Source organism: Oncorhynchus tshawytscha, linkage group LG02 (assembly GCF_018296145.1).
Source record: "Oncorhynchus tshawytscha isolate Ot180627B linkage group LG02, Otsh_v2.0, whole genome shotgun sequence".
In the NCBI taxonomy this organism is placed as follows: domain Eukaryota; kingdom Metazoa; phylum Chordata; class Actinopteri; order Salmoniformes; family Salmonidae; genus Oncorhynchus; species Oncorhynchus tshawytscha.
In genome coordinates this window covers 2,947,722-3,019,810 of record NC_056430.1, presented here as the reverse complement: position 1 = coordinate 3,019,810, position 72,089 = coordinate 2,947,722, and the positions used below count along the sequence as shown (strand labels likewise).

Below are 72,089 nucleotides of genomic sequence, written 5' to 3'. Positions count from 1 at the left end.
TACATGTGACTATTAAACACTGTAATAACACCTGCAACCCTGTACATGTGACTATTAAACACTGTACCCTGTAATAACACCAGCAACCCTGTACATGTGACTATTAAACACTGTACCCTGTAATAACACCTGCAACCCTGTACATGTGACTATTAAACACTGTAATAACACCTGCAACCCTGTACATGTGACTATAAAACACTGTAATAACACCTGCAACCCTGTACATGTGACTATTAAAACACTAATAACACTTGCTACCCTGTACATGTTACTATTAAACACTGTAATAACATCTGTAACCCTGTACATGTGACTATTAAACACAGTACCCTGTAATAACACCTGTAACCCTGTACATGTGACTATTAAACACTGTAATAACACCTGCAACCCTGTACATGTGACTATTAAACACTGTAATAACACCTGCAACCCTGTACATGTGACTATTAAACACTGTAATAACACCTGCAACCCTGTACATGTGACTATCAAACACTGTAATAACACCTGCAACTCTGTACATGTGACTATTAAACACTGTAATAACACCTGTAACCCTGTACATGTGACTATTAAACACTGTACCCTGTAATAACACCTGCAACCCTGTACATGTGACTATTAAACACTGTAATAACACCTGCAACCCTGTACATGTGACTATTAAAACACTAATAACACTTGCTACCCTGTACATGTTACTATTAAACACTGTAATAACATCTGTAACCCTGTACATGTGACTATTAAACACAGTACCCTGTAATAACACCTGTAACCCTGTACATGTGACTATTAAACACTGTACCCTGTAATAACACCTGTAACCCTGTACATGTGACTATTAAACACTGTAATAACACCTGTAACCCTGTACATGTGACTATTAAACACTGTAATAATACCTGCAACCCTGTACATGTGACTATTAAACACTGTACCCTGTAATAACACCTGCAACCCTGTACATGTGACTATTAAACACTGTACCCTGTAATAACACCTGTAACCCTGTACATGTGACTATTAACTACTGTACCCTGTAATAACACCTGTAACCCTGTACATGTGACTATTAAACACAGTAATAACACCTGTAACCCTGTACATGTGACTATTAAACACTGTAATAACACCTGTAACCCTGTACATGTGACTATTAAACACTGTACCCTGTAATAACACCTGTAACCCTGTACATGTGACTATTAAACACTGTACCCTGTAATAACACCTGTAACCCTGTACATGTGACTATTAAACACTGTAATAACACCTGCAACCCTGTACATGTGACTATTAAACACTGTAATAACACCTGCAACCCTGTACATGTGACTATTAAAACACTAATAACACTTGCTACCCGGTACATGTTACTATTAAACACTGTAATAACATCTGTAACCCTGTACATGTGACTATTAAACACAGTACCCTGTAATAACACCTGTAACCCTGTACATGTGACTATTAAACACTGTAATAACACCTGCAACCCTGTACATGTGACTATTAAACACTGTAATAACACCTGCAACCCTGTACATGTGACTATTAAACACTGTAATAACACCTGCAACCCTGTACATGTGACTATCAAACACTGTAATAACACCTGCAACTCTGTACATGTGACTATTAAACACTGTAATAACACCTGTAACCCTGTACATGTGACTATTAAACACTGTACCCTGTAATAACACCTGCAACCCTGTACATGTGACTATTAAACACTGTAATAACACCTGCAACCCTGTACATGTGACTATTAAAACACTAATAACACTTGCTACCCTGTACATGTTACTATTAAACACTGTAATAACATCTGTAACCCTGTACATGTGACTATTAAACACAGTACCCTGTAATAACACCTGTAACCCTGTACATGTGACTATTAAACACTGTACCCTGTAATAACACCTGTAACCCTGTACATGTGACTATTAAACACTGTAATAACACCTGTAACCCTGTACATGTGACTATTAAACACTGTAATAATACCTGCAACCCTGTACATGTGACTATTAAACACTGTACCCTGTAATAACACCTGCAACCCTGTACATGTGACTATTAAACACTGTACCCTGTAATAACACCTGTAACCCTGTACATGTGACTATTAAACACTGTACCCTGTAATAACACCTGTAACCCTGTACATGTGACTATTAAACACAGTAATAACACCTGTAACCCTGTACATGTGACTATTAAACACTGTAATAACACCTGTAACCCTGTACATGTGACTATTAAACACTGTACCCTGTAATAACACCTTTAACCCTGTATATGTGACTATTAAACACTGTACCCTGTAATAACACCTGTAACCCTGTACATGTGACTATTAAACACTGTAATAACACCTGCAACCCTGTACATGTGACTATTAAACACTGTACCCTGTAATAACACCTGTAACCCTGTACATGTGACTATTAAACACTGTAATAACACCTGCAACCATGTACATGTGACTATTAAACACTGTACCCTGTAATAACACCTGCAACCCTGTACGTGACTATAAAACACTGTAATAACACCTGCAACCCTGTACATGTGACTATTAAACACTGTACCCTGTAATAACACCTGCAACCCTGTACATGTGACTATTAAACACTGTACCCTGTAATAACACCTGCAACCCTGTAGATGTGACTATTAAACACTGTAATAATACCTGCAACCCTGTACATGTGACTATTAAACACTGTACCCTGTAATAACACCTGCAACCCTGTACATGTGACTATTAAACACTGTACCCTGTAATAACACCTGTAACCCTGTACATGTGACTATTAACTACTGTACTGTAATAACACCTGTAACCCTGTACATGTGACTATTAAACACAGTAATAACACCTGTAACCCTGTACATGTGACTATTAAACACTGTAATAACACCTGTAACCCTGTACATGTGACTATTAAACACTGTACCCTGTAATAACACCTGTAACCCTGTACATGTGACTATTAAACACTACCCTGTAATAACACCTGTAACCCTGTACATGTGACTATTAAACACTGTAATAACACCTGCAACCCTGTACATGTGACTATTAAACACTGTAATAACACCTGCAACCCTGTACATGTGACTATTAAAACACTAATAACACTTGCTACCCTGTACATGTTACTATTAAACACTGTAATAACATCTGTAACCCTGTACATGTGACTATTAAACACAGTACCCTGTAATAACACCTGTAACCCTGTACATGTGACTATTAAACACTGTAATAACACCTGCAACCCTGTACATGTGACTATTAAACACTGTAATAACACCTGCAACCCTGTACATGTGACTATTAAACACTGTAATAACACCTGCAACCCTGTACATGTGACTATCAAACACTGTAATAACACCTGCAACTCTGTACATGTGACTATTAAACACTGTAATAACACCTGTAACCCTGTACATGTGACTATTAAACACTGTACCCTGTAATAACACCTGCAACCCTGTACATGTGACTATTAAACACTGTAATAACACCTGCAACCCTGTACATGTGACTATTAAAACACTAATAACACTTGCTACCCTGTACATGTTACTATTAAACACTGTAATAACATCTGTAACCCTGTACATGTGACTATTAAACACAGTACCCTGTAATAACACCTGTAACCCTGTACATGTGACTATTAAACACTGTACCCTGTAATAACACCTGTAACCCTGTACATGTGACTATTAAACACTGTAATAACACCTGTAACCCTGTACATGTGACTATTAAACACTGTAATAATACCTGCAACCCTGTACATGTGACTATTAAACACTGTACCCTGTAATAACACCTGCAACCCTGTACATGTGACTATTAAACACTGTACCCTGTAATAACACCTGTAACCCTGTACATGTGACTATTAAACACTGTACCCTGTAATAACACCTGTAACCCTGTACATGTGACTATTAAACACAGTAATAACACCTGTAACCCTGTACATGTGACTATTAAACACTGTAATAACACCTGTAACCCTGTACATGTGACTATTAAACACTGTACCCTGTAATAACACCTTTAACCCTGTATATGTGACTATTAAACACTGTACCCTGTAATAACACCTGTAACCCTGTACATGTGACTATTAAACACTGTAATAACACCTGCAACCCTGTACATGTGACTATTAAACACTGTACCCTGTAATAACACCTGTAACCCTGTACATGTGACTATTAAACACTGTAATAACACCTGCAACCATGTACATGTGACTATTAAACACTGTACCCTGTAATAACACCTGCAACCCTGTACGTGACTATAAAACACTGTAATAACACCTGCAACCCTGTACATGTGACTATTAAACACTGTACCCTGTAATAACACCTGCAACCCTGTACATGTGACTATTAAACACTGTACCCTGTAATAACACCTGCAACCCTGTAGATGTGACTATTAAACACTGTAATAACACCTGTAACCCTGAAGATGTGACTATTAAACACTGTACCCTGTAATAACACCTGTAACCCTGTACATGTGACTATTAAACACTGTAATAACACCTGTAACCCTGTACATGTGACTATTAAACACTGTAATAACACCTGTAACCCTGTACATGTGGCTATTAAACACTGTAATAACACCTGTAACCCTGTACATGTGACTATTAAACACTGTAATAACACCTGTAACCCTGTACATGTGACTAGATAACACTGTAATAACACCTGTAACCCTGTACATGTGACTATTAAACACTGTAATAACACCTGTAACCCTGTACATGTGACTATATAACACTGTAATAACACCTGTAACCCTGTACATGTGACTATTAAACACTGTAATAATACCTGTAACCCTGAACATGTGACTATTAAACACTGTACACTGTAATAACACCTGTAACCCTGTACATGTGACTATTAAACACTGTACCCTGTAATAACACCTGCAACCCTGTACATGTGACTATTAAACACTGTACCCTGTAATAACACCTGTAACCCTGTACATGTGACTATTAACTACTGTACCCTGTAATAACACCTGTAACCCTGTACATGTGACTATTAAACACAGTAATAACACCTGTAACCCTGTACATGTGACTATTAAACACTGTAATAACACCTGTAACCCTGTACATGTGACTATTAAACACTGTACCCTGTAATAACACCTGTAACCCTGTACATGTGACTATTAAACACTGTACCCTGTAATAACACCTGTAACCCTGTACATGTGACTATTAAACACTGTAATAACACCTGCAACCCTGTACATGTGACTATTAAACACTGTAATAACACCTGCAACCCTGTACATGTGACTATTAAAACACTAATAACACTTGCTACCCGGTACATGTTACTATTAAACACTGTAATAACATCTGTAACCCTGTACATGTGACTATTAAACACAGTACCCTGTAATAACACCTGTAACCCTGTACATGTGACTATTAAACACTGTAATAACACCTGCAACCCTGTACATGTGACTATTAAACACTGTAATAACACCTGCAACCCTGTACATGTGACTATTAAACACTGTAATAACACCTGCAACCCTGTACATGTGACTATCAAACACTGTAATAACACCTGCAACTCTGTACATGTGACTATTAAACACTGTAATAACACCTGTAACCCTGTACATGTGACTATTAAACACTGTACCCTGTAATAACACCTGCAACCCTGTACATGTGACTATTAAACACTGTAATAACACCTGCAACCCTGTACATGTGACTATTAAAACACTAATAACACTTGCTACCCTGTACATGTTACTATTAAACACTGTAATAACATCTGTAACCCTGTACATGTGACTATTAAACACAGTACCCTGTAATAACACCTGTAACCCTGTACATGTGACTATTAAACACTGTACCCTGTAATAACACCTGTAACCCTGTACATGTGACTATTAAACACTGTAATAACACCTGTAACCCTGTACATGTGACTATTAAACACTGTAATAATACCTGCAACCCTGTACATGTGACTATTAAACACTGTACCCTGTAATAACACCTGCAACCCTGTACATGTGACTATTAAACACTGTACCCTGTAATAACACCTGTAACCCTGTACATGTGACTATTAAACACTGTACCCTGTAATAACACCTGTAACCCTGTACATGTGACTATTAAACACAGTAATAACACCTGTAACCCTGTACATGTGACTATTAAACACTGTAATAACACCTGTAACCCTGTACATGTGACTATTAAACACTGTACCCTGTAATAACACCTTTAACCCTGTATATGTGACTATTAAACACTGTACCCTGTAATAACACCTGTAACCCTGTACATGTGACTATTAAACACTGTAATAACACCTGCAACCCTGTACATGTGACTATTAAACACTGTACCCTGTAATAACACCTGTAACCCTGTACATGTGACTATTAAACACTGTAATAACACCTGCAACCATGTACATGTGACTATTAAACACTGTACCCTGTAATAACACCTGCAACCCTGTACGTGACTATAAAACACTGTAATAACACCTGCAACCCTGTACATGTGACTATTAAACACTGTACCCTGTAATAACACCTGCAACCCTGTACATGTGACTATTAAACACTGTACCCTGTAATAACACCTGCAACCCTGTAGATGTGACTATTAAACACTGTAATAACACCTGTAACCCTGAAGATGTGACTATTAAACACTGTACCCTGTAATAACACCTGTAACCCTGTACATGTGACTATTAAACACTGTAATAACACCTGTAACCCTGTACATGTGACTATTAAACACTGTAATAACACCTGTAACCCTGTACATGTGGCTATTAAACACTGTAATAACACCTGTAACCCTGTACATGTGACTATTAAACACTGTAATAACACCTGTAACCCTGTACATGTGACTAGATAACACTGTAATAACACCTGTAACCCTGTACATGTGACTATTAAACACTGTAATAACACCTGTAACCCTGTACATGTGACTATATAACACTGTAATAACACCTGTAACCCTGTACATGTGACTATTAAACACTGTAATAATACCTGTAACCCTGAACATGTGACTATTAAACACTGTACACTGTAATAACACCTGTAACCCTGTACATGTGACTATTAAACACTGTACCCTGTAATAACACCTGTAACCCTGTACATGTGACTATTAAACACTACCCTGTAATAACACCTGCAACCCTGTACATGTGACTATTAAACACTGTAATAACACCTGCAACCCTGTACATGTGACTATTAAACACTGTACCCTGTAATAACACCTGTAACCCTGTACATGTGACTATTAAACACTGTAATAACACCTGCAACCCTGTACATGTGACTATTAAACACTGTACCCTGTAATAACACCTGCAACCCTGTACATGTGACTATTAAACACTGTACCCTGTAATAACACCTGTAACCCTGTACATGTGACTATTAAACACTGTAATAACACCTGCAACCCTGTACATGTGACTATTAAACACTGTACCCTGTAATAACACCTGCAACCCTGTACATGTGACTATTAAACACTGTACCCTGTAATAACACCTGTAACCCTGTACATGTGACTATTAAACACTGTAATAACATCTGTAACCCTGTACATGTGACTATTAAACACGGTACCCTGTAATAACACCTGTAACCCTGTACATGTGACTATTAAACACGGTACCCTGTAGTAACACCTGTAACCCTGTAACATGTGACTATTAAACCCTGTAATAACACCTGTAACCCTGTACATGTGACTATTAAACACTGTAATAACACCTGTAACCCTGTACATGTGACTATTAAACACTGTAATAACACCTGTAACCCTGTACATGTGACTATTAAACACTGTAATAACACCTGCAACCCTGTACATGTGACTATTAAACACTGTACCCTGTAATAACACCTGTAACCCTGTACATGTGACTATTAAACACTGTAATAACACCTGCAACACTGTACATGTGACTATTAAACACTGTAATAACACCTGTAACCCTGTACATGTGACTATTAAACACTGTACCCTGTAATAACACCTGTAACCCTGTACATGTGACTATTAAACACTGTAATAACACCTGTAACCCTGTACATGTGACTATTAAACACTGTAATAACACCTGTAACCCTGAACATGTGACTATTAAACACTGTACCCTGTAATAACACCTGCAACCCTGTACGTGACTATAAAGGACTGTAATAACACCTGCAACCCTGTACATGTGACTATTAAACACTGTACCCTGTAATAACACCTGCAACCCTGTACATGTGACTATTAAACACTGTACCCTGTAATAACACCTGCAACCCTGTAGATGTGACTATTAAACACTGTAATAACACCTGTAACCCTGAACATGTGACTATTAAACACTGTACACTGTAATAACACCTGTAACCCTGTACATGTGACTATTAAACACTGTACCCTGTAATAACACCTGTAACCCTGTACATGTGACTATTAAACACTACCCTGTAATAACACCTGCAACCCTGTACATGTGACTATTAAACACTGTAATAACACCTGCAACCCTGTACATGTGACTATTAAACACTGTACCCTGTAATAACACCTGTAACCCTGTACATGTGACTATTAAACACTGTAATAACACCTGCAACCCTGTACATGTGACTATTAAACACTGTACCCTGTAATAACACCTGCAACCCTGTACATGTGACTATTAAACACTGTACCCTGTAATAACACCTGTAACCCTGTACATGTGACTATTAAACACTGTAATAACACCTGCAACCCTGTACATGTGACTATTAAACACTGTACCCTGTAATAACACCTGCAACCCTGTACATGTGACTATTAAACACTGTACCCTGTAATAACACCTGTAACCCTGTACATGTGACTATTAAACACTGTAATAACACCTGTAACCCTGTACATGTGACTATTAAACACGGTACCCTGTAGTAACACCTGTAACCCTGTAACATGTGACTATTAAACCCTGTAATAACACCTGTAACCCTGTACATGTGACTATTAAACACTGTAATAACACCTGTAACCCTGTACATGTGACTATTAAACACTGTAATAACACCTGCAACCCTGTACATGTGACTATTAAACACTGTACCCTGTAATAACACCTGTAACCCTGTACATGTGACTATTAAACACTGTAATAACACCTGCAACACTGTACATGTGACTATTAAACACTGTAATAACACCTGTAACCCTGTACATGTGACTATTAAACACTGTACCCTGTAATAACACCTGTAACCCTGTACATGTGACTATTAAACACTGTAATAACACCTGTAACCCTGTACATGTGACTATTAAACACTGTAATAACACCTGTAACCCTGAACATGTGACTATTAAACACTGTACCCTGTAATAACACCTGCAACCATGTACGTGACTATAAAGGACTGTAATAACACCTGCAACCCTGTACATGTGACTATTAAACACTGTACCCTGTAATAACACCTGCAACCCTGTACATGTGACTATTAAACACTGTACCCTGTAATAACACCTGCAACCCTGTAGATGTGACTATTAAACACTGTAATAACACCTGTAACCCTGAACATGTGACTATTAAACACTGTACCCTGTAATAACACCTGTAACCCTGTACATGTGACTATTAAACACTGTAATAACACCTGTAACCCTGTACATGTGACTATTAAACACTGTAATAACACCTGTAACCCTGTACATGTGACTATTAAACACTGTAATAACACCTGTAACCCTGTACATGTGACTATTAAACACTGTAATAACACCTGTAACCCTGTACATGTGACTAGATAACACTGTAATAACACCTGTAACCCTGTACATGTGACTATTAAACACTGTAATAACACCTGTAACCCTGTACATGTTACTATATAACACTGTAATAACACCTGTAACCCTGTACATGTGACTATTAAACACTGTAATAATACCTGTAACCCTGAACATGTGACTATTAAACACTGTACACTGTAATAACACCTGTAACCCTGTACATGTGACTATTAAACACTGTACCCTGTAATAACACCTGTAACCCTGTACATGTGACTATTAAACACTACCCTGTAATAACACCTGCAACCCTGTACATGTGACTATTAAACACTGTACCCTGTAATAACACCTGTAACCCTGTACATGTGACTATTAAACACTGTAATAACACCTGCAACCCTGTACATGTGACTATTAAACACTGTACCCTGTAATAACACCTGCAACCCTGTACATGTGACTATTAAACACTGTACCCTGTAATAACACCTGTAACCCTGTACATGTGACTATTAAACACTGTAATAACACCTGTATCCCTGTACATGTGACTATTAAACACTGTACCCTGTAATAACACCTGTAACCCTGTACATGTGACTATTAAACACTGTACCCTGTAATAACACCTGCAACCCTGTACATGTGACTATTAAACACTGTACCCTGTAATAACACCTGTAACCCTGTACATGTGACTATTAAACACTGTAATAACACCTGCAACCCTGTACATGTGACTATTAAACACTGTACCCTGTAATAACACCTGCAACCCTGTACATGTGACTATTAAACACTGTACCCTGTAATAACACCTGTAACCCTGTACATGTGACTATTAAACACTGTAATAACATCTGTAACCCTGTACATGTGACTATTAAACACGGTACCCTGTAATAACACCTGTAACCCTGTACATGTGACTATTAAACACTGTACCCTGTAATAACACCTGTAACCCTGTACATGTGACTATTAAACACTGTAATAACACCTGCAACACTGTACATGTGACTATTAAACACTGTAATAACACCTGTAACCCTGTACATGTGACTATTAAACACTGTACCCTGTAATAACACCTGTAACCCTGTACATGTGACTATTAAACACTGTAATAACACCTGTAACCCTGTACATGTGACTATTAAACACTGTAATAACACCTGTAACCCTGAACATGTGACTATTAAACACTGTACCCTGTAATAACACCTGCAACCCTGTACGTGACTATAAAGGACTGTAATAACACCTGCAACCCTGTACATGTGACTATTAAACACTGTACCCTGTAATAACACCTGCAACCCTGTACATGTGACTATTAAACACTGTACCCTGTAATAACACCTGCAACCCTGTAGATGTGACTATTAAACACTGTAATAACACCTGTAACCCTGAACATGTGACTATTAAACACTGTACCCTGTAATAACACCTGTAACCCTGTACATGTGACTATTAAACACTGTAATAACACCTGTAACCCTGTACATGTGACTATTAAACACTGTAATAACACCTGTAACCCTGTACATGTGACTATTAAACACTGTAATAACACCTGTAACCCTGTACATGTGACTAGATAACACTGTAATAACACCTGTAACCCTGTACATGTGACTATTAAACACTGTAATAACACCTGTAACCCTGTACATGTTACTATATAACACTGTAATAACACCTGTAACCCTGTACATGTGACTATTAAACACTGTAATAACACCTGTAACCCTGAACATGTGACTATTAAACACTGTACACTGTAATAACACCTGTAACCCTGTACATGTGACTATTAAACACTGTACCCTGTAATAACACCTGTAACCCTGTACATGTGACTATTAAACACTGTACCCTGTAATAACACCTGTAACCCTGTACATGTGACTATTAAACACTGTAATAACACCTGCAACCCTGTACATGTGACTATTAAACACTGTACCCTGTAATAACACCTGCAACCCTGTACATGTGACTATTAAACACTGTACCCTGTAATAACACCTGTAACCCTGTACATGTGACTATTAAACACTGTACCCTGTAATAACACCTGCAACCCTGTACATGTGACTATTAAACACTGTACCCTGTAATAACACCTGTAACCCTGTACATGTGACTATTAAACACTGTAATAACACCTGCAACCCTGTACATGTGACTATTAAACACTGTACCCTGTAATAACACCTGCAACCCTGTACATGTGACTATTAAACACTGTACCCTGTAATAACACCTGTAACCCTGTACATGTGACTATTAAACACTGTAATAACATCTGTAACCCTGTACATGTGACTATTAAACACGGTACCCTGTAATAACACCTGTAACCCTGTACATGTGACTATTAAACACGGTACCCTGTAGTAACACCTGTAACCCTGTAACATGTGACTATTAAACCCTGTAATAACACCTGTAACCCTGTACATGTGACTATTAAACACTGTAATAACACCTGTAACCCTGTACATGTGACTATTAAACACTGTAATAACACCTGTAACCCTGTACATGTGACTATTAAACACTGTAATAACACCTGCAACCCTGTACATGTGACTATTAAACACTGTACCCTGTAATAACACCTGTAACCCTGTACATGTGACTATTAAACACTGTAATAACACCTGCAACACTGTACATGTGACTATTAAACACTGTAATAACACCTGTAACCCTGTACATGTGACTATTAAACACTGTACCCTGTAATAACACCTGTAACCCTGTACATGTGACTATTAAACACTGTAATAACACCTGTATCCCTGTACATGTGACTATTAAACACTGTACCCTGTAATAACACCTGTAACCCTGTACATGTGACTATTAAACACTGTACCCTGTAATAACACCTGTAGCCCTGTACATGTGACTATTAAACACTGTAATAACACCTGCAACCCTGTACATGTGACTATTAAACACTGTACCCTGTAATAACACCTGTAACCCTGTACATGTGACTATTAAACACTGTAATAACACCTGCAACCCTGTACATGTGACTATTAAACACTGTACACTGTAATAACACCTGCAACCCTGTACATGTGACTATTAAACACTGTACCCTGTAATAACACCTGTAACCCTGTACATGTGACTATTAAACACTGTAATAACACCTGTATCCCTGTACATGTGACTATTAAACACTGTACCCTGTAATAACACCTGTAACCCTGTACATGTGACTATTAAACACTGTACCCTGTAATAACACCTGCAACCCTGTACATGTGACTATTAAACACTGTACCCTGTAACAACACCTGTAACCCTGTACATGTGACTATTAAACACTGTAATAACACCTGCAACCCTGTACATGTGACTATTAAACACTGTACCCTGTAATAACACCTGCAACCCTGTACATGTGACTATTAAACACTGTACCCTGTAATAACACCTGTAACCCTGTACATGTGACTATTAAACACTGTAATAACATCTTTAACCCTGTACATGTGACTATTAAACACGGTACCCTGTAATAACACCTGTAACCCTGTACATGTGACTATTAAACACGGTACCCTGTAGTAACACCTGTAACCCTGTAACATGTGACTATTAAACCCTGTAATAACACCTGTAACCCTGTACATGTGACTATTAAACACTGTAATAACACCTGTAACCCTGTACATGTGACTATTAAACACTGTAATAACACCTGTAACCCTGTACATGTTACTATTAAACACTGTAATAACACCTGCAACCCTGTACATGTGACTATTAAACACTGTACCCTGTAATAACACCTGTAACCCTGTACATGTGACTATTAAACACTGTACCCTGTAATAACACCTGTGACCCTGTACATGTGACTATTAAACACTGTAATAACACCTGCAACCCTGTACATGTGACTATTAAACACTGTACCCTGTAATAACACCTGTAACCCTGTACATGTGACTATTAAACACTGTAATAACACCTGCAACCCTGTACATGTGACTATTAAACACTGTACCCTGTAATAACACCTGCAACCCTGTACATGTGACTATTAAACACTGTACCCTGTAATAACACCTGTAACCCTGTACATGTGACTATTAAACACTGTAATAACACCTGCAACCCTGTACATGTGACTATTAAACACTGTACCCTGTAATAACACCTGCAACCCTGTACATGTGACTATTAAACACTGTACCCTGTAATAACACCTGTAACCCTGTACATGTGACTATTAAACACTGTAATAACATCTGTAACCCTGTACATGTGACTATTAAACACTGTACCCTGTAATAACACCTGTAACCCTGTACATGTGACTATTAAACACGGTACCCTGTAGTAACACCTGTAACCCTGTAACATGTGACTATTAAACCCTGTAATAAACACCTGTAACCCTGTACATGTGACTATTAAACACTGTAATAACACCTGTAACCCTGTACATGTGACTATTAAACACTGTAATAACACCTGTAACCCTGTACATGTGACTATTAAACACTGTACCCTGTAATAACACCTGTAACCCTGTACATGTGACTATTAAACACTGTAATAACACCTGTATCCCTGTACATGTGACTATTAAACACACCCTGTAATAACACCTGTAACCCTGTACATGTGACTATTAAACACTGTACCCTGTAATAACACCTGCAACCCTGTACATGTGACTATTAAACACTGTACCCTGTAATAACACCTGTAACCCTGTACATGTGACTATTAAACACTGTAATAACACCTGCAACCCTGTACATGTGACTATTAAACACTGTACCCTGTAATAACACCTGCAACCCTGTACATGTGACTATTAAACACTGTACCCTGTAATAACACCTGTAACCCTGTACATGTGACTATTAAACACTGTAATAACACCTGCAACCCTGTACATGTGACTATTAAACACTGTACCCTGTAATAACACCTGCAACCCTGTACATGTGACTATTAAACACTGTACCCTGTAATAACACCTGTAACCCTGTACATGTGACTATTAAACACTGTAATAACATCTGTAACCCTGTACATGTGACTATTAAACACGGTACCCTGTAATAACACCTGTAACCCTGTACATGTGACTATTAAACACGGTGACCCTGTAGTAACACCTGTAACCCTGTAACATGTGACTATTAAACCCTGTAATAACACCTGTAACCCTGTACATGTGACTATTAAACACTGTAATAACACCTGTAACCCTGTACATGTGACTATTAAACACTGTAATAACACCTGTAACCCTGTACATGTGACTATTAAACACTGTAATAACACCTGCAACCCTGTACATGTGACTATTAAACACTGTACCCTGTAATAACACCTGTAACCCTGTACATGTGACTATTAAACACTGTAATAACACCTGCAACACTGTACATGTGACTATTAAACACTGTAATAACACCTGTAACCCTGTACATGTGACTATTAAACACTGTACCCTGTAATAACACCTGTAACCCTGTACATGTGACTATTAAACACTGTACCCTGTAATAACACCTGTAACCCTGTACATGTGACTATTAAACACTGTAATAACACATGTAACCCTGTACATGTGACTATTAAACACTGTACCCTGTAATAACACCTGTAACCCTGTACATGTGACTATTAAACACTGTACCCTGTAATAACACCTGTAACCCTGTACATGTGACTATTAAACACTGTAATAACATCTGTAACCCTGTACATGTGACTATTAAACACGGTACCCTGTAATAACACCTGTAACCCTGTACATGTGACTATTAAACACGGTACCCTGTAGTAACACCTGTAACCCTGTAACATGTGACTATTAAACCCTGTAATAACACCTGTAACCCTGTACATGTGACTATTAAACACTGTAATAACACCTGTAACCCTGTACATGTGACTATTAAACACTGTAATAACACCTGTAACCCTGTACATGTGACTATTAAACACTGTAATAACACCTGCAACCCTGTACATGTGACTATTAAACACTGTACCCTGTAATAACACCTGTAACCCTGTACATGTGACTATTAAACATAATAACACCTGCAACACTGTACATGTGACTATTAAACACTGTAATAACACCTGTAACCCTGTACATGTGACTATTAAACACTGTACCCTGTAATAACACCTGTAACCCTGTACATGTGACTGTAATAACACCTAACACTGTACATGTGACTATTAAACACTGTAATAACACCTGTAACCCTGTACATGTGACTATTAAACACTCTACCCTGTAATAACACCTGTAACCCTGTACATGAGACTATTAAACACTGTAATAACACCTGCAACCCTGTACATGTGACTATTAAACACTGTACCCTGTAATAACACCTGTAACCCTGTACATGTGACTATTAAACACTGTAATAACACCTGCAACCCTGTACATGTGACTATTAAACACTGTACCCTGTAATAACACCTGCAACCCTGTACATGTGACTATTAAACACTGTACCCTGTAATAACACCTGTAACCCTGTACATGTGACTATTAAACACTGTAATAACATCTGTAACCCTGTACATGTGACTATTAAACACGGTACCCTGTAATAACACCTGTAACCCTGTACATGTGACTATTAAACACGGTACCCTGTAGTAACACCTGTAACCCTGTAACATGTGACTATTAAACCCTGTAATAACACCTGTAACCCTGTACATGTGACTATTAAACACTGTAATAACACCTGTAACCCTGTACATGTGACTATTAAACACTGTAATAACACCTGTAACCCTGTACATGTGACTATTAAACACTGTAATAACACCTGCAACCCTGTACATGTGACTATTAAACACTGTACCCTGTAATAACACCTGTAACCCTGTACATGTGACTATTAAACACTGTAATAACACCTGCAACACTGTACATGTGACTATTAAACACTGTAATAACACCTGTAACCCTGTACATGTGACTATTAAACACTGTACCCTGTAATAACACCTGTAACCCTGTACATGTGACTATTAAACACTGTACCCTGTAATAACACCTGTAACCCTGTACATGTGACTATTAAACACTGTAATAACACCTGCAACCCTGTACATGTGACTATTAAACACTGTACCCTGTAATAACACCTGTAACCCTGTACATGTGACTATTAAACACTGTAATAACACCTGCAACCCTGTACATGTGACTATTAAACACTGTACCCTGTAATAACACCTGCAACCCTGTACATGTGACTATTAAACACTGTACCCTGTAATAACACCTGTAACCCTGTACATGTGACTATTAAACACTGTAATAACACCTGCAACCCTGTACATGTGACTATTAAACACTGTACCCTGTAATAACACCTGCAACCCTGTACATGTGACTATTAAACACTGTACCCTGTAATAACACCTGTAACCCTGTACATGTGACTATTAAACACTGTAATAACATCTGTAACCCTGTACATGTGACTATTAAACACGGTACCCTGTAATAACACCTGTAACCCTGTACATGTGACTATTAAACACGGTACCCTGTAGTAACACCTGTAACCCTGTAACATGTGACTATTAAACCCTGTAATAACACCTGTAACCCTGTACATGTGACTATTAAACACTGTAATAACACCTGTAACCCTGTACATGTGACTATTAAACACTGTAATAACACCTGTAACCCTGTACATGTGACTATTAAACACTGTAATAACACCTGCAACCCTGTACATGTGACTATTAAACACTGTACCCTGTAATAACACCTATAACCCTGTACATGTGACTATTAAACACTGTAATAACACCTGCAACACTGTACATGTGACTATTAAACACTGTAATAACACCTGTAACCCTGTACATGTGACTATTAAACACTGTAATAACACCTCTAACCCTGTACATGTGACTATTAAACACTGTACCCTGTAATAACACCTGTAACCCTGTACATGTGACTATTAAACACTGTAATAACACCTGTATCCCTGTACATGTGACTATTAAACACTGTACCCTGTAATAACACCTGTAACTCTGTACATGTGACTATTAAACACTGTACCCTGTAATAACACCTGCAACCCTGTACATGTGACTATTAAACACTGTACCCTGTAATAACACCTGTAACCCTGTACATGTGACTATTAAACACTGTAATAACACCTGCAACCCTGTACATGTGACTATTAAACACTGTACCCTGTAATAACACCTGCAACCCTGTACATGTGACTATTAAACACTGTACCCTGTAATAACACCTGTAACCCTGTACATGTGACTATTAAACACTGTAATAACATCTGTAACCCTGTACATGTGACTATTAAACACGGTACCCTGTAATAACACCTGTAACCCTGTACATGTGACTATTAAACACGGTACCCTGTAGTAACACCTGTAACCCTGTAACATGTGACTATTAAACCCTGTAATAACACCTGTAACCCTGTACATGTGACTATTAAACACTGTAATAACACCTGTAACCCTGTACATGTGACTATTAAACACTGTAATAACACCTGTAACCCTGTACATGTGACTATTAAACACTGTAATAACACCCCTGTACATGTGACTATTAAACACTGTACCCTGTAATAACACCTGTAACCCTGTACATGTGACTATTAAACACTGTAATAACACCTGCAACACTGTACATGTGACTATTAAACACTGTAATAACACCTGTAACCCTGTACATGTGACTATTAAACACTGTACCCTGTAATAACACCTGTAACCCTGTACATGTGACTATTAAACACTGTACCCTGTAATAACACCTGTAACCCTGTACATGTGACTATTAAACACTGTAATAACACCTGCAACCCTGTACATGTGACTATTAAACACTGTACCCTGTAATAACACCTGTAACCCTGTACATGTGACTATTAAACACTGTAATAACACCTGCAACCCTGTACATGTGACTATTAAACACTGTACACTGTAATAACACCTGCAACCCTGTACATGTGACTATTAAACACTGTACCCTGTAATAACACCTGTAACCCTGTACATGTGACTATTAAACACTGTAATAACACCTGCAACCCTGTACATGTGACTATTAAACACTGTACCCTGTAATAACACCTGCAACCCTGTACATGTGACTATTAAACACTGTACCCTGTAATAACACCTGTAACCCTGTACATGTGACTATTAAACACTGTAATAACATCTGTAACCCTGTACATGTGACTATTAAACACGGTACCCTGTAATAACACCTGTAACCCTGTACATGTGACTATTAAACACGGTACCCTGTAGTAACACCTGTAACCCTGTAACATGTGACTATTAAACCCTGTAATAACACCTGTAACCCTGTACATGTGACTATTAAACACTGTAATAACACCTGTAACCCTGTACATGTGACTATTAAACACTGTAATAACACCTGCAACCCTGTACATGTGACTATTAAACACTGTACATGTGTAATAACACCTGTAACCCTGTACATGTGACTATTAAACACTGTAATAACACCTGCAACCCTGTACATGTGACTATTAAACACTGTAATAACACCTGTAACCCTGTACATGTGACTATTAAACACACCCTGTAATAACACCTGTAACCCTGTACATGTGACTATTAAACACTGTAATAACACAACACTGTACATGTGACTATTAAACACTGTAATAACACCTGTAACCCTGTACATGTGACTATTAAACACTGTACCCTGTAATAACACCTGTAACCCTGTACATGTGACTATTAAACACTCTACCCTGTAATAACACCTGTAACCCTGTACATGAGACTATTAAACACTGTAATAACACCTGCAACCCTGTACATGTGACTATTAAACACTGTACCCTGTAATAACACCTGTAACCCTGTACATGTGACTATTAAACACTGTAATAACACCTGCAACCCTGTACATGTGACTATTAAACACTGTACCCTGTAATAACACCTGCAACCCTGTACATGTGACTATTAAACACTGTACCCTGTAATAACACCTGTAACCCTGTACATGTGACTATTAAACACTGTAATAACATCTGTAACCCTGTACATGTGACTATTAAACACGGTACCCTGTAATAACACCTGTAACCCTGTACATGTGACTATTAAACACGGTACCCTGTAGTAACACCTGTAACCCTGTAACATGTGACTATTAAACCCTGTAATAACACCTGTAACCCTGTACATGTGACTATTAAACACTGTAATAACACCTGTAACCCTGTACATGTGACTATTAAACACTGTAATAACACCTGTAACCCTGTACATGTGACTATTAAACACTGTAATAACACCTGCAACCCTGTACATGTGACTATTAAACACTGTACCCTGTAATAACACCTGTAACCCTGTACATGTGACTATTAAACACTGTAATAACACCTGCAACACTGTACATGTGACTATTAAACACTGTAATAACACCTGTAACCCTGTACATGTGACTATTAAACACTGTACCCTGTAATAACACCTGTAACCCTGTACATGTGACTATTAAACACTGTACCCTGTAATAACACCTGTAACCCTGTACATGTGACTATTAAACACTGTAATAACACCTGCAACCCTGTACATGTGACTATTAAACACTGTACCCTGTAATAACACCTGTAACCCTGTACATGTGACTATTAAACACTGTAATAACACCTGCAACCCTGTACATGTGACTATTAAACACTGTACCCTGTAATAACACCTGCAACCCTGTACATGTGACTATTAAACACTGTACCCTGTAATAACACCTGTAACCCTGTACATGTGACTATTAAACACTGTAATAACACCTGCAACCCTGTACATGTGACTATTAAACACTGTACCCTGAAATAACACCTGCAACCCTGTACATGTGACTATTAAACACTGTACCCTGTAATAACACCTGTAACCCTGTACATGTGACTATTAAACACTGTAATAACATCTGTAACCCTGTACATGTGACTATTAAACACGGTACCCTGTAATAACACCTGTAACCCTGTACATGTGACTATTAAACACGGTACCCTGTAGTAACACCTGTAACCCTGTAACATGTGACTATTAAACCCTGTAATAACACCTGTAACCCTGTACATGTGACTATTAAACACTGTAATAACACCTGTAACCCTGTACATGTGACTATTAAACACTGTAATAACACCTGTAACCCTGTACATGTGACTATTAAACACTGTAATAACACCTGTAACCCTGTACATGTGACTATTAAACCCTGTAATAACACCTGTAACCCTGTACATGTGACTATTAAACACTGTAATAACACCTGTAACCCTGTACATGTGACTATTAAACACTGTAATAACACCTGTAACCCTGTACATGTGACTATTAAACACTGTAATAACACCTGCAACCCTGTACATGTGACTATTAAACACTGTACCCTGTAATAACACCTGTAACCCTGTACATGTGACTATTAAACACTGTAATAACACCTGCAACACTGTACATGTGACTATTAAACACTAATAACACCTGCAACACTGTACATGTGACTATTAAACACTGTAATAACACCTGTAACCCTGTACATGTGACTATTAAACACTGTACCCTGTAATAACACCTGTAACCCTGTACATGTGACTATTAAACACTCTACCCTGTAATAACACCTGTAACCCTGTACATGAGACTATTAAACACTGTAATAACACCTGCAACCCTGTACATGTGACTATTAAACACTGTACCCTGTAATAACACCTGTAACCCTGTACATGTGACTATTAAACACTGTAATAACACCTGCAACCCTGTACATGTGACTATTAAACACTGTACCCTGTAATAACACCTGCAACCCTGTACATGTGACTATTAAACACTGTACCCTGTAATAACACCTGTAACCCTGTACATGTGACTATTAAACACTGTAATAACATCTGTAACCCTGTACATGTGACTATTAAACACGGTACCCTGTAATAACACCTGTAACCCTGTACATGTGACTATTAAACACGGTACCCTGTAGTAACACCTGTAACCCTGTAACATGTGACTATTAAACCCTGTAATAACACCTGTAACCCTGTACATGTGACTATTAAACACTGTAATAACACCTGTAACCCTGTACATGTGACTATTAAACACTGTAATAACACCTGTAACCCTGTACATGTGACTATTAAACACTGTAATAACACCTGCAACCCTGTACATGTGACTATTAAACACTGTACCCTGTAATAACACCTGTAACCCTGTACATGTGACTATTAAACACTGTAATAACACCTGCAACACTGTACATGTGACTATTAAACACTGTAATAACACCTGTAACCCTGTACATGTGACTATTAAACACTGTACCCTGTAATAACACCTGTAACCCTGTACATGTGACTATTAAACACTGTACCCTGTAATAACACCTGTAACCCTGTACATGTGACTATTAAACACTGTAATAACACCTGCAACCCTGTACATGTGACTATTAAACACTGTACCCTGTAATAACACCTGTAACCCTGTACATGTGACTATTAAACACTGTAATAACACCTGCAACCCTGTACATGTGACTATTAAACACTGTACCCTGTAATAACACCTGCAACCCTGTACATGTGACTATTAAACACTGTACCCTGTAATAACACCTGTAACCCTGTACATGTGACTATTAAACACTGTAATAACACCTGCAACCCTGTACATGTGACTATTAAACACTGTACCCTGAAATAACACCTGCAACCCTGTACATGTGACTATTAAACACTGTAATAACACCCACTGTACATGTGACTATTAAACACTGTAATAACACCTGTAACCCTGTACATGTGACTATTAAACACTGTACCCTGTAATAACACCTGTAACCCTGTACATGTGACTATTAAACACTGTACCCTGTAATAACACCTGTAACCCTGTACATGTGACTATTAAACACTGTAATAACACCTGCAACCCTGTACATGTGACTATTAAACACTGTACCCTGTAATAACACCTGTAACCCTGTACATGTGACTATTAAACACTGTAATAACACCTGCAACCCTGTACATGTGACTATTAAACACTGTACCCTGTAATAACACCTGCAACCCTGTACATGTGACTATTAAACACTGTACCCTGTAATAACACCTGTAACCCTGTACATGTGACTATTAAACACTGTAATAACACCTGCAACCCTGTACATGTGACTATTAAACACTGTACCCTGTAATAACACCTGTAACCCTGTACATGTGACTATTAAACACTGTAATAACATCTGCAACCCTGTACATGTGACTATTAAACACGGTACCCTGTAATAACACCTGTAACCCTGTACATGTGACTATTAAACACGGTACCCTGTAGTAACACCTGTAACCCTGTAACATGTGACTATTAAACCCTGTAATAACACCTGTAACCCTGTACATGTGACTATTAAACACTGTAATAACACCTGTAACCCTGTACATGTGACTATTAAACACTGTAATAACACCTGTAACCCTGTACATGTGACTATTAAACACTGTAATAACACCTGCAACCCTGTACATGTGACTATTAAACACTGTACCCTGTAATAACACCTGTAACCCTGTACATGTGACTATTAAACACTGTAATAACACCTGCAACACTGTACATGTGACTATTAAACACTGTAATAACACATGTAACCCTGTACATGTGACTATTAAACACTGTACCCTGTAATAACACCTGTAACCCTGTACATGTGACTATTAAACACTGTACCCTGTAATAACACCTGTAACCCTGTACATGTGACTATTAAACACTGTAATAACACCTGCAACACTGTACATGTGACTATTAAACACTGTAATAACACCTGTAACCCTGTACATGTGACTATTAAACACTGTACCCTGTAATAACACCTGTAACCCTGTACATGTGACTATTAAACACTGTACCCTGTAATAACACCTGTAACCCTGTACATGTGACTATTAAACACTGTAATAACACCTGCAACCCTGTACATGTGACTATTAAACACTGTACCCTGTAATAACACCTGTAACCCTGTACATGTGACTATTAAACACTGTAATAACACCTGCAACACTGTACATGTGACTATTAAACACTGTAATAACACCTGTAACCCTGTACATGTGACTATTAAACACTGTACCCTGTAATAACACCTGCTACCCTGTACATGTGACTATTAAACACTGTTACAGTACCCTGTAATAACACCTGTAACCCTGTACATGTGACTATTAAACACTGTAATAACACCTGCAACCCTGTACATGTGACTATTAAACACTGTACCCTGTAATAACACCTGTAACCCTGTACATGTGACTATTAAACACTGTAATAACACCTGCAACCCTGTACATGTGACTATTAAACACTGTACCCTGTAATAACACCTGCAACCCTGTACATGTGACTATTAAACACTGTACCCTGTAATAACACCTGTAACCCTGTACATGTGACTATTAAACACTGTAATAACACCTGCAACCCTGTACATGTGACTATTAAACACTGTACCCTGTAATAACACCTGCAACCCTGTACATGTGACTATTAAACACTGTACCCTGTAATAACACCTGTAACCCTGTACATGTGACTATTAAACACTGTAATAACATCTGTAACCCTGTACATGTGACTATTAAACACTGTACCCTGTAATAACACCTGTAACCCTGTACATGTGACTATTAAACACGGTACCCTGTAGTAACACCTGTAACCCTGTAACATGTGACTATTAAACCCTGTAATAACACCTGTAACCCTGTACATGTGACTATTAAACACTGTAATAACACCTGTAACCCTGTACATGTGACTATTAAACACTGTAATAACACCTGTAACCCTGTACATGTGACTATTAAACACTGTACCCTGTAATAACACCTGTAACCCTGTACATGTGACTATTAAACACTGTAATAACACCTGTATCCCTGTACATGTGACTATTAAACACTGTACCCTGTAATAACACCTGTAACCCTGTACATGTGACTATTAAACACTGTACCCTGTAATAACACCTGCAACCCTGTACATGTGACTATTAAACACTGTACCCTGTAATAACACCTGTAACCCTGTACATGTGACTATTAAACACTGTAATAACACCTGCAACCCTGTACATGTGACTATTAAACACACCCTGTAATAACACCTGCAACCCTGTACATGTGACTATTAAACACTGTACCCTGTAATAACACCTGTAACCCTGTACATGTGACTATTAAACACTGTAATAACATCTGTAACCCTGTACATGTGACTATTAAACACTGTACCCTGTAATAACACCTGTAACCCTGTACATGTGACTATTAAACACGGTACCCTGTAAGTAACACCTGTAACCCTGTAACATGTGACTATTAAACCCTGTAATAACACCTGTAACCCTGTACATGTGACTATTAAACACTGTAACACCTGTAAATATGTGACTATTAAACACTGTAATAACACCTGTAACCCTGTACATGTGACTATTAAACACTGTACCCTGTAATAACACCTGTAACCCTGTACATGTGACTATTAAACACTGTAATAACCTGTATCCCTGTACATGTGACTATTAAACACTGTACCCTGTAATAACACCTGTAACCCTGTACATGTGACTATTAAACACTGTACCCTGTAATAACACCTGCAACCCTGTACATGTGACTATTAAACACTGTACCCTGTAATAACACCTGTAACCCTGTACATGTGACTATTAAACACTGTAATAACACCTGCAACCCTGTACATGTGACTATTAAACACTGTACCCTGTAATAACACCTGCAACCCTGTACATGTGACTATTAAACACTGTACCCTGTAATAACACCTGTAACCCTGTACATGTGACTATTAAACACTGTAATAACATCTGTAACCCTGTACATGTGACTATTAAACACACCTGTAATAACACCTGTAACCCTGTACATGTGACTATTAAACACGGTACCCTGTAGTAACACCTGGAACCCTGTAACATGTGACTATTAAACCCTGTAATAACACCTGTAACCCTGTACATGTGACTATTAAACACTGTAATAACACCTGTAACCCTGTACATGTGACTATTAAACACTGTAATAACACCTGTAACCCTGTACATGTGACTATTAAACACTGTAATAACACCTGCAACCCTGTACATGTGACTATTAAACACTGTACCCTGTAATAACACCTGTAACCCTGTACATGTGACTATTAAACACTGTAATAACACCTGCAACACTGTACATGTGACTATTAAACACTGTAATAACACCTGTAACCCTGTACATGTGACTATTAAACACTGTACCCTGTAATAACACCTGTAACCCTGTACATGTGACTATTAAACACTGTACCCTGTAATAACACCTGTAACCCTGTACATGTGACTATTAAACACTGTAATAACACCTGCAACCCTGTACATGTGACTATTAAACACTGTACCCTGTAATAACACCTGTAACCCTGTACATGTGACTATTAAACACTGTAATAACACCTGCAACCCTGTACATGTGACTATTAAACACTGTACCCTGTAATAACACCTGCAACCCTGTACATGTGACTATTAAACACTGTACCCTGTAATAACACCTGTAACCCTGTACATGTGACTATTAAACACTGTAATAACACCTGCAACCCTGTACATGTGACTATTAAACACTGTACCCTGTAATAACACCTGCAACCCTGTACATGTGACTATTAAACACTGTACCCTGTAATAACACCTGTAACCCTGTACATGTGACTATTAAACACTGTAATAACATCTGTAACCCTGTACATGTGACTATTAAACACGGTACCCTGTAATAACACCTGTAACCCTGTACATGTGACTATTAAACACGGTACCCTGTAGTAACACCTGTAACCCTGTAACATGTGACTATTAAACCCTGTAATAACACCTGTAACCCTGTACATGTGACTATTAAACACTGTAATAACACCTGTAACCCTGTACATGTGACTATTAAACACTGTAATAACACCTGTAACCCTGTACATGTGACTATTAAACACTGTAATAACACCTGCAACCCTGTACATGTGACTATTAAACACTGTACCCTGTAATAACACCTGTAACCCTGTACATGTGACTATTAAACACTGTAATAACACCTGCAACCCTGTACATGTGACTATTAAACACTGTAATAACACCTGTAACCCTGTACATGTGACTATTAAACACTGTACCCTGTAATAACACCTGCTACCCTGTACATGTGACTATTAAACACCTGCAACACTGTACATGTGACTATTAAACACTGTAATAACACCTGTAACCCTGTACATGTGACTATTAAACACTGTACCCTGTAATAACACCTGCTACCCTGTACATGTGACTATTAAACACTGTTACAGTACCCTGTAATAACACCTGTAACCCTGTACATGTGACTATTAAACACTGTAATAACACCTGCAACCCTGTACATGTGACTATTAAACACTGTACCCTGTAATAACACCTGTAACCCTGTACATGTGACTATTAAACACTGTAATAACACCTGCAACCCTGTACATGTGACTATTAAACACTGTACCCTGTAATAACACCTGCAACCCTGTACATGTGACTATTAAACACTGTACCCTGTAATAACACCTGTAACCCTGTACATGTGACTATTAAACACTGTAATAACATCTGTAACCCTGTACATGTGACTATTAAACACGGTACCCTGTAATAACACCTGTAACCCTGTACATGTGACTATTAAACACGGTACCCTGTAGTAACACCTGTAACCCTGTAACATGTGACTATTAAACCCTGTAATAACACCTGTAACCCTGTACATGTGACTATTAAACACTGTAATAACACCTGTAACCCTGTACATGTGACTATTAAACACTGTAATAACACCTGTAACCCTGTACATGTGACTATTAAACACTGTAATAACACCTGCAACCCTGTACATGTGACTATTAAACACTGTACCCTGTAATAACACCTGTAACCCTGTACATGTGACTATTAAACACTGTAATAACACCTGCAACACTGTACATGTGACTATTAAACACTGTAATAACACCTGTAACCCTGTACATGTGACTATTAAACACTGTACCCTGTAATAACACCTGTAACCCTGTACATGTGACTATTAAACACTGTACCCTGTAATAACACCTGTAACCCTGTACATGTGACTATTAAACACTGTAATAACACCTGCAACCCTGTACATGTGACTATTAAACACTGTACCCTGTAATAACACCTGTAACCCTGTACATGTGACTATTAAACACTGTAATAACACCTGCAACCCTGTACATGTGACTATTAAACACTGTACCCTGTAATAACACCTGCAACCCTGTACATGTGACTATTAAACACTGTACCCTGTAATAACACCTGTAACCCTGTACATGTGACTATTAAACACTGTAATAACACCTGCAACCCTGTACATGTGACTATTAAACACTGTACCCTGAAATAACACCTGCAACCCTGTACATGTGACTATTAAACACTGTACCCTGTAATAACACCTGTAACCCTGTACATGTGACTATTAAACACTGTAATAACATCTGTAACCCTGTACATGTGACTATTAAACACGGTACCCTGTAATAACACCTGTAACCCTGTACATGTGACTATTAAACACGGTACCCTGTAGTAACACCTGTAACCCTGTAACATGTGACTATTAAACCCTGTAATAACACCTGTAACCCTGTACATGTGACTATTAAACACTGTAATAACACCTGTAACCCTGTACATGTGACTATTAAACACTGTAATAACACCTGTAACCCTGTACATGTGACTATTAAACACTGTAATAACACCTGCAACCCTGTACATGTGACTATTAAACACTGTACCCTGTAATAACACCTATAACCCTGTACATGTGACTATTAAACACTGTAATAACACCTGCAACACTGTACATGTGACTATTAAACACTGTAATAACACCTGTAACCCTGTACATGTGACTATTAAACACTGTACCCTGTAATAACACCTGTAACCCTGTACATGTGACTATTAAACACTGTACCCTGTAATAACACCTGTAACCCTGTACATGTGACTATTAAACACTGTAATAACATCTGTAACCCTGTACATGTGACTATTAAACACGGTACCCTGTAATAACACCTGTAACCCTGTACATGTGACTATTAAACACGGTACCCTGTAGTAACACCTGTAACCCTGTAACATGTGACTATTAAACCCTGTAATAACACCTGTAACCCTGTACATGTGACTATTAAACACTGTAATAACACCTGTAACCCTGTACATGTGACTATTAAACACTGTAATAACACCTGTAACCCTGTACATGTGACTATTAAACACTGTAATAACACCTGCAACCCTGTACATGTGACTATTAAACACTGTACCCTGTAATAACACCTGTAACCCTGTACATGTGACTATTAAACACTGTAATAACACCTGCAACACTGTACATGTGACTATTAAACACTGTAATAACACCTGTAACCCTGTACATGTGACTATTAAACACTGTACCCTGTAATAACACCTGTAACCCTGTACATGTGACTATTAAACACTGTAATAACACCTGCAACACTGTACATGTGACTATTAAACACTGTAATAACACCTGTAACCCTGTACATGTGACTATTAAACACTGTACCCTGTAATAACACCTGTAACCCTGTACATGTGACTATTAAACACTGTACCCTGTAATAACACCTGTAACCCTGTACATGAGACTATTAAACACTGTAATAACACCTGCAACCCTGTACATGTGACTATTAAACACTGTACCCTGTAATAACACCTGTAACCCTGTACATGTGACTATTAAACACTGTAATAACACCTGCAACCCTGTACATGTGACTATTAAACACTGTACCCTGTAATAACACCTGCAACCCTGTAAATGTGACTATTAAACACTGTAATAACACCTGCAACCCTGTACATGTGACTATTAAACACTGTACCCTGTAATAACACCTGCAACCCTGTACATGTGACTATTAAACACTGTACCCTGTAATAACACCTGTAACCCTGTACATGTGACTATTAAACACTGTAATAACATCTGCAACCCTGTACGTGTGACTATTAAACACGGTACCCTGTAATAACACCTGTAACCCTGTACATGTGACTATTAAACACGGTACCCTGTAGTAACACCTGTAACCCTGTAACATGTGACTATTAAACCCTGTAATAACACCTGTAACCCTGTACATGTGACTATTAAACACTGTAATAACACCTGTAACCCTGTACATGTGACTATTAAACACTGTAATAACACCTGTAACCCTGTACATGTGACTATTAAACACTGTAATAACACCTGCAACCCTGTACATGTGACTATTAAACACTGTACCCTGTAATAACACCTATAACCCTGTACATGTGACTATTAAACACTGTAATAACACATGTAACCCTGTACATGTGACTATTAAACACTGTACCCTGTAATAACACCTGTAACCCTGTACATGTGACTATTAAACACTGTACCCTGTAATAACACCTGTAACCCTGTACATGAGACTATTAAACACTGTAATAACACCTGCAACCCTGTACATGTGACTATTAAACACTGTACCCTGTAATAACACCTGTAACCCTGTACATGTGACTATTAAACACTGTAATAACACCTGCAACCCTGTACATGTGACTATTAAACACTGTACCCTGTAATAACACCTGCAACCCTGTACATGTGACTATTAAACACTGTAATAACACCTGCAACCCTGTACATGTGACTATTAAACACTGTACCCTGTAATAACACCTGCAACCCTGTACATGTGACTATTAAACACTGTACCCTGTAATAACACCTGTAACCCTGTACATGTGACTATTAAACACTGTAATAACATCTGCAACCCTGTACATGTGACTATTAAACACTGTACCCTGTAATAACACCTGTAACCCTGTACATGTGACTATTAAACACTGTACCCTGTAATAACACCTGTAACCCTGTACATGAGACTATTAAACACTGTAATAACACCTGCAACCCTGTACATGTGACTATTAAACACTGTACCCTGTAATAACACCTGTAACCCTGTACATGTGACTATTAAACACTGTAATAACACCTGCAACCCTGTACATGTGACTATTAAACACTGTACCCTGTAATAACACCTGCAACCCTGTAGATGTGACTATTAAACACTGTAATAACACCTGTAACCCTGAAGATGTGACTATTAAACACTGTACCCTGTAATAACACCTGCAACCCTGTACATGTGACTATTAAACACTGTACCCTGTAATAACACCTGTAACCCTGTACATGTGACTATTAAACACTGTAATAACACCTGTAACCCTGTACATGTGACTATTAAACACTGTAATAACACCTGTAACCCTGTACATGTGGCTATTAAACACTGTAATAACACCTGCAACCCTGTACATGTGACTATTAAACACTGTACCCTGTAATAACACCTATAACCCTGTACATGTGACTATTAAACACTGTAATAACACCTGCAACACTGTACATGTGACTATTAAACACTGTAATAACACCTGTAACCCTGTACATGTGACTATTAAACACTGTACCCTGTAATAACACCTGTAACCCTGTACATGTGACTATTAAACACTGTACCCTGTAATAACACCTGTAACCCTGTACATGTGACTATTAAACACTGTAATAACACCTGCAACACTGTACATGTGACTATTAAACACTGTAATAACACCTGTAACCCTGTACATGTGACTATTAAACACTGTACCCTGTAATAACACCTGTAACCCTGTACATGTGACTATTAAACACTGTACCCTGTAATAACACCTGTAACCCTGTACATGTGACTATTAAACACTGTAATAACACCTGCAACCCTGTACATGTGACTATTAAACACTGTACCCTGTAATAACACCTGTAACCCTGTACATGTGACTATTAAACACTGTAATAACACCTGCAACCCTGTACATGTGACTATTAAACACTGTACCCTGTAATAACACCTGCAACCCTGTACATGTGACTATAAAACACTGTAATAACACCTGCAACCCTGTACATGTGACTATTAAACACTGTACCCTGTAATAACACCTGCAACCCTGTACATGTGACTATTAAACACTGTACCCTGTAATAACACCTGCAACCCTGTACATGTGACTATTAAACACTGTAATAACACCTGTAACCCTGAACATGTGACTATTAAACACTGTACCCTGTAATAACACCTGTAACCCTGTACATGTGACTATTAAACACTGTAATAACACCTGTAACACTGTACATGTGACTATTAAACACTGTACCCTGTAATAACACCTGCAACCCTGTACATGTGACTATTAAACACTGTAATAACACCTGTAACCCTGAACATGTGACTATTAAACACTGTACCCTGTAATAACACCTGTAACCCTGTACATGTGACTATATAACACTGTAATAACACCTGTAACCCTGTACATGTGACTATTAAACACTGTAATAACACCTGCAACACTGTACATGTGACTATTAAACACTGTACCCTGTAATAACACCTGTAACCCTGTACATGTGACTATTAAACACTGTAATAACACCTGTAGATGTGACTATTAAACAATAATAACACCTGCAACCCTGTACATGTGACTATTACACTGTAATAACACCTGTACATGTGACTATTAAACACTGAATCTAAATATCTGAATCCGAGCTGCCACATGGATGGCGCCAACCCAGGGAAGCTGCAGGACATGCTGAAGGATCGACCAATGAAATACTTTCTCAGAAAGCCTGGCCTCACCTCACCAGCCACTCTAGTCAGACTGTTTTCTCTGCTACCACATGGCAAGCAGTACCGGAGCGCCAAGTCTAGGTCCGAAAGGCTTCTTAACAGCTTTGTTGATGAGATCACGTTGTTTGCCCTGGGACCGTTCCTGGACCCGTCTGAGCTGGGACGACAACACCATCCCCCAACAACTTTCCTTCCACAACAAGCATCACATCACGTACCCTCATAACCTTTAACATACAGACTAACATTATGTTCACAAGATAATCATAACAGTAGAGACATAAAGATGACTTCAAAAGTATCGATTAGAAATGGGAAATAGGGTCTGTAACCGATGGCTATAGGAGCCGTCTCAGGTCTATCCAGCCTAAAGGCCCATAATACATAAGTGTGATGTCACTTCCTGCAGGGAGTTCCTGAAGCAGAGGTCCTTTCAGTACTAGAGGTTGGCTCCGCCCCTAACGGAAGAGGAGAGTCCATATCTACTAGAAACCCACCACCCCCTATGACATCAGACAGTCAGCCGGCCAATGACAGCCAGCCAGGGATGTCACCTTGAGTCCCAAATGGCCCCACATTCCCTACATGATGCACGACTTCGGAGACGGTCGGAGTCGGTGCAGCCAGCTGGTTTCTCCACGCATCGCGCCGACAGAAACAAACATCTTTCTGGTAAGAAGAGGGGCGGGGGCCTTATGGCTAACGAGATGTGGTGTGGTCACGAAAGCATACAGGAACTCAAGTCCTTCTGTTCACCTGATTTAGAATTCCTCACAATCAAATGTCGACCGCATTATCTACCAAGGGAATTGTCTTTGATTATAATCACAGCCGTATATATTCCCCCCCAAGCAGACACATCGATGGCTCTGAACGAACTTCATTTGACTCTTTGCAAACTGGAATCCATACATCCTGAGGCTGCATTAATTGTAGCTGGGGATTTTAACAAGGCTAATCTGAAAACAAGACTCCCTAAATTGTATCAGCATATCAATTGCGCAACCAGGGCTGGCAAAACCTTGGATCACTGCTATTCTAACTTCCGCAACGCATATAAGGCCCTGCCCCGCCCTCCTTTCGGAAAAGTTGACCACGACTCCATTTTGTTGATCCCTGCCTACAGACAGAAACTAAAACAAGAAGCTCCCACGCTGAGGTCTGTTCAACGCTGGTCCGACCAATCTGATTCCACACTCCAAGACTGCTTCCATCACGTGGACTGGGATATGTTTCGTATTGCGTCAGACAACAACATTGACGAATACGCTGATTCGGTGTGCGAGTTCATTAGAACGTGCGTTGAAGATGTTGTTCCCATAGCAACGATTAAAACATTTCCAAACCAGAAACCGTGGATTGATGGCAGCATTCGCGTGAAACTGAAAGCGCGAACCACTGCTTTTAATCAGGGCAAGGTGACCGGAAACATGACCGAATACAAACAGTGTAGCTATTCCCTCCGCAAGGCAATCAAACAAGCTAAGCGTCAGTATAGAGACAAAGTAGAATCTCAATTCAACGGCTCAGACACAAGAGGTATGTGGCAGGGTCTACAGTCAATCACGGATTACAAAAAGAAAACCAGCCCCGTCACGGACCAGGAAGTCTTGCTCCCAGGCAGCAGCGCCTCTTCAACCTCAGGAGGCTGAAGAAATTCATATTGTCACCAAAGGCACTCAAACTTCTACAGATGCACAATCGAGAGCATCCTGGCGGGCTGTATCACCGCCTGGTACGGCAACTGCTCCGCCCACAACCGTAAGGCTCTCCAGAGGGTAGTGAGGTCTGCACAACGCATCACCGGGGGCAAACTACCTGCCCTCCAGGACACCTACACCACCCGATGTCACAGGAAGGCCATAAAGATCATCAAGGACAACAACCATCCGAGCCACTGACTGTTCACCCCGCTATCATCCAGAAGGCGAGGTCAGTACAGGTATATCAAAGCTGGGACCGAGAGACTGAAAAACAGCTTCTATCTCAAGGCCATCAGACTGTTAAACAGCCACCACTAACATTGAGTGGCTGCTGCCAACACACTGACTCAACTCCAGCCACTTTAATAATGGGAATTGATGGGAAATGATGTAAAATATATCACTAGCCACTTTAAACAATGCTACCTAATATAATGTTTACATACCCAACATTATTCATCTCATATGTATACGTATATACTGTACTCTATATCATCTACTGCATCTTTATGTAATACATGTATCACTAGCCACTTTGTTTACATACTCATCTCATATGTATATACTGTACTCGATACCATCTACTGTATCTTGCCTATGCCACTCTGTACCATCACTCACTCATATATCTTTATGTACATATTCTTTATCCCCTTACACTTGTGTGTATAAGACAGTAGTTTCGGAATTGTTAGTTAGATTACTTGTTGGTTATTACTGCATTGTCGGAACTAGAAGCACAAGCATTTCGCTACACTCGCATTAACATCTGCTAACCATGTGTATGTGACAAATAAAATTAGATTTGATTAGACTTATTGTTCAGGGAACAGGGTACCATGTTCCAAATCAACACTTTAATAGAATAAATGGCCAGTAACCTACAACCACTGTTCACTTCAACCAAAGTACCATCAGTAAAACAAGGTCATTATATTCAATCGTAGTTATAAATGATATCCAGAATTAAATTAACATCATATCAAGAGTTGCTTCAGAACTGAGGAGTTAGTTATTGCTAGTTAACAATACAAAAGTAGAGGCATGTAGCCATGGATGGAAATTTAGGGTCACAGGACCCCGGGGTCAGTCTCTAGTGGCCCCCTAATGCCTTTACAGTGCCCCACTTTTAGGTTGCTACATATGGCTCTGGCTCAAAGTAGTGCACTGCATAGGGAATAGGACACCATGTCTCCTCCAGTCAGAGTTCTGTTATTCTGTTCAGGTTCTAGAAGGTTCTGTCCAGAGGGTGGGAACAGACATAGGTTCTCTTCTCCAGAACCTCCCTGGCAATCTTCTTAATGTTCTCATCTTGGTTCTCAGGTGAGTCTGAAACAAAATTAAAAATAACAAAAAATAACATTCATTAGCCTACACACAAACTACCTTCATTACACACACACACACACAAACTAGCCTACAACTATTGATCTGATAAAACAATATACAGATGTTTTTTCTGAGGACGTTGTGTAACCGATTCTCTCTCTGAGGACGTTGTGTAACCGATTCTCTCTTTCTGAGGACGTTGTGTCACAGATTTTCTCTGAGGACGTTGTGTAACCGAATCTCTCTGTGAGGACGTTGTGTAAATTGAAACAAAACATATATGAGAGTTCACTAATTATAATAGCTGCGACAATTATATGTTCATATGTGGATCACACGTGATGCTGTGACTGGCTGGCTGTGTATTGAGGTCACCGAGCCGACAAGGTAAAAAAAAACTTCCAATGAGCCCTTGAGCAAGGCACTTAACCCTAATGGCTCCAGGGTCACTGTTGGAGGTATCAGGGATAGTTGTGATATGCAAAAATACACGAGTACATGTGTGAACTAGGATAAATGTAAGCACCCCACAATGACCTCATTAAAAGTAGTGCACAATAAAGGGAATAGGGTGCCGACTCTGTCCTACTCACTCCTCTGTAGCTGAGTTAGCCAGTAGTTGTTCTTGAAGAAGGCGTCGGTGCAGAACGTGTTAGCCAGCAGCACCTAGAACAATAGAAGCTCTCACATAGTTCATCAGAATATGAGGAAGGCAAACAATTAAACAACCAAAACTAAAAATGGAAGAAATCATACTACGCTGTTGATTAGTGTAGCAACCAATAAGCTTCAAGACATATGAATAATAAAACACAAAATATTACCATGTTGTTAGACCCTACTGCATGTTTTATTATATTTTTATTTACCCTTTATTTAACTAGGCAAGTCAGTTAAGAACAAATTCTTATTTACAATCACACCCTACCCCAACGCTGGGCCAATTGTTCGCCGCCATATGGGACTCCCAAACACGGCCGGATGTGATTCAGCCTTACTGATACAGTATACTTCCAAATACAGCGGTAATATTGATACTGCATACATACTGATACAGTATACTTCCCGATACAGTGGTAATTTGATACTGTATACATACTGATACGGTATACTTCCCGATACAGCGGTAATACTGATACTGTATACATACTGATACTGTATACTTCCTGATACAGCGGTAATATTGATACTGTATACATACTGATACTGTATAATTCCCTATACAGCAGTAATACTGATACTGTATACATCCTGATACAGCGGTAATATTGATACTGTATACATACTGATACAGCGGTAATATTGATACTGTATACATACTGATACAGTATACTTCCTGATACTGCGGTAATATTGATACTGTATACATACTGATACTGTATACTTCCTGATACAGCGGTAATACTGATACTGTGTACATACTGATACGGTGGTAATACTAATACTGTATACATACTGATACTTTATACTTCCTGATACTGCGGTAATATTGATACTGTATACATACTGATAGTGTATACTTCCTGATAGTGGTAATATTGATACTGTATACATACTGATACTGTATACTTCCTGATACAGCGGTAATATCGATACTGCAGACATACTGATACTGTATACAGCGGTAATATTGATACTGTATACATACTGATCCTGTACACTTCCTGATGCAGTGGTAATATTGATACTGTATACATACTGATCCTGTACACTTCCTGATACAGCGGTAATACTGATACTGTATACATCCTGATACAGCGGTAATATTGATACTGTATACATACCGACACTGTATAATTCCTGATGCAGTGGTAATATTGATACTGCATACATACTGATACTGTATACTTCCTGATGCAGTGGTAATATTGATACTGCATACATACTGATACTGTATACTTCCTGATGCAGTGGTAATATTGATACTGCATACATACTGATACTGTATACTTCCTGATGCAGTGGTAATATTGATACTGCATACATACCGATACTGTATACTTCCTGATGCAGTGGTAATATTGATACTGTATACATACTGATCCTGTACACTTCCTGATGCAGTGGTAATATTGATACTGTATACATACTGATCCTGTACACTTCCTGATGCAGTGGTAATATTGATACTGTATACATACTGATCCTGTACACTTCCTGATACAGCGGTAATACTGATACTGTATACATCCTGATACAGCGGTAATATTGATACTGTATACATACCGACACTGTATAATTCCTGATGCAGTGGTAATATTGATACTGCATACATACTGATACTGTATACTTCCTGATGCAGTGGTAATATTGATACTGCATACATACTGATACTGTATACTTCCTGATGCAGTGGTAATATTGATACTGCATACATACTGATACTGTATACTTCCTGATGCAGTGGTAATATTGATACTGCATACATACTGATACTGTATACTTCCTGATACATTGGTAATATGGATACTGTATACATACTGATACTGTATACTTCCTGATACAGTGGTAATATTGATACTGCATACATACTGATACTGTATACTTCCTGATACAGTGGTAATATGGATACTGTATACATACTGTTCAAAATGGCGCTGGAAGAAATGGCAGCAGTTTTACGGGCGCCCAACCAATTGTGCTATAATCATTTTTCCCCCGCTTTATTTGTAACTTATTTTGTACATAATGTTTCTGCAACTGCATAATGTTTCTGCAACTTACAACAGAAAAGAGCTTCTGGATATCAGGACAGCGATCACTCACCTCGGAGTAGACAAAGACTTTTTTCTACAACAACGACGATGCACAAGACATTCTCCAAACACCCCACAGGACCCACATCCCAGTTATTTGCAAGAGGAAGCGACGCAGGTACAGAGGACAAAGAGCCGGATGCCTGGTCAGGACCCGGAGAAGGCGAGTGGGAAAGCTGCCTTTACCGTCAATATTACTCGCCAATGTGCAATCATTGGACAATAAATTAGATGAGGTTCGATCCCGGATATCCTACCAACGGGACATCAAAAACTAATATCCTATGTTTCACGGAATCGTGGCTGAATGACGACATGGATATTCAGCTAACGGGATATACGCTGCACCGGCAGGATAGAACAGCACACTCCGTAAGACGAGGGGGGGCGGTCTGTGTATATTTGTAAACAACAGCTGGTGCACGAAATCTAAGGAAGTCTCTAGATTTTGCTCAATTGAAGAAGTATATTGTGATAAATTGCAGGCCACACTACTTGCCTAGCGAGTTCTCAGCTATACTTTTCGTGGCTGTTTATTTACCACCACAGACAGATGCTGGCACGAAGACCGCACTCAGTCAGCTGTATAAGGAAATAAGCAAACAGGAAACCACTCACCCAGAGGCGGCGCTCCTAGAGGCCGGAGACTTTAATGCAGGGAAACCTAAATCAGTTCTACCAAATTTCTATCAACATGCTAAATGTGCAACCAGAGGGAAAACAATTGTAGATCACCCGTACTCCACACACAGAGACGCGTACAAAGCTCTCTCTCGCCTTCCATTTGGTAAATCCGACCACAACTCTATCCTCCTGATTCCAGTGACTTGGTCTATAAAAAAGTAGTCATATGAAGCAGATGCTAAGCTACAGGACTGTTTTGCTATCACAGACTGGAACATGTTCTGGGATTCTTCCAATGGCATTGAGGAGTACACCACATCAGTCAATGTCTTTCTCAATAGGTGCATTGAGGACGACATCCCCACAGTGAATGTACGTACATACCCCAACCAGAAGCCATGGATTACAGGCAACATTCGCACTGAGCTAAAGGGTAGAGCTGCCGTTTTCAAGGTGCGGGACTCTAACCCGGACGCTTACAAGAAATCCTGCTTTGCCTTGCGACGAACCATCAAATAGGCAAAGCGTCAACACAGGGCTAAGATTGAATCATACTACACCGGCTCCGACGCTCACTTCTATGCTTGCTTCGAGGCAAGCAACACTGAGGCATGCATGAGAGCATCAGCTGTTCCAGGTGACTGTGTGATCACGCTCTCCGTAGCCGACGTGAGTATGACCTTTAAACAGGTCAACATACACAAGGTTGCGGGGCCAGACGGATTACCAGGACGTGTGCATCCTGTAATACCAACATATTTCAAGCAGACCACCATAGTCCCTGTGCCCAAGGACACAAAGGCAACCTGCCTAAATGACTACAGACCCGTAACGTTCACGTCCGTAGCCATGAAGTGCTTTGAAAGGTTGGCAATGGCGCACATCAACACCATTATCCCAGAAACCCTAGACCCACTCCAATTTGCAATCCACCCAAACAGATCCACAGATGATGCAAACTCTATTGCACTCCACACTGCCCTTTCCCAACTGGACAAAAGGAACACCTATGTGAGAATGCTATTCATTGACTACAGCTCAGCATTCAACACCATAGTACCCTCAAAGCTCATCACTAAGCTAAGGAACCTGGGACTAAACACCTCCCTCTGCAACTGGATCCTGGACTTCCTGACGGGCCGGCCCCCAGGTGGTGAGGGTAGGTAGCAACACATCTGGCATGCTGATCCTCAACACTGGAGCTCCCCAGGGGTGCGTGCTCAGTTCCCTCCTGTACTCCCTGTTCACCCACGACTGCATGGCCAGGCACGACTCCAACACCATAATTAAGTTTGCAGACGACACAACAGTGGTAGGCTTGATCACAGTCAACGACGAGACAGCCTATTGGGAGGAGGTCAGAGACCAAGCCGTGTGGTGCCAGAATAACAACCTATATCTCAACGTAGCCAAGACTAAGGAGATGATTGTGGACTCCCGAGCACGCCCCCATTCTCATTGACGGGGCTGTAGTGGAGCAGGTTGAGCGCTTCAAGTTCCTTGGTGTCCACATCAACAACAAACTAGAATGGTCCAAGCACACCAAGACAGTCGTGAAGAGGGCACGACAAAGCCTATTCCCCCTCAGGAAACTAAAAAGATTTGGCATGGGTCCTGAGATCCTCAATGTTTGAAGCCTGAAATGTGGCAAAAGGTCGCCGAATACTTTCGCAAGGCACTGTACTTCCGGCCCGTCCTTGGACACTGTGCTATCTAACCTCCAAACGAGCTTCAATGCCATACAACACTCCTTCCGTGGCCTCCAACTGCTCTTAAACGCTAGTAAAACCAAATGCATGCTTTTCAACCGTTCGCTGCCTGCACCCGCACGCCCGACTAGCATCACCACCCTGGATGGTTCCGACCTAGAATATGTGGACATCTATAAGTACCTAGGGATCTGGCTAGACTGTAAACTCTCCTTCCAGACTCATATCAAACATCTCCAATCTAAAATCAAATCTAGAGTCGGCTTTCTATTCCGCAACAAAGCCTCCTTCACTCACGCCGCCAAACTTACCCTAGTAAAACTGACTATCCTACTGATCCTCGACTTCGGCGATGTCATCTACAAAATTGCTTCCAACACTCTACTCAGCAAACTGGATGCAGTTTATCACAGTGCCATCCGTTTTGTCACTAAAGCACCTTATACCACCCACCACTGCGACTTGTATGCTCTAGTCGGCTGGCCCTCGCTACATATTCGTCGCCAGACCCACTGGCTCCAGGTCATCTACAAGTCCATGCTGGGTAAAGCTCCGCCTTATCTCAGTTCACTGGTCACGATGGCAACACCCATCCGTAGCACGCGCTCCAGCAGGTGTATCTCACTGATCATCCCTAAAGCCAACACCTCATTTGGCCGCCTTTCGTTCCAGTTCTCTGCTGCCTGTGACTGGAACGAATTGCAAAAATCGCTGAAGTTGGAGACTTATCTCCCTCACCAACTTCAAACATCTGCTATCTGAGCAGCTAACCGATCACTGCAGCTGTACATAGTCTATCGGTAAATAGCCCACCCATTTTTACCGAACTCATCCCCATACTGTTTTTATTTATTTACTTTTCTGCTCTTTTGCACACCAATATCGCTACCTGTACATGACCATCTGATCATTTATCACTCCAATCTGCAAAATTGTAATTATTCGCCTACCTCCTCATGCCTTTTGCACACAATGTATATAGACTCCCCTTTTTTTTCTACTACTGTGTTATGGACTTGTTAATTGTTTACTCCATGTGTAACTCTGTGTTGTCTGTTCACACTGCTATGCTTTATCTTGGCCAGGTCGCAGTTGCAAATGAGAACTTGTTCTCAACTAGCCTACCTGGATAAATAAAGGTGAAATAAAAAAAAAATAAAAAAATGGCCATAGTTCCTGAGCCCTATAGAGATAGTGATTAGTACTATACACTACTACCTCATGGACGTAGTTCCTGAGCGCTATAGAGATAGTGTATAGTACAGTACTACCTCATGGACATAGTTCCTGAGCCCTATAGAGATAGTGGCGTGAAAAAGTATTTCCTCCCTTTCTGATTGTCTCTTTTTTAAAAATATTTTTTTATACTGAATGTTATCAGATCTTCAACCAAAACCTAATAATAGATAAAGGGAACCGGAATGAACAAATAACACAAATGTGACACTTATTTAATTTAATAAACAAAGTTATGCAACACCCAATTCCCCCGTGTGAAAAAGTAATTGCCCTCAATAACTGGTTGTGCCACCTTTAGCTGCAATGCCTGTTGATCAGTCTAACACTGCTGTGGGGAATTTTGGCCCACTCTTCCATGCAGAACTGCTTAACTCAGTGACACCAGAACTGCTCGTTTCAAGTCCTGCAACATCTCACTTGTGATTAGGTCTGGATAAGGCCATTCCAAAACTTCAAATTAGTTGCTTTTTAGCCATTTTCATGTTGACTTGATTGTGTGTTTTGGATCATTGTCATACACCCAGTTGAGCTTCAGCTCACAGATGGATGGCCTGACATTCTGAGGTTCTTAATGTGGAATGCAGTGTTTGGTTTTCACATGGTCAAAATCAGAAAGGGGGGAATACTTTATGACACTGTATATCAACAAGATGGTGATAGTATAGTACAGTATTACCTCATGGTCGTGGTTCCTGAGCCCTATAGAGATAGATCTACTAGATCGTGATAGGACGGCTGTCATGGCATACAGGTTGATCAGGACGTCAGCAACACGCTTCAGGATCAGCTGCTCCTCTACTATCGTCTGGAGGAACAGAAAGACACGTTCTGAAACTATTCAGACCCCTTCACCTTTTCTACATTTTGTTACTTTACAGCTTTATTCTAACGTGTATTATTATTCTACCTTTATTTCAACAACAGACTGAGACAAAGGTCTCTTTCACAGCTGGGCCCTGCGTATACATGTTTACACATACAGTTTAGGTACAATGATTAAGAAACTACACAAGACAAACAAAACCATCACAGATAACACAAATAAATACAGCAACAGATTACATTTACACACAGGTTATTCCCCTAATAGCACAAGAACTTGTATTACCCAAAACAGTTACAAGCAATACAAAAATAAAAATACTCCAATAAATGTTTAAAATGGGTGACAAGAGTCTCAAGTTTAAGTTTAGTCTGCAGGCTATTCCATAGGCAAGGAGCGTAACAGGAAAAGGCAGCCATACCCAACTCTGTGGAAATCACATGGGCCTCAAGTGTAATCCATGCTTGAGACCTGGTTTTAGGAATTCTACTTCTAATATTGATGAGTGAGAAGATAAATAAGAAGGTAGCTTATTCAGAAGTGATTTATAGACAAACATGAGAGCATGTTGTTCTCGTCTCATGGACAGCGAAGTCCAACCCACATTATGATATAAAATAAAGTGTTGAGTTCTGTAGCTAGCACCCGTAATAAACCTAAGTGCGCAATGATAAGCAGCATCCAGCGATTTAAGTGTTGATGCCGTAGCATGCATGTAAATAATATCCCCATTATCTATAACAGACATAAGTAGCTTGCACAATTTGTCTTGTATTTGTAGAGGTCAAACATGTCCTGTTTCTATAGAGTTGATTTTTAGCCGTTTACAAAGTTTGTCAATATGCATTTTAAAAGACAGTTCATCATCCAACCATATCCCTAACTTTTTAATATGCAGAGACCTGATTAATTTGAGAACCATCTAAGCTCGTAAGTGCAGGTGTTTTTTCAACCAACTTTTTGAACTTTTTTGAATCATAAAATGTGTTTTCTTTGCATTTAAAACAAGTTTCAGCTGTATAAAAGACCCTTGTAATATCTTAAAATCTGTCTCCAATAGTGATAATGCTTGGTCAGCCGTTGAAGTGATAGAGTACATGACAGTGTCATCAGCATATAAATTAATTTGACACTTTCTCATCACCGATATTGTTTATGTAGAGAGTGAACAGTAATGGACCAAGTATAGAACCTTGTGGGACCCCTTTAACCAACTCCAACGGCTCTGACTGGATGCCGTCGACTCTTATTCGTCGATACTTATTTTCCACCATAATTTGCAAATAAATTCATAAAAATCCTACAACGTGATTTTCTGGATTTTTTTCTTCATTTTGTCTGTCACGGTTGAAGTGTACCTATGATGAAAATTACAGGCCTCATCTTTTCAAGTGGGAGAACTCGCACAATTTGTGGCTCACTAAATACTTTTTTGCCCCACTGTATGTATGCATGTATGTATGGTATATATATATATATATATATATATATATATATATATATATATATATATATATATATATATATATATATATACATATATATATACATATATATATACATATATGTATGTATGTGAGCAAGATGCAAAGTATTGGTGTTGTGTTTCATGAGCTGAAATACAAGACCCCAGAAATCTTCCACACACACAAAAAGCTTATTTTACTCAAATTTTGTGCACAAATTTGATTACATCCCTGTTAGTGAGCATTTCTCCTTTGCTAAGATAATCCATCCACCTGACAGGTGTGGCATATCAAGAAGCTGATTAAATAGCATGATCATTACACAGGTGCACCTTGTGATGGGGACAATATAAGGCCACTCTAAAATGTGCAGTTTTGAGGGAGCATGCAATTGGCATGCTGACTGCAGGCATGTCCACCAGAGCTGTTGCCAGAGAATTTAAAATGTTAATTTCTCTACCATAAACCACGTGTAACCACGCCAGCCCAGGAACCCCACATCTGGCTTCTTGCAGGATCGTCTGAGAGAGTGCTGAAGAGTATTTCTCTCTATAATAAAAGCCCTTTTGTAGAGAAAAACTCATTCTGATTGGCTGGGTCTGGCTCCCCAGTGAGCAACACCAGTTGAGAACCAATGCAACACTTTCACCTGCAATAAACCCTTACATTCAAAATGGATTCAATTCATTTTTTCCCACACCCATCTACACACACACACACACTAGCCCATAATAACAAAGTGAAAATATGTTTTTGACATGTTTGCAAATACATTAAATTCAATACAGAAATAGCTCATTCACACCCCCGAGTCAATACATGTTAGAATCAGCTTTGGCAGAGATTACAGCTGTGAGTTTTTCTGGGTCTCTAAGAGCTTTCCACACCTGGATTGTACAATATTTGCACATTATTCTTTCTTAAATTCTTCAAGCTCTGTCAAGTTGGTTGTTGATCATAGACAGCCATTTTCAAGTCTTTACATAGATCTTTAAGCTGATTTAAGTCAAAACTCAAACTCAGCCACTCAGGAACCGTCAATGTCATCTTGGTAAGCAACCCCAGAGTAGATTTGGCCTTGTCTGGAGAAGCAACCGAAGTAAGACCCTTCCGAGAGGGAGCAGCATTGTCCAGGTTTGGCATGGGGAAGGCCGTCTTTGTAAATAATAATTTCTTAAATGACTTGCCAGGTTAAATAAAAAAATATCCACAACATCATAGTTAGGAGGCCTGTACAGAATAAAAAATATTCCAAAACATACATCCTGTTTGCAATAAGGCATTGAAGTAAAACTGCAAAGGTGGCAAGAACTTTTTGTCCTGAACACAAAGAGTTGTATTGTGTTGGATTTGCCCCAACATAATACATCACTGAGTACCACTCCATATTTTCAAGCATGGTGGTGGCTGCATCATGTCACGGGTATGCTTGTTATCGTTAAGGACTGCAGCGTATTTTAAGGATAAAAATTAACAAAAATGGATCTAAGCAAAGGCAAAATCCTAGAGGAAAACCTGGTTCAGTCTGCTTTCCACCAGACACTGGGAGATTCACTTTTTAGCAGGACAACCGGAGTGGCCGAGTTAAAGTTTTGACTTAAATTGGCTTGACAATCTATGGGAAGACCTGAAAATGGTTGTCTAGCAATGATCAACAAACAATTTGACCGAACTTGATTCATTTTTAAAAGAATAAATAGGCAACTGTTGCACAATCCAGGTGTGGAAAGCTCTTATGGAGTTTTTCCTAGACCCCATGCTTCTACATCTGCATTGCTTGTCGTTTGGGGTTTTAGGATGGGTTTCTGTATAGCACTTTGTGACATCAGCTGATGTAAAAAGGGCTTTATAAATACATTTGATTGATTGATTATCCTTACCCAGAAATACTCACAACTGGAATCGCTGCCAAAGGTGATTCTAACATGTATTGACTCAGAGATGTGAATACTTATGTAAATGATGTTTACGTATTTAATTTTCAATACATTTGAAATGTCCAAAAACACATTTTCACTTTGTCATTATGGGGTATTATGTGTAGGATGGGGGAGAATTGTTTTTCTTTAATCTATTTTGAATTCAGGCTGTAATGACAACATGTGGAATAAGTCAAGGCTATAATGTACCTTTCCATATCTGTACAGCAGGTTCTCCACTGTGGAGCCAAAATGGGCCACGTTCTGCTCCAGTTTCTTGGCACTGTCCTGGGAGAGAATAGGGGACAGGGAAACATATGACTTTATTTATACATTCCATTTACTCATTAGATCATGGTTTCCCAACCCTCTCCTCAGCCACCTCAGACTTTTTAGCATTTTGTTTTAACCCTAAACAGGCCTACCTGATTCAATTAGTCAAAGGCTTGATGATTAGTTGACTAATTGAATCAGGTGCACCAGTTTAGGGTTAAAACAAACACGCGGAACATCTGGGATGCCCGAGGAGAGGGTTGGGAAACTCTGCATTAGATCCTTCCCACCGAAGTGACAGAATGGTTCTAAAACAACGTGTGACAGAATGCAGGGTTTGTACTGACAGTGGCAAGTCAAATTCAAGGACATTCAAGTACTTTTTCAAGCAATAATATTTATTTTCAAGGACCATCAATTTGTAAATGTTACTATTATTCAACTGTTTCTAGTCGCTTCCGACTGGCAGCTTTAGTGTCGCCGGTCTAGAGAATGGCAAGTGGGCTGTGTGAGGAAAACGGCAGGAGCACGGCTGCTGCTTGATAAAGCGGAATATTGCGGGTGCCCCAAGAATGAGGCAATTGGCAAAAAAGCTCTGAAGGTTGTTGCAAAGAAAATGTCACAATGTAGAACTGGTGCCAGCACAGGATGCAGCGGTGTCTTTTCCCCTTCATGAGGCTCTTCGGGGCCAGTTCACCCACTCGCAATGTCAGTCTGACATGTTTTGCACCTTACACAGTGTGGGTTGGTGGGGTCCAGTGACATAGTGGTAAAAAAGGTGGGTCAACTATACTGAACAAAAATATAAAACCCAACATGTAAAGTGTTGGTACCATGTTTCATGAGCTGAAATAAAAGATCCCAGAAACGTTCCATTTGCACAAAACGCAGAATTTAAAATCAACATTTGCCCGTCATTTTAGCTATCGATGTGATGCTTGGTGGCGCCTAATCAGTCTGTTTAGTACCAGTCTTGTCCAAGTGGCAGTGTGGGTGGAATGAGCGAGCTCGCCTGAAACACCTGAGGAAATAAAACGTGGTAGGTCTGCCTGGAAATTAATTCGCAAGATCAATACATTTTACTCATACTTTCAAGTACCAACTTTGCATTAAAGACCAAAATTGGTTAAAGAAAATTGTGATAAGTAAAAATATATACCAGTTTCATTTAAGGACCAAAATATTGACAGCTGTGCCATATGAATGTAAAATAGTTGGGAAGAGATTGTCGATGTACCGATTCCATGGCATATGAATTGACACGCAAAACGCCGGATTCAAAACGTAGAATTTTTCTATTTAAATTATTATACAATATTCTTGCAACCAATCTTCCCTGCTCTGCAGATTTTGCTGTGAGGAGGAGGAGTCACTAGATCATTTATTTTGGTACTGTCCATATGTAGCTCGTTTTTGGTCACAGGTCCAGGAATGGCTGAAGAATTGCAATATATACCTAGAGCTATGCAAATAGTCTGGGTAGACATTTGAGTAGCTGTTCAGGAGTCTTATGGCTTGGGGGTAGAAGCTGTTTAGAATCCTCTTGCACTTAGACTTGGTGCTCCGGTACTGGTTGCCGTGCGGTAGCAGAGAGAACAGTCTATGACTAGGTTGGCTGGAGTCTGACCATTTTTAGGGCCTTCCTCTGACATCTCTTGGTATAGAGGTCCTGGATGGCAGGAAGCTTGGCCCCGATGATGTACTGGGCCGTACGCACTACCCTCTGTCGTGCCATGCGGTCAGAGGCCGAGCAGTTGCCGTACCAGGCAGTGATGCAACCCGTCAGGATGCTCTCGATGTTGCAGCTGTAAAACCCTTTGACAATCTCAGGACCCATGCCAAATCTTTTCAGTCTCCTGAGGGGGAATAGGTTTGTCGTGCCCTTTTCACGACTGTCTTGGTGTGCTTGGGCCATGTTAGTTTGTTGGTGATGTGGACGCCAAGAAACTTGAAGCTCTCAACCTGCTCCACTACAGCACCGTTGATGAGAATGGGGACATGCTCGTTCCTCCTTTTCCTGTAGTCACAATCATCTCCTTTGTCTTGATCACATTGAGGGAGAGGTTGTTGTCCTGGCACCACATGGTCAGGTCTCTGACCTCCTCCCTATAGGCTGTCTCATCATTGTCGGTGATCAGGCCTATCACTGTTGGGTCATCGGCAAACTTAATTGTTATTGTTTACTCCAATTGAGGGAGAGGTGGTAGGGTTTGTGGGGAACAATAAGGGAAGGTATATTCTTTAAAAAGTGTGTTCAAAAGTTTGGGGTCACTAAGAAACATCCACATGCCATTGGAACACAGGAGTGATGGTTGCTGATAATGGGCCTATGGAGATATTCTGTTTCCAGCTACAATAGTCATTTACAACATTAACATTGTCTACATGTATTTCTGATAATTTTGATGTTATTTTAATGGACAAAAAATGTGGACATTTCCAAGTGACCCCAAACTTTTGAACAGTAGTGTATATATTTACCTCCAAAAATATGGAGGTAGGAATTGATGCAGACAATTATATTGATGAAAGCAACAATCTATGCTCAATATTAAAGCTGATCCACCCACTAAAATAAATAATAAAAAACATAAAAATAAAATAAAGTAACATGAGAAAATGTCTAACTTTGTCCCCATTTCAAGGTATTCCAGTACGTCATTTAGACAGGGCTTGACCACTGCTGAGTTCACTAGATAAGGGCTCTTAACCAGACTAAATTATGGGACTTACGGGGATCATCAACTAGAATGTTGCAGGATGATTTTTTCTTGAGCAGATGGTCAGAACATAAATACAAATGATTTGTAGAGTGCAAATTGACAGCAAGAAGCCCAAACCCAATATAATATTTGACTAAAACAATCATTTCAAACCTTGCTTACATTAGTATACGATCACAAATATCTCTCATGTGTGGGAATACTTTGGAACAGATTTTCCCAAAATTGTATCACTTGGAGCTTATTTTTAACAGTACTTTAGGTCCAACAATTACACAAATAAAATAACCAGCGGGCCAAATCCGGCCAGTGGGTCACCAGTTAGGGAACAACATGTACAGTAAGCCTGTGGGGATCAATAAGGTTAAAAACAATTCCACCGCACTAGGATGTTCCAGCCATGTTTATAGTATTATATGCACAGTACATTCAGAAAGTAATCAGACTCCTTGACTTTTTCCACAGTTACATTACAGCCTTATTCTAAAATGGATAAAATATTTTTCCCCCCTCAATCTACACACAATACCCCATAATGACAAAGCCAACACAGTTTAAGTTTTTGCAAAATGTTAAAAAACAGAAGAAAAAAAAACATATCTACATACAGTACAAGTCAATAGTTGACACACCTACTCATTCCTATTTTCTACATTGTAGAATAATAGTGAAGACATCAAAACATTGAAATAACACATATGGAATCATGTAGTAACCAAAAAAAAAAAAAAGTGTTTAAACATCAAAATATATTTTATATTTGAGATTCTTTGCCTTGAGAGCTTTGCACTCTTGGCATTCTCTCAACCATCTTCACGAGGTAGTCACCTGGAATGCATTTCAATTAACAGGTGTGCCTTGTTAAAAGTTAATTTGTGGAATTTCTTTCATTCTTAATGCATTTGAGCCAAATCAATAGTGTTGTGACAAGGTAGGGCTGGTATACAGAAGACAGCCCTATTTGGTAAAAGACCAAGTCCATATTATGGCAAGAACAACTCAAATAAGCAAAGAGAAACGACAGTCCATCATTACTTTAAGACATGAAGGTCAGTCAATCCGGAAAATTTCAAGAACTTTGAATGTTTCTTCAAGTGCAGTCGCAAAACCATCAAGCGCAATGATGAAACTGGCTCTCATGAGGACCACCACAAGAAAGGAAGACCCAGAGTTACCTCTGCTGCAGAGGATGTTCATTAGAGATACCAGACTCAGAAATTGCAGGCCAAATAAATGCGTCACAAAAGTTCAAGAAACAGACCCATCGCAACAACTGTTCAGAGGATACTGCATGAAATCAGGCCTTCATGGTCGAATTGCTGCAAAGAAACCACTACTAAAGGATATCAATAAGAAGAAGATACTTGCTTGGGGCAAGAAACACAAGCAATGGATATTAGACCGGTTGAAATCTGTCCTTTAGTCTGAAGTGAGGTTTTTTTGAGGTTTTTGGTTCCAACCGCTGTGTCTTTGTGAGATGCAGAGTAGGTGAACGGATGATCTCCGCATGTGTGGTTCCCACTGTGAAGCATGGTGGTGAAATGGTGTGGGGGTTCTTTTCCGGTGACACTCAGTGATTTATTTTGAATTCAAGGCACATTTAACCAGCATGGCTACCACAGTATTCTGTAGCGATACACCATCCCATGTGGTTTGCGCTTAGTGGGACTATCATTTGTTTTTCAACAGGACACTTCCAGGCTGTGTAAGGGCTATTTGACTGTGAGTATGCAACCTAGACAACGCAGGAGTGGGTTCGGGACAAGTCTCTGAATGTCCTTGAGTGGCCCAGCCAGAGCCCAGACTTGAACCTGATCTAACATCTCCGGAGAAACCTGAAAATAGCTGTGACGCTTCCCATTCAACCTGACAGAGCTTGAGAGGATCTGCAGATAATTTATTTTGAGAAACTCCCCAAATACAGGTGTGACAAGCTTGTAGCTACATACCCAAGAAGACTTGCGGCTGTAAATCGCTGCCAAAGGTGCTTCAACAAAGTACTGAGTAAAGGGTCTGAATACTCAAGTAAATGTGATAGTTTATTTTTACAAATTTGCACATAAAAACATTTTGCTTTGTCTTGTCATTATGGGATATTGATGAGATTGATGAGGGGGAAAAAAAACAATTTAATCTATTTTAGAATAAGGCTGTAACGTAACAAAATGAAGAAAAAGTTAAGGGGTCTGAATACTTTCCGAATGCACTGTAGTACTGCATATGAGGTACGTACCGTCCCATTCAGTCCCAGGGTTAGGGGTTATAGGTTAAATAAGGTACGCACCGCCAGACCAGGATGCACCACCCCATCCATCCCAGTCAGTCCAAGGTCCACCTTCCTCCCCAACGCATCTCCCAACTTCCTGCCCAACATCTCAAAGGCCACACCCACATTCCCCTTCTTCATCTCCCTGATTGGACAAGGCAGAGAGACAGATGACAATTTCAGAATGTTACAGATAGAAATGTAATGAATTGAGCTGAGATATATATACACATATACACACATACATACACACAAGAGTATGTGGACCCCCCTTCAAATGAGTGGATTCGGCTATTTCAGCCACACGTTGCTGACAGGTGAATAAAATCTAAACCAGCCATGCAATCGCCATAGTATAACACTGGCAGTAGAATGGCCTTACTGAAGAGCTCTGTGAATTTCAACGAGGTCCATACAGAAGTGTTTTGTTGAGATCGTGTGGAAGAACTTGACTGGCCCGCACAGAGCCCTGACCTCAACCCCATCGAACACCTTTGGGATGAATTGGAACGCAAACTGTGAGCCAGGCCTTATTGCCCAACCTCACAAATGCTCGTGGCTGAAGTCCCTGCAGCAATGATCTAGTGGAAAGCCTTCCCAGAAGAGTGGAGGCTGTTATAGCAGCAAAGGGGGGAACAACTCCATATTAATGCCCATGATTTGGGAATGAGATGTTTGACGAGCACGTGTCCACATACTTTTGGTCATGTAACTTATCTTAAAAAGGTGCCATATGTAGAAATCACACCACCATTTCATGGTCGCTAAAATTGTAATAGTTCGCCTAATTTCAGTTTGTGACAAAACAAGCAAGTATAGTGTGGAGAATCAGTGTACCATCTAAACCTCTGTGAAATATGTTTTCCATCACCAATAATAGTATTTTCAGCTGTTTGAAGCTGGTGTACAAAACCAAATGATGAAAAAAAACTAAGAAATAGAAAAAAATAGAACAGATCTACCGATTCTTAGACTTGCTTTCAATGCGAATGCCAGATCTATAACTCACATTTCTATATGAATTTGGTCAGGTCGTCCAAAAAGTTACTTACTTGATTTTGCCTGTCAGTATTTTTCCAGCATACTGCATCCCAGTCAGAGCTATGTACATCCTCAGGATCTCATTGGTGCCCTGAAGAGACAGAACACAACGTCAAGTAAAGACCTCTTCATAACTACAATCTAACATCTTCATATCTCCAGGGAGATTCAGTGCCTTCAGAAAGTATTCACACCCCTTGACTGGCACAGAGCCTTCAGAAAGTATTCACACCCCTTGACTGGCACAGAGCCTTCAGAAAGTATTCACACCCCCTGACTGGTACAGAGCCTTCAGAAAGTATTCACACCCCTTGACTGATACAGAGCCTTCAGAAGGTATTCACACCCCTTGACTGATACAGAGCCTTCAGAAGGTATTCACACCCCTTGACTGATACAGAGCCTTCAGAAGGTATTCACACCCCTTGACTGATACAGAGCCTTCAGAAAGTGTAATTAATAACAAAGAGATATTCAATGTCTGATTTTATTTTACCCATCTACAAATAGATGCCTTTCTTTGACAGGCATTGGAAAACCTCCCTGGTCTTTGTGGTTGGAAAACCTCCCTGGTCTTTGTGGTTGGAAAACCTCCCTGGTCTTTGTGGTTGAATCCATGTTTGAAATAGCTGAAGGCAGCGTAAATAGATCAATATCTGAGGGGAATTTGTTAGTCAACTTAGATACATGTAGCTTACTTGTTGCCCTAGAAGACTAAATAAACCCTTGCTCAGCAGAATAATGTAATAGATCGATAGAATTAATGCTTCAATCTAGTTGACACCGGTAAAGTTCTCTCTGTCATCTTTCGTGGAGCAAAGACATTTAGGGACCGGGGAGAAAACACAATAACACCAACAAAAAATATATATAAATAAATAAACAAGTCGAGAAAGATTTTCAGTGCAAAATGTCCAAAACGACATCAGTTTAACCGGTTAAGGAGAAAGAAAGCTGTGAAAATGACCCCAACGTGTTTCTAATAAAATATACATTAAAGCCGAACTGAAATCTTATGTGGTTGAAATACTATGTGTTTATGATGAAGACAGAACCTCTACAGAAGGTATCTAACTGAGCATTGCATTCTCTCAAGATGCAGAAATAAATAAATCATATTTCTCCACTCCTGTTCCCGAGTCATAACGTTGCCAACATTTGGTGTATCATTTTACAGTAATACATGCTTAATTCTGCAGGAGTTAATATTAAGGCCATGTGAGACGTTAGACCTACAGTCAGTGTCCAGATTTCAAGTGTCCATTTAACCCATCTGAACATGCCATTCCCTTGACATGCCATAGGCCTATCGGAATCATCACACATAACATAGCCAGCACTGCTGTCATCCTCTTTTACTACTTAACCACATAACATAGCCAGCACTGCTGTCATCCTCTTTTACTACTTCACCAAATCTTTCCCAAACATTATTTTAAACTCTTCTTTCACAGTGTTTGTCTGTACAGTGGGGCAAAAAAGTATTTAGTCAGCCACCAACTGTGCAAGTTCTCCCATTTAAAAAAATGAGAGGCCTGTAATTTTCATCATAGGTACACTTCAACTATGACAGACAAAATGAGGGGGAAAAAAAATCCAGACAATCACATTGTAGGATTTTTTATGAATTTATTTGCAAATTATGGTGGAAAATAAGTCAACCCGCAAATCACTAGTATCTAGTCTGTCAAGGTGGACATCCGCCCTCTGGTGGACACTACATGGTTAACGCTGTATAACTCTCTGTTATTAAAAGGAGAAATACTACACTGTGTGCGTGATACCTCGAAGATGAGCAGGATACGGCAGTCTCTGAGGTAGCGTTCGTAGGGATAGTTCTTAGTGTAGCCCAGCCCTCCTAGAACCTGCAGAGCCTCAGACACACAGATCCAGCCTCCCTCAGAGCTGAACACCTACAGAGAGAGAGGTAGGCAAAGACACAGACAATAAGGTACTCTGTCATGCAACTAGTCATGAAACTTGTGTAGTGTAACCGTAGTGTGTCTATAGTGTAGTGTGTCTACAGGTGTAAAAGCAGTGCGTCTACAGGTGTAACAGCAGTGCGTCTACAGGTGTAACAGCAGTGCGTCTACAGGTGTAAAAGCAGTGCGTCTACAGGTGTAACAGCAGTGCGTCTACAGGTGTAACAGCAGTGCGTCTACAGGTGTAACAGCAGTGCGTCTACAGGTGTAACAGCAGTGCGTCTACAGGTGTAACAGCAGTGTGTCTATCATCCAGAAGACGGGCTCAGTACAGGTGCATCAAAGCTGGGACAGAGACGGGAAAAAGTGCTTCAATCTCATGGCCATCACTGTTAAATAGCCATCACTAGCCGGCTACCACCCGGTTACTCAACCCTGCATCTTAGAGGCTGCTGCCCTTTATACATAGACATGGAATCACTGGCCACATTAATAATGGAACACTGGTCACTTTAGTAATGTTCACATACTGCTTTGCTAATTTCATATGTATATACACACACTGTACTCCACTCCGACATTGCTCGTCCTAATATTTATAAATTCCATTATTTTACTTTTAAATGTGTGTATTGTTGGCAATTGTTACTGCACCGCTGGAGCTAGGGACACAAGCATAATGCTACACCTGCAATAACCTGCTAAATATGTGTATGTGACCAATTTAATTTGATTTGTACTCAAAGCATGCTAGCAAGTGTCTTCACTGACATTTTCAACCTCTCCCTGACCGAGTCTGTAATACCTACATGTTTCAAACAGACCACCATAGTCCATGTGCCCAAGACAGTGAAGGTAACATGCCTATATGATTACCACCCTGTAGCACTCACGTTGGTAAGGGTAGGGGTAGGGTAGGCAACAACACATCCGCCACGCTGATCCTCAACACTGGGGCACCTCAGGGGTGTGTGCTTAGTCCTCTCCTGTACTCCCTGTTCACCCACGACTGCATAGCCAATCAAGACTCCAATACCATCATTAAGTTTGCTGACGACAACACAGACAACGATGAGACAGCCTATAGGAAGGAGGTCAGAGACCTGGCAGTGTGTTGCCAGGCCAACAAAATCTCCCTCAATGTGAGCAAGACAAAGGAGCTGATTGTGGACTACAGGAAAGGAGGGCCGAACAGGCTCCCATTAACATTGAAGGGGCTGAAGTGGAGCGGGTTGAGAGTTTCAAGTTCCTTGGTGTCCACATCACCAACGAACTATCATGGTCCAAACACACCAAAATAGTCGTGAAGAGGGCACGACAACACCTTTTCCCCCTCAGGAGACTGAAAACATTTGGCATGGGTCCGGTTTCAACTGTTGTGCCTGCGGCTATGGAACCCTGACGGTTGTGGTAACAACGACTTACGACAGTAACAGCGACTTGTATGCTCTAGTCGGCTGGCCCTCACTACATATTCGTCGCCAGACCCACTGGCTCCAGGTCATCTACAAGTCCATGCTAGGTAAAGCTCCGCCTTATCGCAGTTCACTGGTCATGATGGCAACACCCATCCGTAGCACGCGCTCCAGCAGGTGTATCTCACTGATCATCCCTAAAGCCAACACCTCATTTGGCCGCCTTTCGTTCCAGTTCTCTGCTGCCTGTGACTAGAACGAATTGCAAAAATCGCTGAAGTTGGAGACTTTTATCTCCCTTACCAACTTCAAACATTTGCTATCTGAGCAGCTAACCGATCGCTGCAGCTGTACATTGTCTATCGGTATATGGCCCACCCATTTTTACCTACCTCATCCCCATACTGTTTTTTATTTATTTACTTTTCTGCTCTTTTGCACACCAATATCTCTACCTGTACATGGCCATCTGATCATTTATCACTCCAGTGTTAATCTGCAAAATTGTAATTATTCGCCTACCTCCTCATGCCTTTTGCACACAATGTATATAGACGCCCCTTTTTTTTCTACTGTGTTATTGACTTGTTAATTGTTTACTCCATGTGTAACTCTGTGTTGTCTGTTCACACTGCTTTGCTTTATCTTGGCCAGGTCGCAGTTGCAAATGAGAACTTGTTCACAACTAGCCTACCTGGTTTCAATAAAGGTGAAATAAATAAAATAAAAAATAAAAAACAGTAGTAGTAACAGCAGTAGCAGTATTAGCAGTGTTAGTAGTAGCAGCAGTATTAGTAGTAGCAGCAGTATTAGTAGTAGTAGTTGCAGCAGTATTCCCAGCAGTATTCATAGTTGCAGCAGTATTAGTAGTGTTAGTAGCAGCAGCAGTATTAGTATCAGTAGTTGCAGCAGTATTAGTAGTTAGTAGTAGCAGCAGTATTAGTAGTTAGTAGTAGCAGCAGTATTAGTAGTTAGTAGTAGCAGCAGCAGTGTTAGTAGTAGCAGCAGCAGTGTTAGTAGTAGCAGCAGTATTAGTAGTAGCAGCAGTGTTAGTTAGCAGCAGCAGTGTTAGTAGTAGCAGCAGCAGTGTATTCAGTGTTAGTTAGCAGCAGCAGTGTTAGTAGTAGCAGCAGTAGTGTTAGTAGCAGCAGCAGTATTAGTATCAGTGTAGTAGCAGCAGTGTTAGTAGTAGCAGCAGTTAGTAGCAGCAGCAGTGTTAGTAGTGTTAGTAGTAGCAGCAGCAGTGTTAGTAGTAGCAGCAGCAGTGTTAGTAGTAGCAGCAGCAGTGTTAGTAGTAGCAGCAGCAGTGTTAGTAGTAGTAGCAGCAGCAGTGTTAGTAGTAGCAGCAGCAGTGTTAGTAGTAGCAGCAGCAGCAGTGTTAGTAGTAGCAGCAGTGTTAGTAGTAGCAGCAGTGTTAGTAGTAGCAGCAGCAGTGTTAGTAGTAGCAGCAGCAGTGTTAGTAGTAGCAGCAGTGTTAGTAGTTGCAGCAGTGTTAGTAGTAGCAGCAGTGTTAGTAGTAGCAGCAGCAGTGTTAGTAGTAGCAGCAGCAGTGTTAGTAGTAGCAGCAGTGTTAGTAGTTGCAGCAGCAGTGTTAGTAGTAGCAGCAGTGTTAGTAGCAGCAGCAGTGTTAGTAGTAGCAGCAGTGTTAGTAGTAGCAGCAGTGTTAGTAGTAGCAGCAGTGTTAGTAGTAGCAGCAGTGTTAGTAGTAGCAGCAGTGTTAGTAGTTGCAGCAGTGTTAGTAGTAGCAGCAGCAGTGTTAGTAGTAGTAGCAGCAGTGTTAGTAGCAGCAGTGTTAGTAGCAGCAGTGTTAGTAGTAGCAGCAGTGTTAGTAGTGCAGCAGTGTTAGTAGTAGCAGCAGTGTTAGTAGTAGCAGCAGTGTTAGTAGTAGCAGCAGCAGTGTTAGTAGTAGTAGCAGCAGTGTTAGTAGTAGCAGCAGTGTTAGTAGTTGCAGCAGTGTTAGTAGTGTTAGTAGCAGCAGTGTTAGTAGTTGCAGCAGTGTTAGTAGTAGCAGCAGTGTTAGTAGTAGCAGCAGTGTTAGTAGTAGCAGCAGTGTTAGTAGTAGTTGCAGCAGTGTTAGTAGTAGCAGCAGTGTTAGTAGTAGCAGCAGTGTTAGTAGTAGCAGCAGTATTAGTAGTAGTAGCAGCAGTGTTAGTAGTAGTTGCAGCAGTGTTAGTAGTAGTAGCAGCAGTGTTAGTAGTAGTAGCAGCAGTGTTAGTAGTAGCAGCAGTGTTAGTAGTAGTTGCAGCAGTGTTAGTAGTAGCAGCAGTGTTAGTAGTAGCAGCAGTGTTAGTAGTAGTAGCAGCAGTGTTAGTAGTAGTAGCAGCAGTGTTAGTAGTAGCAGCAGTGTTAGTAGTAGCAGCAGTGTTAGTAGTTGCAGCAGTGTTAGTAGTTGCAGCAGTATTAGTAGTAGCAGCAGTGTTAGTAGTAGCAGCAGTGTTAGTAGTAGCAGCAGTGTTAGTAGTAGTAGCAGCAGTGTTAGTAGTAGTTGCAGCAGTGTTAGTAGTAGCAGCAGTGTTAGTAGTAGCAGCAGTGTTAGTAGTAGCAGCAGTGTTAGTAGTAGCAGCAGTGTTAGTAGTAGCAGCAGTGTTAGTAGTAGTAGCAGCAGTGTTAGTAGTAGTAGCAGCAGTGTTAGTAGTAGTAGCAGCAGTGTTAGTAGTAGTAGCAGCAGTGTTAGTAGTAGTAGCAGCAGTGTTAGTAGTAGCTGCAGCAGTGTTTAGTAGTAGCAGCAGTGTTAGTAGCTGCAGCAGTGTTAGTAGTAGTAGCAGCAGTGTTAGTAGTAGCTAGCAGCAGTGTTAGTAGTAGCTGCAGCAGTGTTAGTAGTAGCTGCAGCAGTGTTAGTAGTAGCTGCAGCAGTGTTAGTAGTAGCTGCAGCAGTGTTAGTAGTAGCTGCAGCAGTGTTAGTAGTAGCTGCAGCAGTGTTAGTAGTAGCAGCAGCAGTGTTAGTAGTAGCAGCAGTGTTAGTAGTAGCAGCAGTGTTAGTAGTTGCAGCAGTGTTAGTAGTAGTAGCAGCAGTGTTAGTAGTAGCAGCAGTGTTAGTAGTAGCAGCAGTGTTAGTAGTTGCAGCAGTGTTAGTAGTAGCAGCAGTGTTAGTAGTAGTAGCAGCAGTGTTAGTAGTAGCAGCAGTGTTAGTAGTTGCAGCAGTGTTAGTGTAGTAGCAGCAGTGTTAGTAGTTGCAGCAGTGTTAGTAGTAGCAGCAGTGTTAGTAGTAGCAGCAGTGTTAGTAGTAGCAGCAGTGTTAGTAGTAGCAGCAGTGTTAGTAGTAGCTGCAGCAGTGTTAGTAGTAGCTGCAGCAGTGTTAGTAGTAGCTGCAGCAGTGTTAGTAGTAGCTGCAGCAGTGTTAGTAGTAGCTGCAGCAGTGTTAGTAGTAGCTGCAGCAGTGTTAGTAGTAGCTGCAGCAGTGTTAGTAGTAGCTGCAGCAGTGTTAGTAGTAGCTGCAGCAGTGTTAGTAGTAGCAGCAGCAGTGTTAGTAGTAGCAGCAGTGTTAGTAGTAGCAGCAGTGTTAGTAGTTGCAGCAGTGTTAGTAGTAGCAGCAGTGTTAGTAGTAGCAGCAGTGTTAGTAGTAGCAGCAGTGTTAGTAGTAGCAGCAGTGTTAGTAGTAGCAGCAGTGTTAGTAGTAGCAGCAGTGTTAGTAGTAGCAGCAGTGTTAGTAGTAGCAGCAGTGTTAGTAGTAGCAGCAGTGTTAGTAGTAGTTGCAGCAGTGTTAGTAGTAGTAGCAGTGTTTAGTAGCAGCAGTGTTAGTAGTAGCAGCAGTGTTAGTAGTAGTAGCAGCAGTGTTAGTAGTAGTTGCAGCAGTGTTAGTAGTAGTAGCAGCAGTGTTAGTAGTAGTAGCAGCAGTGTTAGTAGTAGTAGCAGCAGTGTTAGTAGTAGCAGCAGCAGTGTTAGTAGTAGCAGCAGTGTTAGTAGTAGCAGCAGTGTTAGTAGTAGCAGCAGTGTTAGTAGTAGCAGCAGTGTTAGTAGTAGCTGCAGCAGTGTTAGTAGTAGCTGCAGCAGTGTTAGTAGTAGCAGCAGTGTTAGTAGTAGCAGCAGTGTTAGTAGTAGCTGCAGCAGTGTTAGTAGTAGCTGCAGCAGTGTTAGTTGCAGCAGTGTTAGTAGTAGTAGCAGTGTTAGTAGTAGCAGCAGTGTTAGTAGTAGCAGCAGTGTTAGTAGTAGCAGCAGTGTTAGTGTTGCAGCAGTGTTAGTAGTTGCAGCAGTGTTAGTAGTAGCAGCAGTGTTAGTAGTAGTAGCAGCAGTGTTAGTAGTAGTAGCAGCAGTGTTAGTAGTAGTAGCAGCAGTGTTAGTAGTAGTAGCAGCAGTGTTAGTAGTAGTAGCAGCAGTGTTAGTAGTAGTAGCAGCAGTGTTAGTAGTAGCAGCAGTGTTAGTAGTAGCAGCAGTGTTAGTAGTAGCAGCAGTATTAGTAGTAGTTGCAGCAGTGTTAGTAGTAGTAGCAGCAGTGTTAGTAGTAGTAGCAGCAGTGTTAGTAGTAGTAGCAGCAGTGTTAGTAGTAGTAGCAGTGTTAGTAGTAGCAGCAGTGTTAGTAGTAGCAGCAGTGTAGTAGTAGCAGCAGTGTTAGTAGTAGTAGCAGCAGTGTTAGTAGTAGTAGCAGCAGTGTTAGTAGTAGCAGCAGTGTTAGTAGTAGTAGCAGCAGTGTTAGTAGTAGTAGCAGCAGTGTTAGTAGTAGTAGCAGCAGTGTTAGTAGTAGTAGCAGCAGTGTTAGTAGTAGTAGCAGCAGTGTTAGTAGTAGCAGCAGTGTTAGTAGTAGCTGCAGCAGTGTTAGTAGTAGCTGCAGCAGTGTTAGTAGTAGTAGCAGCAGTGTTAGTAGTAGCAGCAGTGTTAGTAGTAGTAGCAGCAGTGTTAGTAGTAGCAGCAGTGTTAGTAGTAGCAGCAGTGTTAGTAGTGTTAGTAGTGCAGCAGTGTTAGTAGTAGCTGCAGTGTTAGTGTTAGTGTTAGTAGCTGCAGCAGTGTTAGTAGTAGCAGCAGTGTTAGTAGTAGTAGCAGCAGTGTTAGTAGTAGCAGCAGTGTTAGTAGTTGCAGCAGTGTGTTAGTGTTAGTAGTAGCAGCAGTGTTAGTAGTAGCAGCAGTGTTTAGTAGTAGCAGCAGTGTTAGTAGTAGTGTTAGTAGTAGCAGCAGTGTTAGTAGTTGCAGCAGTGTTAGTAGTTGCAGCAGTGTTAGTAGTAGCAGCAGTGTTAGTAGTAGTAGCAGCAGTGTTAGTAGTAGCAGCAGTGTTAGTAGTAGCAGCAGTGTTAGTAGTAGCAGCAGTGTTAGTAGTAGCAGCAGTGTTAGTAGTAGCAGCAGTGTTAGTAGTAGCAGCAGTGTTAGTAGTAGCAGCAGTGTTAGTAGTAGCAGCAGTGTTAGTAGTAGCAGCAGTGTTAGTTGCAGCAGTGTTAGTAGTTGCAGCAGTGTTAGTAGTAGCAGCAGTGTTAGTAGTTGCAGCAGTGTTAGTAGTAGCAGCAGTGTTAGTAGTAGCAGCAGTGTTAGTAGTAGCAGCAGTGTTAGTAGTAGCAGCAGTGTTAGTAGTAGCAGCAGTGTAGTAGCAGCAGTGTTAGTAGTAGCAGCAGTGTTAGTAGTAGTAGCAGCAGTGTTAGTAGTAGCAGCAGTGTTAGTAGTAGCAGCAGTGTTAGTAGTGCAGCAGTGTTAGTAGTAGCAGCAGTGTTTAGTGCAGCAGTGTTAGTAGTAGCAGCAGTGTTAGTAGTTGCAGCAGTGTTAGTAGTTAGTAGTAGCAGCAGTGTTTAGTGCAGCAGTGTTAGTAGTTGCAGCAGTGTTAGTAGCAGCAGTGTTAGTAGTAGCAGCAGTGTTAGTAGTAGCAGCAGTGTTGTTAGTAGTGTTAGTAGTAGCAGCAGTGTTAGTAGTAGTGTTAGTAGTAGCAGCAGTGTTAGTAGCAGCAGTGTTAGTAGTAGCAGCAGTGTTAGTAGTTGCAGTAGTGTTAGTAGTAGCAGCAGTGTTAGTAGTAGTGTTAGTAGTAGCAGTGTTAGTGTAGCAGTAGTGTTAGTAGTAGCAGCAGTGTTAGTAGTAGTGTTAGTAGTAGCAGCAGTGTTTAGTAGTGTTAGTAGTAGCAGCAGTGTTAGTAGTAGCAGCAGTGTTAGTAGTTGCAGCAGTGTTAGTGTTGCAGCAGTAGTAGTAGTAGCAGCAGTGTTAGTAGTAGCAGCAGTGTTAGTAGTAGCAGCAGTGTTAGTAGTAGCAGCAGTGTTAGTAGTAGCAGCAGTGTTAGTAGTAGCAGCAGTGTTAGTAGTAGCAGCAGTATTAGTAGTTGCAGCAGTATTAGTAGTTGCAGCAGTATTAGTAGTTGCAGCAGTGTTAGTAGTGTTAGTAGCAGCAGCAGTATTAGTAGTGTTAGTAGCAGCAGCAGTATTAGTAGTAGTTGCAGCAGTATTAGTAGTAGCAGCAGTGTTAGTAGCAGCAGTGTTAGTAGTAGCAGCAGTGTTAGTTAGCAGCAGTGTTAGTAGTAGCAGCAGTGTAGTAGTAGTAGTGTTAGTAGTAGCAGCAGTGTTAGTAGTTGCAGCAGTGTTAGTAGTTGCAGCAGTAGTAGTAGCAGTGTTAGTAGCAGCAGCAGTGTTAGTAGTGCAGCAGTATTAGCAGTGTTAGTAGCAGCAGCAGTATTAGTAGTAGTTGCAGCAGTATTAGTAGTAGTTGCAGCAGTGTTAGTAGTGTTAGTAGCAGCAGCAGTATTAGTAGTGTTAGTAGCAGCAGCAGTATTAGTAGTAGTTGCAGCAGTATTAGTAGTTGCAGCAGTATTAGTAGTTGCAGCAGTATTAGTAGTTGCAGCAGTATTAGTAGTTGCAGCAGTATTAGTAGTGTTAGTAGTAGCAGTAGTAATTTTAGTAGCAGAAGCAGTAGTAGTTTTAGTAACAGTAGTAGCAACAACACCCCAGTATAGTGGTAGAAAAAGTACCTTAACCATAGCAGCCTCTAGAGAACAGTCAGGGACGCCAGGTCGATCCATCATCCCAGCCGTCAGGTACGCCATGCTCTCCATCACAAATGCATTCTGGGCCATCACCGCAAACTTCTCTTGGATCATCCCAAACTCACTGAGGTTCTTACCAAACTGTTTCCTGCTGCCAGCGTACTCTGCTGTCATCTCTGGAGAGGGAGACAAGACATCACCATTATCATCATCATTACTATAACCATAATCATGATTATGAGCTTCTCACACTCTACAGCTTATACCGATGAGTTTCTTGATCATTCCAGAGCCGGCGCTGCCCATACTGAACCTGCCAGAGTTGAGGATGTTCATCGCTACCTGGATAATGACACATACAAAGATTCAGTAAAGGTTTGAGTGAAAACACGTGTACAAAGATATGGTAAACCATTCAAAACTAAATGGTGACAGTTAACCGTAGCACCAATACACCATGCAAATGACACAGCAAGGAGCCTTGTAGGCTTTTTGAATGTTCTTCAAATGGGCAAAAACGTAGCGCAATGGTCTTCAGCGTAAAAACACAAGGCACCTAAACATGTCGTTTTTTTCTCTATGCTCATGATCCATTTCCCTGCGGACATAGGACAGACAGTCGGTGGTCGGAGCACAGGACAGACAGTCGGAGCACAGGACAGACAGTCGGAGCACAGGACAGACAGTCGGAGCACAGGACAGACAGTCGGAGCACAGGACATACAGTCGGAGCACAGGACATACAGTCGGAGCACAGGACAGACAATCGGAGCGCAGGACAGACAGTCGGTGGTCGGAGCGCAGGACAGAGTCGTGGTCGGAGCGCAGGACAGACAGTCAGAGCGCAGGACAGACAGTCGTGGTCGGAGCGCAGGACAGACAGTCAGAGCGCAGGACAGACAGTCGTGGTCGGAGCGCAGGACAGACAGTCGTGGTCGGAGCGCAGGACAGTCAGAGCGCAGGACAGACAGTTGTGGTCGGAGCGCAGGACAGACGGTGGTCGGAGCACAGGACAGACAATCGGAGCGCAGGACAGACAGTCGATGGTCGGAGCGCAGGACAGACAGTCGGTGGTCGGAGCGCAGGACAGACAGTCGGTGGTCGGAGCGCAGGACAGACAGTCAGAGCGCAGGACAGACAGTTGTGGTCGGAGCGCAGGACAGTCAGAGCGCAGGACAGACAGTTGTGGTCGGAGCGCAGGACAGTCGGTGGTCGGAGCACAGGACAGACAATCGGAGCGCAGGACAGAGTCGATGGTCGGAGCGCAGGACAGACAGTCGGTGGTCGGAGCGCAGGACAGACAGTCGGTGGTCGGAGCGCAGGACAGACAGTCGGTGGTCGGAGCGCAGGACAGACAGTCAGAGCGCAGGACAGACAGTTGTGGTCGGAGCGCAGGACAGTCGGTGGTCGGAGCACAGGACAGACAATCGGAGCGCAGGACAGACAGTCGATGGTCGGAGCACAGTCCAGACAGTCGGAGCACAGGACAGACAGTCAGAGCGCAGGACAGACAGTTGTGGTCGGAGCGCAGGACAGTCGGTGGTCGGAGCGCAGGACAGACAGTCGGAGCGCAGGACAGACAGTCGAAGGTCGGAGCACAGTCCAGACAGTCGGAGCGCAGGACAGACAGTCGGAGCGCAGGACAGACAGTCGGAGCGCAGGACAGACAGTCGGAGCGCAGGACAGACAGTCAGAGCGCAGGACAGACAGTCAGAGCGCAGGACAGACAGTCAGAGCGCAGGACAGACAGTCAGAGCGCAGGACAGACAGTCAGAGCGCAGGACAGACAGTCAGAGCGCAGGACAGACAGTCAGAGCGCAGGACAGACAGTCAGAGCGCAGGACAGACAGACAGTCAGACAGCGCAGGACAGACAGTCAGAGCGCAGGACAGACAGTCAGAGCGCAGGACAGACAGTCAGAGCGCAGGACAGACAGTCAGAGCGCAGGACAGACAGTCAGAGCGCAGGACAGACAGTCAGAGCGCAGGACAGACAGTCAGAGCGCAGGACAGACAGTCAGAGCGCAGGACAGACAGTCAGAGCGCAGGACAGACAGTCAGAGCGCAGGACAGACAGTCAGAGCGCAGGACAGACAGTCAGAGCGCAGGACAGACAGTCAGAGCGCAGGACAGACAGTCAGAGCGCAGGACAGACAGTCAGAGCGCAGGACAGACAGTCAGAGCGCAGGACAGACAGTCAGAGCGCAGGACAGACAGTCAGAGCGCAGGACAGACAGTCAGAGCGCAGGACAGACAGTCAGGAGCGCAGGACAGACAGTCAGAGCGCAGGACAGACAGTCAGAGCGCAGGACAGACAGTTGTGGTCGGAGCGCAGGACAGACAGTCGGTGGTCGGAGCACAGGACAGACAGTCGGTGGTCGGAGCACAGGACAGACAGTCAGAGCGCAGGACAGACAGTCAGAGCGCAGGACAGACAGTTGTGGTCGGAGCGCAGGACAGACAGTCGGTGGTCGGAGCGCAGGTCAGACAGTCGATGGTCGGAGCACAGGACAGACAGTCGATGGTCGGAGCACAGGACAGACAGTCGATGGTCGGAGCACAGGACAGACAGTCGATGGTCGGAGCACAGGACAGACAGTCGATGGTCGGAGCACAGGACAGACAGTCGATGGTCGGAGCACAGGACAGACAGTCGATGGTCGGAGCACAGGACAGACAGTCACACTGCATCTCAGTGCAAGAGGCGTCACTACAGACCCTGGTTCGATTCCAGGCTGTATCACAACCGGCTGTGATTGGGAGTCCCATAGGGTGGCACACAATTGGCCCTGCGTCGTCCGGGTTAGAGTTTGGCCGGGGTAGGCCGTCATTGTAAATATGAATTTGTTCTTAACCGACTTGCCTAGTTAAATAAAGGTTAAATAAAAGTTTTAAAAATGACTCTCCAGCTTGTGAAAAAAGACGTTGAAAAATAACTGCACATCAATAGCATATAACAGAGGGGAAAGGGAAGTGACATCACCTTGAAGCCGCCTCCTACTTCTCCTATTACATTCTCCACAGGGACTGGACAGTTGTCGAATGACACTTCACATGCTGGGGGACAGAAACACATCAGTTATAGCCCAGTGAATGGTACACAACAGTGATTTCCCTTGGCTGACTGACAGCTACAGTTATCTTGTTTACAATACTTTTAAATAATTGAAGAGTGAATGAGTTCACACAAGGAGAACAGGTATTCTTGGTCTCTGCAGTTTATTTATATATATATCCATAGGCTATACATATATATGTGTGTGTGTGTGTGTGTGTGTGTTTATCCCCTGATGCACCCGTTTTACCTCTGGCTTTCCGTGATTACCAACACTAGACTAGGCTAACACCAACACAAGTACTGTCATTTACTCCACTAGGCTAACACCAACACAAGTACTGTCATTTACTCCACTAGGCTAACAACAAGAAGAATTTGTTCTTAACTGACTTGCCTAGTTAAATAAAGGTAAATAATAAATAAAATAACTGTTAGACCCCCTAATGCCTAGATGTGATCTTACTGTTAGATGCCTAGATGTGATCTTACCCCCTAATGCCTAGATGTGATCTTACTGTTAGACCCCCTAATGCCTAGATGTGATCTTACTGTTAGAGACCCCCTAATGCCTAGATGTGATCTTACTGTTAGACCCCCTAATGCCTAGATGTGATCTTACTGTTAGACCCCCCTAATGCCTAGATGTGATCTTACTGTTAGACCCCCTAATGCCTAGTTTATCTTCTGGTTTTCCGCTGGTGATCCCTCCGAAGGCTCGCTCTACGATGAAGGCAGTGATCTTATCTTTCTTCACTCCATCCTCTCCTACCACCTCCGTACGAGCAAACACCGTCATCAGGTCTGCAAACCCCCCGTTTGAGATCCAGATCTGGACAGCATGGAAATACAGTCACACAACTGTCCTTCAGACTGAATCATCACAAACAAAGTACCAACAGCAGTTAGCGAACACATGACTGACAGGCAAAACACAGGTAGGAGGATAATGTGTCTCACCTTTGACCCATTGAGCAGGTATGTTTTCCTGTCTTCTGATAGGGTGGCTTTGGTCTGAATGGACGCAGCATCACTCCCACTGAAACATACAGGATCCACATGAAACAGTCAGATTCAGAGAACATGACAAAACCAAGCTTTAAAATACACAACCACTTCTGTCATTTCTTGGTATAACAAAAGTTGGAATGCTTTTCAGTGGCAAAAAAACAGCTTTACGGCAAACAGATCCAGATGATGTGACTGGTCGAAAAGCAGAATGATGTCATCCAGAGTTGGTTCAGGATGGTAATGATTTCAGCAGGTTGTGTTTTATATTTCACCTTTATTTAACCAGGTAGGCCAGTTGAGAACAAGTTCTCATTTACAACTGTGACCTCACCAAGATAAAGCAAAGCATTGCAACACAAACACAGAATTACACATAAACAAATGTACAGTCAATAACACAATAGAACAATCTATGTACAGTGTGTGCAAATGTAGTAAGATAAGGGAGGTAAGGCAATAAATAGGCCATAGTGGTGAAATAATTACAATTGAGCAATTAAACACTGGAGTGTTGCAGTAGGTTCGTACTGTACCTACCAGGCTCAGTGGGACAGAAGGCTGTGCTGCAGTAGGTTTGTACTGTACCTACCAGGCTCAGTGGGACAGAAGGCTGTGCTGCAGTAGGTTTGTACTGAACCTGCCAGGCCCAGTGAAACAGACGGTATGTACCTGCCAGGCTCAGTGAGACAGAAGGCTGCTACATGTTCTCCTGAAGCCAGCTTGGGGAGATATTTAGCCTTCTGCTCCTCACTACCGGCTATCAGGATCCCCTAACATACAGCAAGACATCACAGGTTCACAAACAGCAGTAACATTATACAACACAGATAAAAAGAAAGCCTTGAGTCTATCGGTGCAGGACTCTTTACCTTGAGTCCGATGGCTTGGTGGGCAGCCAGTGTAACTGCTATGGATCCATCCAGAGAGATGATCTCTCCTAGTCTGGCATACATGGTGTTGGACAGACCCAGGCCACCTAGGAAGAGACAGGAAGTTATGTTGAGTGGCGTCATGTTACAATGTGTGTCCACAAGATGGTCTCTGATACAGTATGAAGACCTAACCAGCGATAGGCCTAATGTTTGTTGCACAGGCTGTGACCTGTTCTCCTCTGATATTAAACTCCTCACCATACTCCTCAGGCACCTGGATACCGAACAGTCCCAGCTCCTTCAGTCCGTTCAGAGTCTCTGGAGGAATCTTAGCTTCATGGTCGATACGCTTGGAGTCCACTGAAATACAAGGACAGGTCTCAGAATACAACACTGGAACACAGTCTGAAGGTCTATTAGAATAGAACCACACTTTGAATCTGAGTCTTGTATAAGGACAGCAGTCTCTTCTCTCAGTCTCACCCTCTTCAGTGAAGAATTTCTCTACCGGAGCAACAAACGAGTTGATCTCCTCCAGCTCTTCATTTCCAATCTCTGGATAGGGGAAGCACTCTGCCTGGAGGAGAGACACACAATACGAATCAGCTACTTGGTTGATTTATCCTTCTGGGCTATTATGACAAGCTAGCTACTGGCTTTCCGGATTTTCTCATTGTCTTTCAAGGCAAAAAGTGGCTTGCCTCTGGCGAGAGGTGACAGCTGACAACAATGGAAAGATGGCTATGGGTGGCTCTAACTTACAATAACTGAGCAAGCTATCACATATTTCTTAGACAGTATGGCTAAATCAACATTGTATTCCTTATCTAGAATTTTAAAAAGCATAATACATATACTAGCTAGCTAGTCGCTTACTTTGTTTACTTTGCCAAGGAACAGGTCCTTGGCGTAGGCCAGATTCCTAGCATGAGTTCTGATGGTTCGGTGAGGTAAGTTGACTTCTTTCGTCGCATGTCTTGCGTTAGATGTTAAAATCTTTCCAAATTGAACAGATTTGGATAAAGCTATAAGTCTGTTGATATTCATTGTCCTGTCAAATTTTCACCTCAACCAGACTTCTGCTGCTTCCGAAAATGGGTTAAAAGCAGGTTGAAATATGGTCGAAGCTATCTGGGATCCATGGGACGTCCCGACACTGACGTCACCCGTTGAATTAGACATTTTAAACGGTTACGGTAAGGGTTAAGGTTAGGTAAGGGTTTTGGCTTCGGTTAGGATACGGTTAGGAGTTAAGGTCAGGGTTAGGAGTTAGGGTATGGACGCGCCAAGTATACCGAATAGCCCTAACAGTAGACTAAGGTTGGGATACCTTTCACCTCATTCTGTCTCATACTGATGACGTAAAATGGGCGTTTCGTAATGAATCAGCTGCCTGCAATTCTTCATTAAATCACTGGAGGGGACTGTTTCGTCAGGAACAAAATGTACATGGAAGTGCTCAGGGTCTGCTAAAAAACAATGGACACATTTCTGTATACCGCACATGTATAATGAACAAAAATATAAACACAACATGCAACAATTTAAGAGTTTACTGAGTTACAGTTCATATATTGGAAATCAGTCAATTGAAATCAATTCATCAGTCCATAATCTATGAATTTCACATGACTAGGAATACAGATATGCATCTGTTGCTCACAGATACCTTAAAAAAAAGGTAGGGGCGAGGATCAGAAAACCAGTCAGTATCTGGTGTGACCACCATTTGCCTCATGCAGTGTAACACATCTTCACATAGAGTTTAGCAGGCTGTTGCTTGAAGAGGAGTGGGACAACATTCCACAGGCCACAATGGCTGTGCGAAGTTGCTGGATATTGGTGGGAACTGGAACATGCTGTCGTACACGCGTTGATCCAGAGCATCCCAAACAACCTCAATGGGTGACATGTCTGGTGAGTATACATCTAACAGCTCTGGTGAACATTCCTGCAGTCAGCATGCTAATGGCACGGAACACTTGAGACATCTGTGGCATTATGTTGTGTGACAAAACTGCACATTTTAGAGTGGCCTTTTATTTCCCCAGCACAAGGTGCACCTGTGTAATGATCATGCTGTTTAATCAGCTTCTTGATATGCCACACCTGTCAGGTGGATGGATTATCTTGGCCAAGGGGAAATGCTCACTAAAAGGGATGTAAACAAATTTGTGCACAAAATCTGAGAGAAATAAGCTTTTTGTACATATGAAACATGGTCAGGTCTTTTACTTCGGCTCATGAAATATGAGATCAACACTTTACAATACAACCTTAACGTGAAATGCGTACTTACAAGCCCTTAACCAACAATGCAGTGAAGAAAAATAAGAGTTAAGAACATATTAACTAAATTGAAAGTAAAAAAATAAAAGAGCAACAAAATAACGAGGCTATATACAGGGTGTACCGGTAACGAGTCAATGTGCAGGGGTACAGGTTAGTCGAGGTAATATGTACATGTAGGTGGGGTTAAAGTGACTATGCATAGATACAGTAAGTAGCATCAGCGTAAAAAAAAAAAAGGGGGGAGCCATTTGATGAGCTTTTCAGCAGTCTTATGGTTTGGGGGTAGAAGCGGTCAAGAAGCCTTTTGGAACTAGATTTGGTGCTCCGGTACCGCTTGCTGTGCATCTCCTTTGTCTTGATTGACGCAAAACCAGGGTGGTGTCAGAGGAAGACCCTAAAAATTGTCAAAGACTCCAGCCTCCCTTAGTCATAGACTGTTCTCTCTGCTACTGCACGGCGTGTGGTACCGGAGCGCCAAGTCTAGGTCTAAGAGGCTTCTAAACAGCTTCTGCCCCCAAGCCATAATTTCTTTATTTAACTAGGCAAGTCAGTTAAGTCTCCTGAACAGCTAATGAAATGGCTACTCAGACTACTTACACTGCCCCCCTCCCCACACCACTGCTACTCTCGGTTGTCATCTATGTATAGTCACTTTAATAACTCTACCTACATGCACATACTACCTCAACTAACCAGTGCCCCCGCACATTGACTCTGTATCGGTACCCCCCTGTATATACAGTTGAAGTCAGAAGTTTACATATACCTCAGTCAAATACATTTAAACTCTGTTTTTCACAATTCCTGACATTTAATCCTAGTACAATTTCCCTGTTTTAGGTCAGTTATGATCACCACTTTATTTTAAGATTGTGAAATGTCAGAATAATAGTAGAGAGAATTATTTATTTCAGCTTTTATTTCTTTCATCACATTCCCAGTGGGTCAGAAGTTTACATACACTCAATTAGTATTTGGTAGCATCGCCTTTAAAATTGTTTAAAACTTGGGTCAAACGTTTTGGGTTGCATGCTTCCCACAATAAGTTGGGTGAATTTTTGCCCATTCCTCCTGACAGAGCTGGTGTAACTGAATCAAGTTTTAGGCCTCCTCACTCGCACACACTTTTTCAGTTCTGCCCACAAATTTTCTATAGGATTGAGGTCAGGGATTTGTGATGGCCATTCCAATACAATGACTTTGTTGTCCTTAAGCCATTTTGCCACAACTTTGGAAGTATACTTGGGGTCATTGTCCATTTGGAAGACCCATTTGCAACCAAGCTTTAACTTCCTGATGTCTTGAGATGTTGCTTCAATATATCCACATAATTTTCCTGCTTCATGATGCCTTCGATTTTGTGAAGTGCACTAGTCCCTCCTGTGGCAAAGCACCCCCACAACATGATGCTGCCACCCCGATGCTTCACTGTTGGGATGGTGTTCTTCGGCTTGCAAGCCTCCCACTTTTTCCTCCAAACATAACGATGGTCATTATGGCCAAACAGTTATATTTTTGTTTCATCAGACCAGAGGACGTTTCTCCAAAAAGTAAGATCTTTGTCCCCATGTGCAGTTGCAAACCGTAATCTTTTTTATGGCGGTTTTGGAGCAGTGGCTTCTTCCTTGATGAGCGGCCTTTCAGGTTATGTCGATATTGGACTTGTTTTACTGTGGATATAGATAATTTTGTACCTGTTTCCTCCAGCATCTTCACAAGGTCCTTTGCTGTTGTTCTGGTATTGATTTGCACTTTTTGCACCAAAGTATGTTCATCTCTAGGAGACAGAACGCATCTCCTTCCTGAGCGGTATGACGGCTGAGTGGTCCCATGGTATTT

The 72,089-nt window shown here is 41.0% G+C and overlaps 2 protein-coding genes across 2 annotated transcripts; both read right to left on the bottom strand.

The window, feature by feature from the left end:
- Nucleotides 1-35,445: 35,445 nt before the first annotated feature.
- Nucleotides 35,446-69,268, bottom strand: acad9 (acyl-CoA dehydrogenase family, member 9). The gene is made up of 17 exons (XM_024381291.2): nt 68,835-69,268; nt 68,442-68,535; nt 68,217-68,318; nt 67,956-68,062; nt 67,756-67,856; nt 67,036-67,114; nt 66,733-66,907; nt 66,004-66,077; nt 63,288-63,363; nt 63,007-63,197; nt 54,589-54,717; nt 52,816-52,895; nt 51,782-51,908; nt 46,712-46,789; nt 42,970-43,098; nt 36,559-36,631; nt 35,446-35,965 (listed from the first exon to the last, which is right to left on the bottom strand). The coding sequence occupies exons 1-17, from the start codon at nt 69,003-69,005 to the stop codon at nt 35,865-35,867; spliced, it is 1,887 nt and encodes a 628-aa protein (XP_024237059.2). The 5' UTR covers nt 69,006-69,268; the 3' UTR covers nt 35,446-35,864.
- Nucleotides 36,638-38,885, bottom strand: LOC121847645. The gene is made up of 2 exons (XM_042329581.1): nt 38,514-38,885; nt 36,638-38,411 (listed from the first exon to the last, which is right to left on the bottom strand). Exons 1-2 carry the CDS (start codon nt 38,544-38,546, stop codon nt 37,404-37,406), a joined length of 1,041 nt encoding a protein of 346 aa, XP_042185515.1. The 5' UTR covers nt 38,547-38,885; the 3' UTR covers nt 36,638-37,403.
- Nucleotides 69,269-72,089: the final 2,821 nt, after the last annotated feature.

Excerpts from the sequence above, each read along its gene's own strand:
- LOC121847645 (XM_042329581.1), bottom strand. The coding sequence starts at position 38,546 with ATGTATACAGTATCCATATTACCACTGTATCAG. Across the intron at positions 38,412-38,513 it reads CCATATTACCACTGTATCAG|GAAGTATACAGTATCAGTAT; the intron begins GAAGTATACAGT and ends CCAATGTATCAG.
- acad9 (XM_024381291.2), bottom strand. The coding sequence starts at position 69,005 with ATGAATATCAACAGACTTATAGCTTTATCCAAATCTGTTCAATTTGGA. Across the intron at positions 63,364-66,003 it reads AAGTAGGAGGCGGCTTCAAG|GTAGCGATGAACATCCTCAA; the intron begins GTGATGTCACTT and ends GTCATTATCCAG. Across the intron at positions 51,909-52,815 it reads ATACTGACAGGCAAAATCAA|GGAGATGAAGAAGGGGAATG; the intron begins GTAAGTAACTTT and ends TTGTCCAATCAG.